The 72089-nt window shown below is 38.6% G+C and overlaps 1 protein-coding gene and 1 pseudogene across 2 annotated transcripts; both read right to left on the bottom strand.

Moving 5' to 3' along the window:
* Window positions 1-12499: 12499 nt before the first annotated feature.
* Window positions 12500-16781, bottom strand: LOC149299844 (dual specificity tyrosine-phosphorylation-regulated kinase 2 pseudogene; annotated as a pseudogene).
* A 19520-nt stretch (window positions 16782-36301) lies between these two features.
* On the bottom strand, window positions 36302-50441 carry LOC149299843 (cullin-associated NEDD8-dissociated protein 1-like). Of its 2 annotated transcripts, XM_089486078.1 has the most exons (15): window positions 50374-50441; window positions 46349-46492; window positions 45814-45968; window positions 44621-44744; window positions 44063-44319; window positions 43861-43966; window positions 42994-43139; window positions 41802-42094; window positions 41278-41419; window positions 39174-40667; window positions 38387-38482; window positions 37688-37857; window positions 37425-37589; window positions 37123-37230; window positions 36302-36526 (listed from the first exon to the last, which is right to left on the bottom strand). In XM_089486078.1, the coding sequence occupies exons 1-15, from the start codon at window positions 50439-50441 to the stop codon at window positions 36302-36304; spliced, it is 3693 nt and encodes a 1230-aa protein (XP_089342204.1). The 2 variants fall into 2 exon arrangements, with proteins under 2 accessions (XP_089342204.1, XP_089342206.1); XM_089486080.1 differs by lacking the exons at window positions 44621-44744; window positions 45814-45968 and having other exon boundaries at window positions 37688-37806; window positions 44063-44315; window positions 46345-46492.
* Between the last annotated feature and the right edge of the window lie 21648 nt (window positions 50442-72089).

The raw sequence follows: 72089 nt of genomic DNA, 5'->3' as shown, positions 1-72089 counted from the left end.
CCCGGTGCCCGTGACTGCATGTCCTGGGCGTCGGGCGCTAGACCCCGAATATAGGCCGCACCCCCACTTTAAAGACTTAAAGTGGGGGAAAAAAGTGCGGCCTATATTCGAGCCAATACGGTATTTTCTTTGAATCTATTGGAATGTCAATGGTTACATAAACTGAAATGAAGATATTTGATGAACACTGCTTTAAGCAGGGGGTTAAAAATTTAAGAGAGTACATACAAAGCTATTATGTTATGTCAACAAAAATTCTACATTGCTTTACAAAGGCTTACACATGACAATGACATTGTATTCCTTTATACAAAGATGCTTAAATCCCATTAGCCAAGTATTCTGAAACAAGGCCAGTTCTGTTTTTGGAGCGCTCAGTATTTTACAAATGTATCCTACAGCTGTCACACTGCCCTGGAATTGAGCCAGTTTGGACAGGGCAGAACACATTTCTAGGATAGCTTAAGCACTGCCAACAGCTGGCAAACCTTGTTCATAGTCTAAACACTGTCAGAATCAGTCTATTTTTGGCAGCTCTCCTTTACTGAATAGAAGTATCGGCCGCTCTGATAAATGGGCCAGTCTCTGTATCCTGCCCCACCCAAACCACAAAAATACGTTTTCTAGTGTGCGTCGTTCAACAAGGTGATAATAGACCAATATAAATGTGGGTGACATCTCCCTTTATCTTTGGATAAAAATGTTAAAAATAACATGTTATTAGTTATGTAACTACTGTCAAAACAGCAAATTCCTCATTTGAATGGACAGGTAAAAGTAACATAGAATTTGATGTTTGGGTTTGAGAACTATTCCGCTTATCTAGGCTGTCCATTTTTTCCTGCTGAAAAGACTTGAAACTCATTCCTTGACACTGTCTTAGAGTAAGGTCAGCCATATCACTGTCCAATGCATCACTTACACTATAAACCTTCCACTTCTGCTGGGTGGTTGTTCAACTTATGTACCAAGCTCTCAGAAGTAAAACGTCTTTACATTATATGTAATGCATAAAAGCCTTTAGACCTCTAGACTTTGGTGACAACATTCTACAAATTGTTATGCCAGAAAATGTTATTGTCTGTGATCTGGGCAATGTTTGCAATGGCTTGGAGGGCCATATAAATGTTGCAAATTCCCAATTTGACAGATCATAAATAGAAACCCATGTGAATACCACCTGTATTCAATCTTTCAAATAAATGTAATATAAGATACTCTTCAGAACCGAAAACGTTTACACTAAAATACAAGATAACATTAAAACAACTAAAAGTCAAGATCTGGTCAGGCCTTGACTATACTGTTACAAAAACGCCTTCATCCAACATATACAATAATGTTTCTAACGCTATCTTAAGAATGCATGCACTGATTTGTACACCGCAAATTACATTACATTTATGTATCTATTTAGCACCAGCAGATTCTGAGATAGTACAAAAAAATGACAATTTAAAATGACGCATACTTGTACAGATGGCAAAGAGGGCCCTGCTCTTGCGAACTTTAAACCTAGTCGGTGGTTGAGGGGGGGAAGAGATAATGTACAAGAGGACAACAAGGATGGGAATGAATTGAAGCAAGGATGAGAAGTAGGCATCTGTTGATATTGCAGGTGGCTTGATTAAGACACTGGCTGGGAATGTTAAAAGCAAATATTGTTTGCTTCTCAGAAAAAGTGGGTTTTTAACAGAATGTTTGAAATTAGAGTATGAGGGAGAAAGTCTGACAGAGAAGTGATACAGCATGTATAAGATCCAGACTTCGTAAGTGGGAAGAGGTATTCATGGTAGACAGGGCCGGCCTTTGGGGTGTGCGACCTGTGCGACCGCACAGGGCGCCACACTCCAGGGGGCGCCGCTGCCGCCAGCAGCGTACCTAGCGGGGGGGGGCGAGCGGCACCCCTCCAGAGACGGACAGTAATGTCCGCCGCTGGAGGAGCAGGCTCGCAAGGGAGCGGTATCGGAGGTCTTTAACAGACCTCCGGCTCCCTTGAGTGATTTTAAGCCGGTTCAAGGATCTCCCTTGAACCCGGCTTAACATCACTCAAGGGAGCCGGAGGTCTGTTAAAGACCTCCGATACCGCTCCCTTGTGATCCGCGCGGCAACAGCTGCTGTGCGCCGGGGTTTGTAGTCATATCCCGGCGCACAACACTGAAGCCGCGCCCACCGCTGTCCGTGCCCTCTGACCCGGAAGAAGACAGAAGATAGAAGAACTGAAGAAGAAGAACGAAGAGGAGGAAAAGGAGCTGTAAGGAGAAAAGAGGAAAGGTAGGAAAGCATTCAGTGAGAGTGGATTGGTATGTGTGTGGATTAGTGTATATGTGTGGATTGGTATATATGTGTGGATTGGTATATATGTGTGGATTGGTATATATGTGTGGATTGGTATATATGTGTGGATTAGTGTACATGTGTGTGGATTAGTGTATATGTGTGTGGATTAGTGTATATGTGTGTGGATTGGTATATATGTGTGGATTGGTATATATGTGTGGATTGGTATACGTGTGGATTGGTATACGTGTGGATTGGTATGTGTGTGGATTGGTATATATGTGTGGATTAGTGTATACGTGTGGATTGGTATACGTGTGGATTGGTATACGTGTGGATTGGTATGCGTGTGGATTGGTATGCGTGTGGATTAGTATATGTGTGGATTGGTAAGTGTGTGAGAGTGATGGGTGTTATGCTGTACCATTTCCAATGTCTTTTTCATGATCTAATTATGCTCTAAAAGTACATCATAACTCCCATCATTCTATACTGTTCCATACAGTGGCAGAGCTGGGAGGCAGAGGCCTTGCACCCCCACCGCAGGACTCCTGAAAGGTAAGTGAACTTCAAAGAGGGAAAGGGTAGATAGTTAGGAGGGCGTATATAGGGAGAAGGGAGTGAGACAGGGGAAAGGGGGTAGATAGGGAGAAGGGAGTGAGAAGGGGTAGATACGGCAGAAGAGAGTGAGAAGGGGTAGATAGGGCAATCATACTCCTATCATGCCAAGTCTGCGAGTAAATCCTGGAATCTGGGTATGCCTGGGCATGATAGGAATGTGATTGCTGTTAATCATATATATATATGATATATATAGACTTGAAAACCGAAGTTGTTTGTGTGGTTATTTGGAAAGTCCCTGGAGTGCCGGTAACTATTTTTGGACTTTATATATATATATTTATATATATATATAATATTATTTAATTGTTTTGTCCTATTTTGGTGTGTTACTTACTTTAAATAAAAGTGTTAGATTTTTTATGGTGTTGGGGGGGTCATATTCGGTTTTGGCCAGGTAAATGCTGCACTTTCGGTTTCAGTCCAGAATTCGTTTCGGTGCATCCCTACTACTAAGCCAGACAATGAAGTGGTAGGCCTAGACCACATCAATGTTTGGCGTAGTATATAGTGATTGGGGTTTTGTTACAAGTTTTGTTACAAGTTTTTATTCCTTTCTTTTTTTGGGATGGGGGGGCGCCAGAGGAGTAGTCCGCACAGGGCGCCAGAACACCTAAGGCCGGCTCTGATGGTAGAAGATTCCTGGGAAGAATGGGCAGTTAGGGGAATACTGTATCTGGATACTAGGGTAAATATGTAGGGGGTGCAGAGTTGTAAAGAGTTCAATAGGTCATGATCAGCCCTTACGAAAAAATTACTGCAGTTTTTCTGAAGTAATACTGCAGTTTTTTGGACATGAAAAAACTGCAATACTGCACTTTTACTGCAGTATTACTGCACATTTACTGCAGTTTGACTGCATTTGTACTTCACTGTACTGCAGTTTTACTGCAGTTATTTTTGTACGGAAGTACAAATGCAATAAAGCTGCAGTACATTGAAGTACAACTGTAGGTTTGCAGTATAAAAAAAAAGTGCAGTAAATGTGCAGTAAAACTGCAGTACAGTGAAGTACAAATGCAGTAAAACTGCAGTAAATGTGCAGTAATACTGCAGTAAAAGTGCAGTATTGCAGTTTTTTCATGTCCAAAAAACTGCAGTATTACTTCAGAAAAACTGCAGTAATTTTTTTGTAAGGGAGGAGTTTGAATTTTATTCTGGATGGTATAGAGGGGCCAATGGAGTGGTTGTTTCTCTTGTGAGGAAAGGAAAGATTCAGAAGATGCTTCTCAGGTGAAGGCAGAAGGATTTAGTGAGGGAATGGACGTGAGGGATGAAGGAGAAAGACAAATCAGCTCCCCAAAGAGAACCTTCCCAGGTATGCTCATAATGTATAGCAAGTTGGTAAGCTAAAATGATCATCTTTCTTGTTAACCCCTGGTTTAGTGTACACATTCCTATAAATCAGTCTACACTATCATTTTTTGTCCCTCTATTTGAACATCATAATCGGTTCATACGAGCACCCCTAGGTGGATCTTAATAAAACAACAAAATCAGATGTTTTTAAAAATAAGGAATGGTTTTGTTTCCGCTATAAATATTACTAGTATGTGATATCAATAGTGACATAGCAACCACATAAGCAACATACATAGCTTTTTCTCAACTCTTTAGGCTGGGGGAGACCTTGACAGTACCAGGTACCTGATCACCATCAAATAAATCTTAACTTCGACAAGGTTGTATTTTTTGAGAACCAGCACAATTTATGGGTTTTCTTTTTCCTAACTGTGATTAATAATAATGTTTCATTAGGTGGTGGTTTGCTTAGAACAAATGGTTGATATGGCAACCCTAGCTACAATATAAATTTTTTTTCATAACAGTTTTTTTTTACGTATTACACTTTTATAAACTTTTGTTTTGGTGATATTGTGCATTTCTGCACATTGGTCCTGAACAAGGCTGCACTATCCAGGGAACAAATGTCTTTAGCTGCCCAATGTCCAGGCACTCTATTAACATATAGACAATTTTTAAAGGGGCTTGGAGGGGTAAAAAGGACAGACAAATGTGGAATGAGGTGACAATTTAACATGAAGGGGAGAGCAAGGGGGATGGCTAACAAAGACAAAAATGGAGGCTTGGAGAGATAATGTTAAGAATAACAAGAGTAGGTTTGAGGAGCTTGCTTGAAGGGTAGAGAGTTAAAGGACCTTAACTAAGAATTATAGGAAGTTGGGAGTTAGACAATTAATGATGCTTCCCCGAGGACATACGCATTACACAATCTTCCCTAAGCCCAATAATCTGTTAAAAACACAAGTTGACGATCTCATATGCACACGGTAAGATTGAATTTAGAATAACAATAAAGTATTTTTTCAGGAGTCAATGTTCATCTTATAAATGTAATAATATAAGTAAACAGAAATTGACATCACTTACTGGTCACAGTGTTGAGACATGCAGTATTAATGTGCATGGCAGGTTGTCAGTCAAGATAAGCTTATTTGAGCTGATAATCAATGAGTATGCCAGCAGGAGCAAGTAGCACAATAAGACGTCATATCCCTGCAGCCTGCCTTAGGCACTCATATATTCATTCCCCTGGGGTGGTTTCAACTTATAGATCAGACTGGCCTAACTGACATAGACTCGTGCTGTATACAACAGCTTAAATATATAATGTATAATTTCCCTATAAGGCAACAAAAACAAACTGGTCAGACAAAAGATGTTTTTACAGTGAGTGGATTAAATGTATAAATCTATCGCTATACCCACTCCAATAAATTGCAACCTTGAAGGCAGACTGAAAGAAAATTTAAGAGACCATGGCATAAATGTGCTCTTTCTGATGCTTTCCTTTTGGTTTGATTGCTTTTAACAACATGTTAAACATTGTACTGTAGAATGTCTATGAAAGAATGTCGGGCATGAAGCATTTTGGAGGGGGGGGGGAGTGACTGACCAGAGAATTATTTTCATCTTAAAGCCAAAGTGACAGCAGTCGCCTCAAATCCCTCGACATACATTGTACAGTCATTAGATTGGTTTGCAGCCCATCTCCTGTCTTACCAGCTGTGTGGACTGTAAAAAAACCATAAAGTTCTTAATAGCATCAGTAAGGCTAAAACCAATTTTCCTGAAATAGTAATATTTTACAATTCAAAAGATTTTTTGGAAGGAAATAGTGATCATAATAAATAATAGTTACTTGATACAGCTGACAAAGTTGTTTCCTGGACAGTAGCTTACTTCTGGACCCCTGCCTCTCTTACCATTCCTTTCCTGGCAAAGTATAAAGACAAATATGTAAAATAGGAAGAAATCAGACTCAAGCATCTGAAGCTTACTGTCTAAAACAAATCTTAAATATTAATTATATGATGCCATGTGGAAGTAATGCATACATCTAAGAAAGTGTATCTCACAATTTAATTGTTCTCATGTTATTATTAAGCTTCACCAACTGTTTTTTTGCACTCATTTTTACTGCTTACTGCTTCTCCTGTTCGCGCAAAAATAAATGTTGCATTTTTTGAAATATGGATTTCTACACCATTAAAAGCCAATTTGGGTAATCAGTGGCATAATTCACCTAAAGAACTGGAAAGGACCTCACCCTGGTTAGTTTTTCCAGCAATATACAGTAGTGTGAAAAAGAAAGTACAAGCATCTGTTCCTTAGCAGGTCTAAAAATTAGTTAAATACATCCTCAGATGATCAATAACACATGACATATTTCATGTCATGATTTATTAAACAAAAATAAAGCAAAAATGAAATGGCCATGTGTGAAAAACTAAGTACACCTTATGATTCAGATATTACTGCTAAAGGTGTAGAACCACCTTTAGCAGTAATATCTGCCTTCTAGCCATTCCCAGATTGATAAGCAGCAATCATTGCTGATTTCTTCCTTTGCATCTTGTTAAAACACACCTGAATACTTCAACTTTTATAGAGATGGTCACACTTGCTGATGATCAATGAATCAAGGGCATTTGATAAGCAACACCTGTCTGCTACTTAGCATCATAATTCTTATGGAAGCAGTAAGGGTGTACTTTGTTTTTCACACATGGCTTCTCCATTTTGGCTTTATTATTGTTGAATAAATCATGATCATGACACAGTGTAATATGTCATGGATTTTTGTTCATCTGAGGTTGTATTTACCCAATTTTTTAGACCTGCTAAGGAACATACCATTGTTATGTCCTGATATCTTCTTTTTAACACAACAGTATATATATTTGTCCAACCTGAATTAAAATGTCAGCGCTATGGAATTTGATGGTGATATATAAAACCATAAATAATAATAATAATAAATGTAGAAACTAACAGTACAAGACAGACCTTCAGCCATTATTAGTATGAACCCATAGAGTGATTAAGTTCTAGTGACTAAAAAATTGGCTCAGTGCAACTACTTAACTGTAATAATATTTTTGTTGTGAGTGTAACATTCTTTAGAGATATTTAGTTGAGACAATGTGGGAGATGTAAGCAACTGGTTCCTTAAAGAAGAAAACTTCATGAGTTGTTTCTCATCTTTGTGACAACATTTAAAAAAATGTCTGGGTTGAACAGGATTGAAGTATTTTTTGGATTTTATTGTCAGCTCATCATCATTCCGTAGGTTACAAATAGGAAGGCAAGTTGGTACAATAAACTCAGGAGGGTTTGTTAGTGCCCCTTTAACAGCTATCCAAAGGTTACAATGCTTAGATGGCAAGCACTAACATACAGTGAGAATCAAACGGCATCTGAGATCTGATAACACCTCAGGTCTCCCTAATAAGTCGAGTACATGCTGGGTAAAATTGTCAGTGTGTTCTTAATTCCTTTTGTCATACCTAGACACAGGAAAGATCTGGACAGGAAGCAGTATTATATCTTCATTGTATCTTCCAAAAATATATCCTACTGTTGGAAAAAGTATTGCTTTATGCAAATGTGTAAATGTCAAAATAAGTAGCTTTTTCTTATGTGATTTAACACCTAATTGCTTTGACAAAAAATAAAAAAAAAGAATAAATATTATGGTTGGAAATGAATTTCCTGTTAAACAAGAGTTCTGATTAAATGATTAAAGACATTAAGATAATCCATCACATAATGGAAATCTCACTCTTAAGATATTATTAATGACTTGTATGTTTCGTTTTTTTGCATTTCCATCCCGTCTACCGATAGCAAGTTGTTATTTCTCATGAGTTTGGCCATATTGTTTGTAGCAGTGGCCAAATCCATTAATCACTGCCGGCATTGGGGAAAACAGGAATATCGAACCTTAAATAGTAGTTGATTAAACAAAAAAGAACTTGTTCATTGTTACAATATGGACTGCCACTTGAACAGTAGAGTGAGTCCGCATACAAAAATATGCCAATAAAGGTAGACGACCATCTCTCTCCTCTATGTCCAGGCCTCATTCCTTTTCTTGCGAGAACTACTTGTCCTCATGGAGCAGGAAACAAGTGTCACATGACCGGGAGTGTCAGTTGCCCACTAGATTTTTTTTAAAAACAGCTGTTAGTAACATTACTACTGTGTTACAGTTATACAAACATGATTACAAATGTAATATTTATTTAGGTCAAGACATTGTATTTATTTATATAGTTCCCACCGATTCAATAGCACTGTTACATTAGGAGGCAGTGAAAATTGACAATTCAAAATTACTATGTGCTTACAATCTATTTGGTGGGTGGGGGGTTGAGTGCAAAACTCATGTGAGTGGGAAGAGGTAATAATGGTAGAAGAGAGACGTCATGTAGAAGTCATGGAAGCAGGAAATAAATTGGATAGGATTGTATTCAGATATGAGAGTGGAGATATAGGGGGTGCAAAGTTGTTAAGGTCTGTACAGGTCAGGACTTTGAATTTAATGCTGGAGGTTATGGAGAGACAGTGGAGTTATTGCCACTGTTTGGGCAGCTGATGACAGAGAGACGATAACAACAACAAAAATCCTAAATAATAGATGTTAGTTTGAGGCAGCTCTTCTCCTTCACTCTTGCCAAACCAGACAAGTCCAGTCATATGTACAACCACTCAGCATTGTATTTTACATAAAGTTCTTGAAGATTTTACTGGAATAGCATTTTCTCTCTGTATAAAAAAAAAGGATTTTCATTGTCACTGCTGATTAATAGCCATGGAGAATTTCTGTTGAACTATAATCCCACCCCTTTTTTACTTTACATTCCTACTATCCTGTTCATCTTTCTCTTTAGATTTCCTGTAACACCACAAGCCATCTGCAAACCACCAACTTTCGGCAAGCACTAACCGACTCCTGCCTACCTCTATGTTAATTTTATTTATACGTTGCCTTCTGCATCCTGAAACCACTGACCCCAAATTACGGCTTCAAGAGAGCTACTGTTATGTCACATTTTGTTTCAACTACCTATATCATTCTTTTCGATTGCAAGATCACAAGTGGAGCCCTCAGAAGCCTACCATTCTTGCCAGGAACTTTGTATACAGGTACCATAATGCTAGATGGCATGACCACAGATAGGGCCATCAACTCTTGTTGTATCTGTATGTGTAAATATATATTTTTTTATGTGTGTTAACCACGCCATTTAAATTGTACAGAGCTTCATAATATGTTTTTGCTTAATAAATAAAGGGTAATAGTAATAAATGGAGCTTGATGCATCCCTTTCTAACAAAATACCTTGTAAATCATAAAATCATCAATATTTTGCTAATATTTTCACTTTTCTTTTGAGGTAACCTTTAATTATTGAATAATTGTGGGTGTGTTTGATTTATATTCACCTCCCATGTCCAAAATAAACATCTGATATTTTGCCCATATGTGAAAATGAGGTTTACAGTATAAAATATTTAGTGAAATATCTATCTATGCCACATAAAAATTTTAATAGAATGTATTTTCACTCATTGACAAAAAATAACAAATGAAAACATCCAAGGACAATTTTATATCTCTTTCCATAAGCATACCTGAGTCAGGATTTTATAATTAACTTGTAAAAAGATTACTTTCAATTCAAGTATGGTAAATCTGATGTACTCAAGCAAGATACAGTTTGATTCAGATAAAGATGCAAATTTAAACAGTTCAATAACCCTGATTAAAAAGTTAAGATGGTGCTAACGTGATATATAAGATCTTGGAGTGTGTATGGGAATGCTGGCTCGCAATTGCTGGCGTTCCACTTCATCCTGAAGTTGTTCAGTGCAGGTTACTCGAGTTTCTCCACACCAAACTGGTTAAACCATGTCTTTATGGACCTTGCTCTGGGCACAGTCATGGTGGAAAAGGAAAGGGCCTTCCCCAAAGTGGTTGTCTAAAATGTTTTTGTATGATGTAACATCAACATTATCCTCATCTGGAACCAAGGGGCCTTGTCCAAACCCTGAAAAACAGCCTCTTCTTCTCCACTAAACTTTACAGTAGGCACCATGCATTCCAGTGGGTAGTGTTCTCCACTACCATCACACTTCCAGAGAACACGTCTCCACTGCTCCTGAATACAGTGTAGCACTGTTGCAGCACTCCAGCTGAAGCTTAGCATTGCGCATAGTGATTTTCAGCTTCTGTCCAGCTGCTCAGCAGTGAAAAAAACATTTCATGAAGTGTTATGACACACAGTGCTTGTGCTGCTGTTACTTCCGAAGTTTTCACCTGGACTAGAAGAAAGGATGCACTTTTCACAATCAAAAATATCCTTGGACTAATGTCGCCAGTGGACCAACAGGGTTAAGTATTCCCAGAGGAAAAATGAGTATGTGAAATCACAGAAAACAGTATGTTCTTAATAACCGAGTGAGTTTATTAAAAAAAAAAACAAAAAAAACATGAAAATCAGTAGGATTGCAATAATTATATTCATATTACAAAAGGCATTAGATATAACAGCCCCTTTTAAGAAACAATCTGCTTCTATTACAGTCAGCTATAAGGCCTCTCATCATGTGGATGTTTTAAGTAGCACTGACATTGTAAAAAATGTTTTTAACAGAGTAGTACAAATAGGCCAAAAAGCATGCCCCACCACACGGCATTGGTAACAAAAAGGCACATTATTCACACAAAGGGAACAATTTATCCCGCGTTATTACTTAATAACTTCAGTCGTTGAACTTTGTAGCAATACACTTAGTGATAAAGGTGTCCTAATAGGAGCATAAAACAAGGCCGAATAAGACTGCAACCTACAGTACACAAAGGTTGTGCTAAACTGTGTGACAACACCATTCCCAACACATGTATCTTAACCACCACAGTCTTAAAGGTAATCATAACAATCCACATGCTCCCGGTTATGAGATTACCTTAGGACAGCAGCTAAAACACATATTAAATTGGACTGCTTTAGGTAAAGCAGTTTTTCTGTTACTATTAATTCAATAATATTATATAAAAAATGGAAAAACTCACTCAGTGGAGATTGTTCGCACAGCAGTACAAACAAAAAGTTGCCAGTGTTTTGAAACTTAGCCCTGTAGTTTTAAAATGTTTCCTGCTCAAACTAGACAGAAATGATTCGTACATAAGTGCATTAGATATCCAGATGATATAATGTACGTCAAGGGCTTGGTTAAATAGAAAAACATCATAGTTAGCAATAACAAATTCAGTCTAACATCTATTTAGAGGGGAAAGAAATATTTTAAAAATTGAGCTTGGCTCAGGTGTCCCACATTTGCACAAGGAAACAGCCTGCAAGTCCAATACCAATTTTCCTTGGTATTAATATAATAAATACACCTCTCTTGTTCAGCCTTAAATGCAGCACTGTTTTATGAAGACAGATGTTGATAAAAAATAATAAAAACTAAGCTTTAGGCTGGAACCCTCTTAGCCATTTCATGGACCATCATTATAAGGTCATAAAACAAGAAGATACACAAATATATTTAGATTTCAATCACAGTCACATCCTTTAAATATCAATGACCACATTCCTATCAGATACTTGTTTAAAAGATCAAGGGTTCCATTCACTAGGGAAAATCTCTACCTTAGACCAGATGAGTAACATTTTTTGTTATTCAAGCTGTAGAAATCAGCCCCAACTTGATTATGATGAGATTCCAGCAAATTGAGCTTTTGAGTTCAGGCTTCATCAAAATCAGAAGGCTGAACTCAACTACTAATAAAGGACAGGGGTGCTTTCCCACCTTGCCATTCCCAGGAGATCACAAGTTTGCAGGCAACAATTCAGCTCATAGACTCTGGTGCTGAGTATTTACTTCTCAGTTATCAGGATGGAAAAACATAAATAAAGATAAAAATCCAGGTATTCTTCAGCTCCTTAACCCGTGTTGCTTTAAAACAAGAAGGGTTAAAATTTTTGTTAGCTAAAATAAAATGGTAGCTAACAATACTAATAAATACACTTTAACAGTCAAATAGTATAGTCAGTGGCCAGCCACTGATTTTATGACACTTTTAAGCAAGGCAAACATCCAATCAAGTATTAGAGAAAAAAAATAAAATCCCATGCCCTTAAGGCATTGTGCCCACAGTTTTGTATATAAAAGCTGATTGTAAATTTAAACGGATTGCACAGAAAACACTGATTTAAGGACAGTTGTTTAAGTGAGTTAAGATGTTTAACGTGCTGAGCTTTAGAAAAATGTCCGAAAACCATTAAAGCAGCTTTGGCAGGACAGGTTTGTGATGCACGTTGCCATTGGCATCAGGCATTTGGCCAAATCTAGCGCGTGGTTGTGCTGCAGGGCCTGATGCTTGAGGTAATTTTGAGGTGGATGTCACTGCACCAGAGCTCAGTGTTGGCCTGTGGTGTACATTGCCATTAGAATCAGGTATTTGGATCAGATTCACCCTTGATTGTGCTGCAGGCCTTGATGCAGGAGGTAACTTTGAAGATGACATAGCACCAGAGCATGGAGATGTTTTCTTGGATGGAATCTTTTCTACAACTGGAGGCTTTGGCAAGTGTCTCCGTAGCCAAGGGTGCTGCAAAGCCTGGCTGGGAGTCATTCTTGATACTGAATCCCATTCTAAGCATCTAGCCAAAAAGTCAAGGAACAAAGGATCACTACAGCCCTTCAAAGCAGACACAAGAGTTCTGCTCCCAGGTGGTCCACGCCATCTTCCTCTTCTGGATCGACTGCCATTGAGTACCACAGCCCCATTTGGCAGGTACGAAACGGTGCAATAACGAGGAAAACCTTTGGAGCTGATGAAATTTTTGCCTCGCTTTGAAGAATCTATGAGTTTTTGGGGCGGCATCCCCAGTAACTCAATCATGCAAGAAAGCTGGTCACTTTCATCCTCCCCAGGTAAGAGTGGACATCCTGTCAGCAGCTCTGCAAGAACACAGCCTAAACTCCACATATCAATAGGCATTCCATAGCGAATACCCAGAATGACCTCAGGTGCTCGATAGAAGCGGGACTGGATGTAGGTATAGAGATGTTGATGGTCATAACAGCTAGAACCGAAGTCTATTACTTTGATGGCACTTCTGCCCTGCTGCTTCAACAAGATATTCTCTGGCTTCAGATCACAGTGTACTATTCTGTTTTTGTGCAAAGCATTCAAGCACTGTAGAATTGAATGTGCAAACTTCCTAACTACTGGCAGGCTGAATCCTTCAAACTTATTTTTCTTTATCAGCTCATAGAGGTTCATATTCAGCAGCTCGAATGTTATACACATGTGGTTACGGAAGTTGAAGTGCTCCAAAACATGGATAATATTCATTTTGTTATCTTTATCTTGCTTCTTCAGATGTTCCAGGATCCTGATCTCTTCTGCAGCCTGACGGTGGAAACGCTGGTCATTCCTTACTATTTTCAGTGCCACATACTCGCGTACCTTGTGATCGAAAGCTCTTACAACTTGTCCAAAACTTCCTTTCCCAATAACATCCAACACTTCATACCTGTATGCAACGTGATCATGCCGCACGTGCACGTATGTACCATGGTTGTCATCATAACCACCATTATTCGGTCCTCCTACCACACCATGGCGTTTCTTTGCAGCTCCTCCAAAATAGTAGACTTCAGGGTACTTAAAAATTTCATGATGTTCAAAGGTGGTCATTTCATGCATGTACTGTCTCATTGCTGATTCTGGCGTTAACGCAGGTGTTATTATTTTGACAGTACCATCTGAAGCAGCTGCAGTGTTGCCTTGTGACTTTCGGTTTGTGATTTCTTGCGGCTTCTCTGCAACGGGTGGTCCATTTTTAACAGAGGTTATGTGCCCGTTTGATTGTGTTGTCAGGACAGTCTTCTTGTTGTCATCATCTTTAATTTGTTGTCCACAGCTTCCAACGGATGGGTGTTCATTCATTATGTGCTTATAGCTGCCAATCTAAAATAATAAGAATAATAAAATAAATTACAGCAACGAACATTACAAATAAAAAATATACACAAATACACAATAAAATGGTGTGCTGGAAACTCCATTTTGAATAGATTATAATGCTTGAAGATAACATACTCAATGTTGATTTCATCTAACAAAATACAATACATAAGCATAAAATAGCATATATAGTGTGTTTTAATACACATTGTTTGTCAAGTATTTTTAATCTTAGTGCTTAAAAGAATTTCAAAGTCTTACCTTTTAAACTGTTAAATTTAAGGGATTTATCGAAATACTAGTGTGCTACTGCTAGCAGTAGCCACCTGTTCAGCGAGTACATTGAACACCGAACAGCTGCTGTATGCCCAAAAAAGCTATTACAGAAATGATCTATTTTGGAGCTATACCCATACCACATTGGTTTCTGGGTTAATACACATTTTCACTGACTGTTGGACTGCCAGACTTACAAGGCATTATATTATAATTGTTGAAAACAACAATAAAGCTTTAATAAATATATATATATATATATATATAAAATTAAGCCAACCTCATTACATTTATTTATATAGTCCAACTTGACAATGTGGTATAACTGATAATACAGAACAATACATGCCATACAGTTCACAGAGGGCTAGGCAAAACCCAATAGGCAGGTAAACATGCCTCCTAAATTTGTACTATAGGCACATTTTTATTCATCTTTTATTCTATTATACAGGAGGCTCCATTGAGCCTTAAGTTCCTGGTTCCTAAGCTCTACACGACTTTGTCCAGCCCCATGTTCAGGATTTAGCTGTCCAATCTGATCTCGATCTGAGTCCTGTAGTGCTACACATAGCTTGGGCAAGGCTGGAGATGTACAGACAGACGTTAGTAGAATTAAGTAGAGTTAATAAAGATCAGCTCTAACATTTACCCATTTACTTTATCTTGTAAAAGTAATTTAATGTACAGCCTCTGTTTCTTCTTGCACTTGAGAGCTAAAATAGAGACTAGCATACAACCTGGCCGTCGGATTCACTGTACCTTGCACATTTATTTCTATTAATACCAATCAGCTGTCTGAGAGTTAGCAGAAGGGGGAGGGGGCTAAGACTAAAACTCAGCTGTAAAACACCCTTGTATGTTAAGATTTAATCATTATTCTTGATCAAGTTTAAAAACACTAAAACACCACTTATGAGCTAAACAATGAATTCCTAAAACCAAAACGACTTGGCCTCTCGTAATTCTGTCTGTGAATCTTACCGGGTATGTTGGGTAACCATAAACCGATAGAGGTACTGATGGAAGTATCACGTGGTTAGGCGCTTCATGTCCAATGTCTGCAGCAAAAAAATACAAAAAAAACACGTTTTTAGAACAAAGAATGTCAGTATAATCAGCCTAAACACATAATGATGATTATCTCTTCAAACCTCATGCAGCGCAATAGGGCTCTAAGAGTAAATGCTTAGCCTTGGATGATTCCTTGATGGTTAGTAATGCGATGGCTTCTATTGTCAAAAGTCTATAGTCAAGTCAACCACATAAACCAAGGGAAAGTGAATATTTGTTGCACTGTCCCACATTGTTGACGTCACCAAGTTTCTTGGAACGTCCCTATATTGATCACATCACTTTGAGGCACAATATGCAAATGAATAGATTTGCAGGATGTCATGATACATTTTAAAGATCTCTTTTCTTTATTTTTTTGAGGAGCTTTGTGTTTATATGGTTTGTCTTCTATTTTTAATGTTTACAGCGTAAATTCGGTTTAGGTTCTCATTTAAAGGGAGAAGTGATCATACCCTAACCTTTTAACCCTTTAGATTGCAGCCAACAACTGCATCAACTCCTCCTCCCATCAAATAGTATTTCCAAAAATAAATTCCAACTATGTGTCCTTTACCAAGATTTACGGTCATCAGTATATACACGTCTACATACGGGTGATGGAGATAGTTGGTCTGCAATGATCAGCTAAGCCTACGGTATACGTTTACAAGAGCAAATAATGTAGTAACAAGGACCCCTTTGGATACAACCTTTTCTACAGGTACCAAATATAATTAAAAGTAACAATACTCATCCTTCTATGCATATGCTCAAACACATGGACCTGCTGTCCTAGAACCAGTGTGGTATTTCCTTAATACGAGGTAATACTTCAGTCCTGTAACTTAGTGCTTGTTATTTTAGGATGCGTTTCCCCCTGCAGTTACCAAGAATGCATGGCACACAAAAAGGGTTTGTAGAGTTAGGGACAGGCTATGCCAGGCGGCGCCCGATCAGAGTCAGTCACATCTCACTGAGAAGCACAAAGCCTACCGGTGTCTGCAGTCACGTGACCTCTCCCCTTTAACCTCCCGGAAGATTGCCCAGGGTCAACGTTTACCTTACGATGTACACCGGGGGTATACCAAAGCTGGGCATTTCCTTCTGGGACAAGTCACGGTAACAATGAATTTGTGTATGACACAGCCCCTTAGATTCCCGGTAACCACGGGCACCTCGTGACATGGGATGTAGGGGGTCGCTTCTTACCATCCGGTTGCTCTGCAACATCCTCAGGGATCGTTTTGGACAACATGGCGACTAAGGCAGGAGAGGCGAGCGGGGCGCGGGGAGATGAACTCCGGTCTCAGACTGCGGTTCCCCTGCGATCTCATCTGAGAGATCTACCCGGCTTCTCCGATCAGCTGCAGACAGGAAGTGGCCGGCATCCCCGACCTATCTAAAAGCACTATGGGGGCGCCCCCAGCTCCCTCCTCCTCTCCAGCAGCAGGGATCCCCCTGGGGGAGTCTGACACACAGACTTGGAGGAGGGGGGCAGCAGCTGGCAACACGAAGCCTACACCCTCTGTGAGCCGGCTCCACCCATAACAGGCTCCAGGGGATCCGCCCCACCTAGGTTTCAAAACGGGTGACTGAAAGAGTCAGTGGGGAAGGCGTGAGAGTGGGTGATTCCCCCAGACCGCGGAGCTGGACTGTGGGGAGTGCAAAGTAGGGCACGAGCTCCTCGGCAGCAGAGGGGGAAGTGTCTGTGCGTCGCCAGGTGATGGTGGCGATCAGATGCGGCTGGGGTGTTGCTAGGCAGCGAGCTGCGAGTTTGTGTTCACAGATTTCGTTTTTTCCGAAAGACGTTTGGGCGGGTGAACGAGACAAAATACTGGAGTGTGTTTGTCTCACGATCCATTTCTGGGTATTCGTTGAACAGATTGTCTCTGCTGCTCATAACGCCAATGCACAGCAGACAAGTGGCACTTAGTTCCTAAACTGAGGCCGAAGTATGGAAGTTAACTAGGCTTATCTCCACTAGATTGTAAGCTCCCAAGAGCAGGGCCCTCTTCTCTTTTTCTATCGGTTTGTTACTGTGTGCGGTTTTACATTCTTTTTCGGACATTATTATTGTAGCAGCGCCATGGAATCTGCTGCCGCTACATAAATAAGTGTGATGTATCTACTTGCCGTTCAGGCTATAAATGTAATATTTGGAAAGTGGTGTCGCACTGGGCCAGAGCAAGCATGCAATTTACACATACTTTAAGTTGTGAAATGATAGAAAAAAGGATAGGGAGGTTACTAAACACTAGGATGTTTAGCCTGGCGGCCAGTGACAGAATGCTTGTGGGCTGTCATTGGCTGAGAGAGGCCATTCGCTTTGCCTATAGTAGATCACCTGTTCAGAGTGCTATTACTCACCACCATTCCTACCTGTTATTATTATTAATAATATATTTCAATTATATAGCGCCAACAATTACAGGTAACGTAGGTGACACTATGGAATGTGTGGAAGTTTTATATATAAAAAAGATAAAATGCCCACCCTATCCAAATGTTCATAGAAGATCTAGAAGCAGAGTCAGACAGATTTATAAGGATGAGTGCCAAATATACCTTCCACAAATGTACCTTATATAAAAAATGAACAAACATAAAGTGAACAGAGCAACACGTAGAATTTGTATTTATACATGTTCTTTGATGATGGATATGGCCTTTGGCAAGTCTGTATTTCACATGCTTTGTGCATTTAGATCACTTTCATCATGTCTGCCATATAAAAAGTATGTGATTAAACTCTCAACTTCATGTAGATTTAAACACAAATGTTTTTTTATTTTATATTCTTCAGTTTTTATTGATTTTTTTTTAACAATAGAACAAAGGAAGATATGATACAAGCATCAAAAGAAAAAGGAGGGTCAGATCTCCAATTGTTGACGTAGATTAGGAGCAAACTACTCAAAGAGGATTGACACAAAACTTCAAAAACAAGGATGGTTGAGAATGACAATATCTCTCACAGAGGCTATCCATTAGCTTACCTGGCAGTGATTTCTTCTTATTCATTTGCTATACTTACAGAGATTGTGAATTACCGGAACCAACTTTACCTATTTAGAGACATAAACTCTACAGGCAAGGAGTACGTACCAATAATTGCAGCCGTTTGTTGGCAGTACTGTTCTGTCAGTAGAGAGAAAACTAGTGTAAAAACACTAGGATTGTACTAAAGCTATTTAAAACCATGTTCCTTCATTCCTGTTATTATCATTAGCAAGAACACTGCTTCTCTTGACAAGTTTTGTTGGAAGTGAAATAAACAAAACAGTATTTCCTGTTGCGACGTAATGTGGGCTGATTATACTTTGTACCGTTACAGTATCTGAGTTGGATGGCAAATGAAGTGTTTAGTGGAGGAGGGGAAGAAATTGGTAGAGCTGTGGCCACCTGAAACCTTAAAGAACATAAAATGTGGCACTTTATCATCACAATGTTGTCACCAAACAGGGGCATTATTAAAATGTCACAAACAATCCTTTTTACAAATTTTTTTTTAAAAAAATGACATGTACACAGCTAGTATAAATGGGGAACAATGCCCAAAATATATTCATTAACGTGACCTGGTTTTGAAACCACCCTAATTGCCTATATGATCTTTATTTATTTGAATTATTCTAAGGAAAACTGCATTCTAGGAACATATATGAATGTTTACCTTCAAGTTAAGCCATTCAACTAATTTACTGCAAATGGTAAAAAATACAACCCCCCCCAATTCTTTTTTCCTTCCATATTTCCCAAACTAAATAGTAAAAGTAATGGACATTAAATCATTTTGTAAATGTATTCAATAGCTATTGTATGATCTAGGAGTGGGAGTAGATTTGATCTATTTGAACTTTGCTAAGGCATTTTACACAAAAGCTTGCTGTACAAATTGTCAGAAATAGGCTTGGGGCAATTGGATTAGAAATTGGCTAAAAAGTACACAAGGACATTTTAGACAATTGAATGCTTCCAACTTTGTGGTACCAGTCATGTTCTTACATGACTGTTTCCATGTAGACAAAGCTAGGTCCATAAAGACATGGTTTGACAAGTTTGGTGTGCAGGAACTGGAGTGGCCCAACCAGAGCCCTGACCTCAAACGCACTGAACACCTTTGGGATCAATTGGAATGCTGTTTGCAAGCCAGACCTTCTCATCCAACATCAATCCTCTTTTGGTTGAATAGGTGGAACTTCCAATAGACACCGTGCAAAATGTTTTGGGAAGCCTACCTAGGCTGTCATAACTGCCAACTTCAAAAGGTGCCAACTTCATATTAATGCCTATGGTTTTCAAATGGTATATCCAACAGCTCATGTAGGTGTGATGGTGAAGTGTCCACATACTTTTGGCCATAAAGTGTATTAGTGGGTCCTCTGTGACAGAATTATTTCATGAACATGGGTAGGATTTTGTGGGTGCATACTTGATTATACAACTGTTTCCTGGAGCCATTGCAGCCTCAATGTTATTGTCTTACCCCTTATACAAACAAGTTACATGGAGCCCAGTTCTGAATGTGGTGTCCATGTAGTATGTCTGTAACAACTAATTCTCTGCATGTAATGTAGATGAGTATTACATGATGCTAGACTTCAGAGTATCTTATTAAATAGAGCAATGTACTATTAGTTGAGAATAAACTTAGCAAATGCCACTTCACTAACGTTTAGAGTTGTCAAAATAAAGGTGTCCTACAGTTACATATTTGGTATACTTAAAGACATCTATGGACACCAAGGTTTCCAAGTATGTGACACTATGTTTTTTTCTCAAACACCGTTTTCTGCTTCATTAAACAAATATTTCATAATGTCATGGTAAGTAAAAAGGCAAAAAATGCCCTCTGCTATACAAAATACAAGAAGGAAAATAATATACCTCTATGTCAACATAGGCATGTCTAAGAATAACCCTGTTCTAAATTTATGCAAAATGCAAAGTTTCCAATGTATTTTAGGGAACTTAAGGTCAGCTGTTATTCTTGGATTTACCTGCATGGGAGCTGCATCAGATTGAAACAGATTTGCATAGGTGTCACTCATCCAATTCCAACCCTGTGCTGTACACCAAACTTTACAGTTTATAGTTACAGTAGATTTATTCGAATGAGAACGTATAAGTAGGTAAGGATTCAGTTATGCATTATACAGGGTTCAAACAACTATCCTGCAAACTCTCCTACTAGTGTCCCCCTTCAGTGAAAAAAATATTATTTGATGCAAGTTTCTGGTGCAGTATGTCTGCTTATATACTGCATTTAGTAATTAGATCAATTATTAGGTATCACCGTAGACTGAAGTTGCAAATCAGTTATCTGACCCTGCTGTCAAAAACTAAACTTGAAATGCTAAATTGTGAATACATGGTCTGGTAGATAGCACTAGTTCAGTTATTTCATATGCCCGGCTGCAATTAACAGATAAAGCACACCAGGAGTGCTATTTAGCAGTACTGACTCGCCCAGCACTAAGACCTGTCCTGCAGCATTGTCCACAAAGGAGGATTTGGTCTCCAGCAGTGATAACCAGGTATAAGGGTTTCATGGCCTGGAGCATTTGAAGTTTCTTCCGAAACATCAATGAACAACAGAAAAGGAATGGCCATATTTTGTCTCTAGGTCATTCTTCAAATTTACTAAGAATCTAAAATCAAGGTACTTACTAGGCACCCTACAGGGATCTGGTAATAGTCCCATAATAGACCAACACCATACTTGGAACCCAACCATAAATCTGAGGGAGAAAAGAGGGAATATTACACCATAGCAACTGCAGATAATAATAAGGATGTGTGTACATATATCTGCACAGGGCATCTGGCAATTTTAAAACATGTAGGTTTAATTATGACAATAGAAAAATAAATAATTAGTTTTATCCCTATTTATCTTCAGTATAAGGGAGGAAATTATTCTGATAATCTACTGAGATACTGTTATAATATAATAACTACCTAAACTGTTATAATACCTAAATATTTGCAAACTGTCAGTACTGAAGGGTACACTGCAAAAAAATGAAATCTTAGTTAATACTCCATCAGAGGCGTATCTACTGAAAATAGCGCCTATGGCAAGCACTGAAATTGCGCCCCTGTCCAAATAAAAACCCATTTACTAGCCCCTGCTGCATATATATATTAGTCCCTGCTGCCGATAGCGGGTATAGATCAACACGCAAACCCAGATCAATTGAAATTCACTTGTGATCTCAGCACTGAAGGTATATATCAAATAAACAGAATCAGACATACAAGTCCTGTATTTGCAGGTATACAATAATAATATATGAAACGTAGCATCGCAGGTATAGATCAACTGAATAAGACATATTAACCCTGTATTTGCAGGTACACATAAATAATGTATGGAAACATAGCATAGCAGATATGGATCTACAGCATAACACAAAAACCCAGCTTTGCAGGTAAAGATCAATTGGAATTCACATAAAAACACGGCATTAAAGGTATATTTAAAACCCCCTAAATTACAGGCATAGATCACAGGTTGCACACTGCAAAGCCAGCCCTGGCGTCCACACTGCCGACATAGAACCTGGCCAGCACCCAGATTACACACATAAGATTTGCCATCTTTGTCCCCAAATAGCCCACCACAAGTCAACTTTGTCCCCAAACAGTCCGGCCAGTGCCATCTTTGTCCCATATACACCCTGCCTGTGCCATCTCGGTCCCCAAGGCTCAAACCTCCTGCTAGTGCCATCTTTGCCCTTCCACAATTATACATCTATGATACACAAACACTTTTACAGTCACTCACTAATTCACACTTTAATTCAGAGAACTCATCCACACATTAACTCATGCTCTCCCTCATTCAGACAATTCATCCACACATTAACTCATGCTCGCCCTCATTCAGACAACTCATCCACACATTAACTCATGCTCTCTCTCATTCACTCAATGCATCCACACATTAATGCACACTCTTTACTTATATCTACCCCCCTCCCTCATCACTTTTTAACCCACCCCCTCCCTCCCTCCCTACTTTTTAACCCCCTCCCTCCCTCCCCACTTTTTAACTCCCTCCCTCCCTCCCTCCCTTACCACTTTTTAACCCCCTCCCTCCCTCCCTTACCACTTTTTAACCCCCTCCCTTACCACTTTTTAACCCCTCCCTTACCACTTTTTAACCCCCTCCCTCCCTCCCTCCCTTACCACTTTTTAACCCCCCCTCTCACCTTGAAGTCCAGCGACGGGAGCACGATGTTGCTGTCTTCCTGCACCGCTCGCTGGTGCCCGCTGCTTCACTGCTGAGCGCCGTAATATGACGTCATATTTCGGCGCCCAGCAGTGAAGCAGCGGGCACCAGCGAGCGGCTTTTAAACACTGATGCGGAGGAGATAGAGGGGCGCCTAGCAACCGCTCGGCGCCCCTCTATCTCCTCCGCATCAGTGTTTAAAAGCTGCTCGCTGGTGCCGGCATTTCATGCTTGTCATGGGACACAAACTAATGTTATCACTTTATTGAGATTACTTACTAACTAGATATGTGTATGAAATATCCAGGTAGACCAAAGTTAGGAGAACTTCATTCATAATTTCATCTCCCTATTGAACTAGCTCCAAACTAGAACATGTATAGCCACAGTTTGGCAACTAAACACGTTTTCACAAAAAGGAACAAAATTTTGATTTTAACTTGTTCCATCATTGTAACAAGGCCTTGGTAATGCACATTTGACTTCCTCAACTTTGGCATGCTCAGACTAACACCCGTTGAGAAGGAAATCACTCATAAATCAAACCTGACCTCTTTATGGCTTACTGCTATTTCCTACATGTCTATAAAGAGAATGTGCAGATTGTGCTTTCCTAGAATATGATCCTGAACTTGGTGTTGAGGAAGCATCCCCCTACAAGACTAGTTCTGAAAACTGCTATATCAGTCCCTTCCAGATACCAGAGCCCACATGAAAAATAGGTCAAGCAAGAAGTTAGATAAGGATGCTCGAAGCTAGGCAGAGAACAGAAACATTAAAATGACTTCCAACCGCAAAATTGCAGGCTTTTCATTTATTTATGTGTTCTTTCATGGGTAAATCACTAAATATTCAATTTTGTTTAGGATTCTAGAACATTATTTCTCAACCTTAATAATTTTTGTGTTTGCAGCCTGTGTAGACAGGAGTCATGGTGCTTTTGTAATAAAGAAATCACAAAAATGAAGTAAAATAATACCTTTAATGGCCAACAGAGAGCCTCTCAGTTTAAATTGCATCAAATAAGCCTATGAGTTTGTATTACTTGTTTCTTCTTATACTTTCTGCTCTGAAGTCTCCTGAATGTATAAAACATTTTCATATCTGTTATACTGTGATTTTCATAATTTAAGTGCTAGCCTAGTGGTGTGTTTGGGGTGAAAACCATCATTTTCGAGTTAGGAATGGTGCTCTGTAGGTTTCTGATATAGAGATGTCTGTTCTTCATTTAAATTGTGATATCCAGCAAATTGATGTGTGTGGTGAAGCAGCAAAAGGTGAGAGTAATGATAGGGTGGAATTGATTACATTTGTTGTGGCTTACATCCCCCTGTGGCAGAGTTCCAGGATATGATGTAATGTTAGCACAGAGAACGGGCAGCACAAGGAACAGGTGTCCCTAGTAAAGTTACATCCTGGTGGCAACTGAGGGTGCTGTCATTGGCCAGGCCTTAGGCAGTGCCCAACATAACTGCAACACTTCAGTCCATCGCGCAGACCTTCCCCGGCTGTCAGAGAGGAGAGTTTCCCGCACCGCCGCAGGGAACAGGACATGAAATGGATCAGTGCTGGCTTTCATATGAAATATCTCCAAACAAAAAAAAAGTCAATTAATTCTGTTAATTTTGTTAAGGAACATTAAAGACACAATCCGAATCCGGCATACACATGTTTGTGTTATCCTTGATAACGGCAACATATCATATCCCAGCTTAAGCACAGGATCAAAAACTACTTTTTTACTGGCAAGAATACAGAAGATAAACAAAAGCCCTTGAGTCACTATTGCACTATTGCACTATAACATTGCACCATTCCACTCTCTATCCTAAAAGAAGGACGGAGGGTAAATGTAACAAAATTAGTTGAGAAATTTACCACCTGCCTAATATTACATGGACTTCTTGAGCTAGTATAAGCTTGAGCTAGTATAAGCTATATTTTATTATTACAAATGTATCTGTCATCATACCACACAGACGTCTCAGAACGTGCACACAGATGTTCAGAATACAAAATTAGTGTTTAAAGAAGGATTCTAGAAAAACAAACTCTTACAAGAAAAAAACCCAACCCTAACTTTATTAATTTATTTACTCCATACCCCATTAATGATGATACAATTTGGATGATGCAAAATGTAATGTGATGATACAAAATGTAAGTATACTTTTCAATTAATTATCAATCAAAGCAATGAGCATGTGTGAAATAAAAGAAACGCATGTCAGACAGTCAGTTTGGGAATATAAATGCATCCCTAATAAAATAATATACTTCAGAGTATTATCCATGGATTTATACACTTCCTGGAGTACCACTAATTATGCGGCATGAAAGTAGTACAATATAATTAGAACTGCTTGATATGACAACAAAAGTACACGGTGCCCATATGTTGTATTAGAATCGGGAGGGGTGGAACTGGGCTGTATGGGAAGCTAGACTGGGGCTGTAAATGTGTGATGTTGTGTAATAGAACATGTGTATTTTTCCAAAGCACAAGGACCAGCTGTGTTAAACCTAACTTCAAAATAAGGGCATGAGTGTTCCTTTAATATTCTCCCTGCTAATGAACATATTTAATTTAAAAGGCTGTTTAAAAATATATTTTCTCTGTAGTTACAGAACATCCAAAAATCTATTTAAAATTTTGGCTTTAACTGTAATTACTTACATATTAAGGTTATTTTGTTTGATTATATATGTGTATGTTGCTCATTGTTAGCAACTAATACTATTTTTGCTGCTGTTGTTTTTTTGTTAATGTTTTCCCAAATGAAACAAAGTAAAAAACATGTAGCATTTGCACAAATGTTATGCAAGGAAACAGTATACAAATAGAATGTTATATGATAACCTGCCATTAGATGTCAGTAAAGATGTAGATATCAGTAGATCTGTGAGTGATTTGCACCGTGTATAATAACATTACTATGTATTTTTCTACAGACCAAAGAAATTCTTAATCTGCATTACAAATACATTACATTTACATATTTAAACACACACAGAAGACTGCAGCTGAAAAATAACTAAATTTATGTGGATTTGTAAGATTAGATGTACAAGATGTGTAACTGCTTCCTGTGCTGCTACTTCTTTTTTTGTTCACTTTGCATACATAATTAATACTAAACCATAATTTTTTGTGAAGATCTTGGATTTGAAAAGTTTGATCTGCAATGTTAGATTGGGTAGATGGTTGACTCCTTTCACCTGTCCTTTCACCTTCTGCAGACTAGAATCAGGACAGACCCTAAATCCTATTTAATGTTCTACTGATTACGTTACATAGGCACTCTTCTTCTCATCATCTTTTTTTTTGTCGTTTGCTCTTTTACTTGCATCAATACAACATTTTTTGGTATCATCATTTCCTCACCCACAATAGATATGCCAATGAATTCTAGTAGTTTAGGATCACTATTATGTTGTGCAAAGTGAGTGGAAACACTGTATGTTATCAATCCTTTACCTATATTGCATATATATGTTCCTCCACCCTGACATGTAGGGGTCTGGTGGCACGCCCCACATATTGTAGTCCACATGGACACATTAATAGATAAATAACATTTTTAGAATTACAATTAGAGAATTGTTAAAATGTATATTTTTTTACTTGTCACAAATTATATCTGTTCTAATTTCTTTTTAGTTTTTTTTTCGTTGTTCTATATGCCAAGCAAGAACCACAAGCAACAAATCCTTTTGCCTAATTGAAAGGATTTTTTCTATCTTTCTTGTCTTTTAGACAACTTTTTACTACTCTGTTGCCTATTTTTGGTATAGATTCCCATCTATACCATCCAAATCATGGTCTTTTTTTAAGAAAATGTTAATGTCTATTAATATTTTTCTTAATTTTATGGCTTGCCCTAGATAATCTAATACTAATGGGACATCCTTTTTTGTGGTTCTACTCTGGATACAAAATATAATAAAGCTCCTTCAGAGCCACCTCTTTCATTGCTTTATCAACTGCTTCTGAGATTTACTTTTTTTTTTCAATGAAAGCATTTTTATTTTATTGGTACAGAGTTGTCAATGCAAATCTTTAAATATAAGAAATCAATTTACTCAAAGTGATAGTTAATTTAATGCCTCACTGATTGCTATTAGAAATAATTAAAGACTCGCTAGAACCATTTCAAATAAAAAACATATTGTCTATGTTTGATTTGACCTCCATTCATGTGTAGAATGGATAAATATGTCTTCCCATGCCAGCAAAAATAAATTGGCATAGCATGGGGCAAATATGATATCCATGGCTGTACCTTTTTTTTCAGGATGTTCCCTGTGATAGTTAGTATTCAACAGGGTCCAGAGTCCTCCATCACCAACTGTTTTTATTTAATAAATTATTAAAAAGTAGTACAATATTGTAATCAATGTAAACTTATTTTACTGGAAAACATATTGGATTGGGCTATATGTCCCCACAGGAAAAGCTAAAAAATTGAACTACATGTACTCTCTGTTTTACTAATACCAAGACTGAAATGGTTCCTTATTTTGGTATCCACAGTATATAGCAAACAATCATTATCCATACAATTTCAGTTTATATATACCTGGATTTGTTGACTGACTATGTTCATGACAGTAGAATACTACCAGGCTAACTTTTCCTCACTTAAATAAGGTAGGAAAAATAGTTTAAAAGAGATGTTTCATAATTCCACTATGCAGAAAACGACACACATCTGGTGGAAGTAGCGCACTTGCTTTCAATCAACTTTATATAAAATTAGTTTTGTTTGAGACGCCTGAGTTCACTAATGATATCCATTACATCTCCTGTGTTAAACTGGACACAGAGTAATTAAATTCCCTTTCATTAGAGATGTGGAATGTTGAGTGGGTAGCATTGGATCTCCCACCAAGAGATCAATCATCTGTGAAACCAACACTCATTATATCATTAGATCACAGAAATAATCCATGTTGTCTTCTAATACAACAAGTATCTGCTGTAGTGTGTCCACTTAAAAGCGATTCATATGCTTTGATTGTTACTACCCTTTATACCTTTAAAAAAATAATCAGTCTTCCAAGTACCCCTGAGATATGAAATATCCTAGCTGTTTTTCTTTTTCTTTTTTCTGAGGTATTCTGTGCTTTGCTGCTGTTGCATCAGTCCATGATTTGGAACAACAGATGCCAGTTACACTTAAATCATTTGGGCTATGCCTACAAGCAATTTAAAACGAGTATTACACAAACGGTGAGCTTCTGTCACAGAACGAAATAGCAATTGCCTTACTATAAGAAAATAAAATAATATAATGAATGAGATTCAGGATAACAAAAATGTATATTTTTAAGATTTTTGAGGCTATGTTATATGGAAATAATCATATTTATGGGTCCTTTTTAAGCAATAATTAAATATTTCATTCTGCATAGATAAAATGGGTTGGTTGGGGAAATCACAGATCTCCCATGTAGCCAGCCCATTGGGCAGGGGCGCAAAAAAACTACCGGGCCTGACGTCCTAGGCCAGCTCAGCCTAGAGCAGTATATACCACTGATGCCCAACACTCGTTCGCCAAATGGAACTTTACTGGAATTCCCTAAACGACTAAGAAAATTTATCCAGTTAAGGATTGCCAAAATGTGTACTAGAAATTCTGATGGTAATATTAGGAATTGTAAAAGAACAAAAAGAATTAGACAAATATACCTTAAAAATGGAGTAGCCAGGGGGCAATTGCCAGCCCTTCCCTTGATGGGATAAAAAGATTTATCTAGAATTGTCATAATTTTTATCCAACTTAATATGTTGTTATATAATAATTAAATTATATATAATCATATAATGATATATAACATAATGTATAATAATTCAAAGTATTGCTTCGTTGCCATGTAACACTTGGAAGCTTTGATATATTGGGAGCTTTGATAAATACATATCTAATGAAGCTTTTAAAATGCCATATTATGTCCCTCATTAAATTAAACATGACTAGTTGTACAGAGAATCCACTGTTAGGGTATGCGGCATTAGCTATATAACTTAATAAAGGAATTAATAAATTAACATAAAACTCTATAAAAATAAAAATATATTCATTATTTATTAAAATAAATAACGGATTTTTATTGTATCATAGCAGATCGAGAAGAGGCAACCATGTTTATTTTTGACTGTTTCCACTATTGCATGTTTGTGTTCAGATTCATGCAATATTAAGCATCTAGCAATTTGCTCCAAATCTTTAACCTGTTAAGTTACTGAGGCATGAGAAAGCACTTTGGAAGTGGAAGATATATATGGGTCATCAGCAGGACAGCTTTCTCTCCACTGAGCAAACCTCTCTAGTCCTGTTGCATGGAGTCTTACATATTATATTCTGAAAGAGACTTTGAAAACACCTAAATGAATATGTGTTTGGCCTTACAGCTGACATGCCACCTAAGAAAAACGTATCGCATTAATCAATAGAGCAGAACATTTTATGTTAATTTTATTATGGTTCATCAAGATATTTTAAATAGAAACTGCAGTTACAAACATGCTATCTCTTCTTGAATGCTTGCCCATTTGAAAAATGTTTTGCCAGCTGAAGAAAAGAGTATGTGTATATATATATATATATATATATATATATATATATATATATATATATATATATATATATATATATATATATATATATATAAATAAAACATTAAGGGGATCCCTGGCCCAACAGGGAAAGAGGACATGACTGCTGGCATAGGCCTAGTTGTTTGCCAGTATCCTTATTGAGAAACAGTGTGCTGTTTGTGACATGTTTGAAGCCAGCCAATTATATTTACTCCATCAAACGATATATTTTTAAAAACTAGACACCCCAAGGTATTTCAAATGCGAGTATTGTAACCACCACTTTCCACCACCAGCCTTTGGCAAAGTTTGGTAGTATTTATTTTCACACAAATTGTACTTCAAGTATGAATTTATAGCTCCTGGTATAATCACTGTCAAACAACATCCCAATATATGTTCAGCAACATCTCCAGAGTACAGTGATACCACCCATGCATGGGTTTGTTGGGTTGTTTCAGGGCGGTGGGAGGTGTGCGTTTCACTTTGACATCTGGTCAGTCTGCGTCTGTGCCCTATTTGACATCTTTGAACACGGCCAATTCAATTTACCCCATCAAACTAGATACCCTATGGGTATTTGAAATGCTAGTATTTTAACTCTTACTATGCCAGGATTTTGGGGAAGATACATAACTAATTTTAACACTTGCTCATAAAAATAAAATCTGGCGAGACTCTTGGAAACTGTTTCTTTTTTAAATGGCGCCACCATCTTGCAAAAGGCTAAATCTCTTACAGTGTCTCTCCGGAGAGGTCACAGTGCACCCTTGGGGTGGGTTTTCCGTGTTGAATGCCTTGCCATCGAGGCATTTCAGCAACGTCATTGAAGATCAACGATCGCCTCCTAAGCTACATGTACATTGTTCTCAGTGTTGCTGAATGCCTCCACATCAAGGCATTACAGAAACACTGTTTAACCCCAAAAGCGATCTTAGATCGCTTTCTAAGTGCTGCGTGCCAGGCACGTCATCAGTCGCTGACTGTTTTTTTCGTGGCATGTCTGGCATGTTATTGGTCGTTAAGGGGTTAAATATGACATTGCCTAAAATAAAGATTTATGTAAAATACAGGTCGTTTTTTGCCTTATGGTCAGCTTTTATCAATCAGTTTAGTTTCATATCAATTATGTAGGGCAAAATTAGCAGTCACCCAAGGCTTGGGATACTCGCCCATGCAGTAGTGTATTCTGGCCTAGGCTGACTAGGTTTAAGCATATGGTTGCAGTTCCAGGTAGGTAGCAGCCCCTTTGCCCCATTAGCGGGGGCAGATCACCTTATCAGGCACACCACTTCTTCATGAGCTGGCTAGGAAGAACAGAGTATGTTGTGTAAGAGCTTGTACCCTACCGATGAGAGGACTGCAGCCCCCAGACAGGAAAGAAGTGCTTTCAAACATAATGTGCAATAGTAATTCTAGGTCAGTTTACAGGAGTTTAAGTGTATAGTTTTTTCCACTCATGTATTGTGTGGTATATGTAATATTATGTTGTTTCCCACATTATATTCTCTTGACATAAATGAGACTGCCTCGACCGCAAGTTCTGTAACACTTCCCAAGAGTCCTGCCTAGCTGCCTGTGATGACTGGTGCTATGACCTGCTCAGACTTGGTGCCAGTTTCCCTTGTTCTGTTGCCATTCTTAATCCAATTCCCAGCTACTGCTCTGTAATAAGAGACCAGCTATGCCCAATAGAATTTTGAATTTAAATGTTTCCTAGCTTTATTTTAGGAATTATGCAGGTTCTGAGGTGTGTGTTGGAACAGATCCCCATTCTTATGACGGTCAACTGTTCCCAATGTCGCTGATTTGCCTCTATAACCTCCAGTCCCAGCACATTAATAGACTAAAGTCAGATATTGGTCTGATTATGGTTCATTTTGATTCTTTGCATCACTGAAACCGATGTTACGAATGTAACAAATCAAAGCAACTTCCTGATTACATTAGCCATGTATAAAAACATACACCTACACATATTCATATTAATATAAACATCCTCTGATTTTGATGAAAATGTATTGTGTAAAAAAAAAAACAAAAAAAAAAAACAACACCTGTACTTAGTTTTAAATCCAAATTTGAAAGAAACTAACGATTAAATATATCCTGTATAAGCCACAGAAAGAAAACCCTGTTTGGAAAATATACTGTAAGTGTTTATTTCTCATCATAGCTGCCACTTCACTATTATTCCATAACATACCAACAGCGGACTAACAACAATAAGTGCTGGCCCTTTCTAGCTCAATAGGATTCATTAATTTTCTAGCATTGGAGTTCCTTGTACTGATGCCCCTACCCGCTCAGTTCTCTAGGCAGCTGTGTAATTTTCCTATATGATGGGGTTGACCAAGATAACAGTAAGTGCGATGCACTGACACACAAGTATAGTCAGTCACCAACCAATGCTGGTGAAAGCTTTGCTTGTTAAATGTTAATCTTTTGGCTAGGCTGCAACAGGAGATTAGCAGGAACACAATGAAATGAGGTACACTTATTTACACCAACAATATTATGGATTACATCACTACTAGCATTATTCATCGATTACTGAAGGCATAAGATTCCCATGGTCCAATACAGCAGAGATTTTCCTTCAGTTAACTGCCAAATTGTATTTTGTTTGAAAGTTACCAACATGGGAGTAAATCCACCCGTTATATTATCCAATTTGATGACAAACACACCTCACATTTATTTTACCTTCACAATAACCCAAGATTCTTTTACTACGCACCAGGGTCAGAGTATGGTCTAGTTTTTGGAACCATATTAGCTCATTTTCTGTTGCATCATGTGGCTGTCTGAAAGGGCCAAGTCTGCTGTTTTCAGTGACTAATATTCAGAGCAAGAGTAAGTAGCTAATCGGTGGGTATTTGTGTGATTTTCTGCTGAAGCATCTGTCAGTATATAATTCTCAACCACTGAAATGGATAGACGTGCAAAGAGTAGGGGGTTCCTTTTTTCTTACCAGTTAATGTGCATTAAGTGACAATTCCACTTACCAACAGATTATAACCCTTAATTGGGTGGATGTTCAAACAGAGGTCAGAATGGGTGCAAGGTAGCACCATTGGGCAGAGCAACAATTGCTCTTCTTCCTGTACGGTACGATGGAAAGCTATGGTTAAGACAAAGATACTTCATTGTAACACGAAAGAAAGTGTCAAACATGGATCTAATACACCCAAAGGAAACCACTAAAGAAAAACCTTAAATGTGTGTACCTGCCATCAAGACATAACCATGTACTATCTACATGTTAAAGCTATGGCAGGCTAATCTTCTGCCAGGAGAGGATTGCGATGAACCAACAGTGAATTCATCCAGAAAATGTGTTACTTTAAATAGCAGTATGAGAGAACCCAGTAACATTGGGATGATATCTTAGTAACAGATGCCATACGGTGAAAACTGTGACAGCTCAGAGACAAGATATTGTGATTTGTGCAGATGTCATCAGTACAAATTTAACACACTCAATTAAGTTGTCACTACACAGGATAGTAAATCAGCCGAATTACTGAACAAACATGCTTGAGAAACAGCTAAGTCATTAGCATTGCAGGTCAGGAAGACTTGGCCATGTGAATCAGAGGAAGACGACTTTGGAAGGGAGGTTACGAGTATTCGTTAATCGAGAAGAAAGGGTAGAATGTGAAATACTTATACATACCCATTATATACGCTGCTTCAAAACAGTATAATAATAAAGAACATAATTCCCAGAATTTCTACTTTTTCTTGTTAATTCCAACAGCTTTAAGGAGTTTTCTATTATGTTCTAGATTCCCATTAATATCTGGATATAGTATAGATTTTTTTTATTACAACAGTTTCAAAACATAAAATGATTATTAAGTGTACGTATTGTCTTTTAAGAGTTGCTTACCATTCAGATACCCAGTATGGTGTACCACTGTGTTGTTCTATCTTTATATCACATTCTGATCTAAGCTGTCCAAAACACTTTGTTTAATATAATCAAACCTTTGAAACATTGACTACGCCCTAGAGTCAATAGATGAAACATTCAAATGATTACCTAGGGCTTCCCAGGAGATATTTTACCCAAACTATTAAACATCTGCCCGAGATAGATTTTGGGACCCCCTATCTGAGCAAGTTGTCTTATATTGATTTCAGATGAAAAAGCATCCATGAAACATGACTTTGCAAGAAAAAACGAGAACAAAGAGGCTATAGAATGCAAATACATGCCCCCATTGCTGTGTATTGTAGAAATCTGAATTTACCAGCAAAGGCTTACGTAAAATGACTTGTTGCAAAGTTAAGTGTCACAGTGTATAATCTGTTGGCTGCTATTAGTGCTTTTTGTGGACATAATACAGAGGCTATCTTTTTTTTTCTTTATAAACATTCCCTTCTCAGGCTTTTATTACACATCTTTTTCACAATAGCTGTGACCTCTTTGTTTAGTCACGGAGTTCAGATATTCACATTTGGTGTGTGTAGAGCAGAAATTCAGGCCCGTGGACAATAGAAAGATAACCCTCTTTATTCTCCCATAATCTCAAAACCCTGATGCAACCCGTTTATTGCCTTGCTGCAGCATTTGTTGTATCTAAAGCAGCACTGGACCACTGTTTTCCTAGCCGTCTTGTCCCTTTACCAATCCATCATGCATGCTGCTGTCAAACTACATCTCCTCACTTATCTCAAAATAGAAGTTTATCTGGTACGTCTAGTCATCTGATCTTCTTCCACTGCTGATTTCTACCACTGATACAAGCTGCCCCAAAATCCACTGCAATACCCTCCCCATCTTACATCACTTCCTCCCTCATCTCCAGTCCTGCAAAAAAGAAATCCGCTAAGACTTACTTCTTCAGGGCTAAATATATTTTGGAACAACAATTCAGAGAAGGGGTTGCAATTAAAATTAAAACACAGCGTAGTGGAACCGTCACTTGGATAAAACCAGGAATTTATCACACGTGAGAGGTGCACCATCAACCAAAAACGCCAAAGAAGAGAGGAAGGTGTGTTTTCTCTCTTCTTTGAAATTCAGAAAAGGGGTTATGGGGGAGTATGTGTATTTTCGTAATGCAGAATTCCACTACATAGCAGTATGATTAGTGTCTCTATTAGTCCATTAATTTAGGAACAATTTTCTGGAAGATTAGCCAATTAAGTAACCTATTGGCATACCTCATCTCAGAGCAGTCTATGAAGACATATTTGTAATCTCTTGCAAAGTAAACATCAAAACAATGGGTTAGTTATCTGTTGTGGGTTCCATGGGGGTCCACCAGATTAATAAACACCTTGTGACGTAGATTACTAAACTATGCTAAGAAAAAAACACAATATTACAGGTATACCTTTAATAGTTGGAGAACTATTACATTTTCGTTAAGTTTCATTTACAGAATCATCTAATTAATGGTACAGTTTAAACTAAAAAAATTTTTGTGTGAAATAGCAAGCAACGTATATCCCAGACAAGTATATCTCCAACTTAAAAAGTATTTTTTTAGCTGTAATTTTAGAAAAGATGCGGTCTACCTTCTCTACCAATGAAGGGATTAAAAAAATAAAATAAAAAAAAAATAAAAAAACATAAGAATATGCTATCACAGAACAAAGTCTGTTTTGTTTTTTTTATCAAAGATAACCAGGAGGCTGTAAAATGCAAGCATACACAGAGCTGGGTGCAATATTGTGATTAAAAAAATCCCATAGTGTCACTGTTATTCCCCTTCGAACTCAGAATAGAATGTAAGATCAAACAGAAAAACTTCTTGCGTGAATAAGAGTGTGACCAAGCTTAATGCGAACTCTGCCGTGTTCTTTTCCCACATAGTGTTAGAAGAGTGGATTTAGTCACTGATTATTCAACACAAACTACAAGACTACAAATATTTAGAATTTACTAATTTCAATGAAATCTGGTCCACAATGGGAGAGCGAAATACTAAATCAACACTTATATCGACTACTGAAGCTGAAAAGAAAAAAAAAGGGGGGGGGGGCAGGATATTGATCGCTTCATGCTTTCTTTGGAGAATGTCCAACTGTGGCGCAACCTTATGTTAGAAAAATAAAGTTCATTTTATAACACTTGACTAAATATACTTGCCTTTTGTACTTAAGTGCTAATTGTGTTATTTCTGAAACTGTCCATTTCGTGCTTGACACATCTGCATGAAAATGCTTAAAGTGTAAAAGTACTGGAGTACACACCATGTGGGTCTGCGACACTATTAAGAGAACCACAAAAAATAAGCCCATCCTGTATAGGAAACAAAAGCCTGCCGCTTCTTTAAATTGAAAACCACATAGGTAGGTCTAAGCAGCTGCAGTAGACATGCTATTTTACAAACATTATATATTTGTGAACCCAGTCATGCAAACTGTGTAGATTAAGGAGAGAATTTTAGAGTCCCAGATTAAATGGGAATTAAACCAATCATTAACATACCATGTAATAAATATTACAAAGGCTTTGATCTGCAAGCCAGAAGTCATTTATGTAGCTGAATCAAAAGAAACAAAGGAAAGAGATGTCCATACAAAAGAAAAAAAAACATGTGGTCACCTGCTTGAAGAGAAATATGGAATTAAAAAAAAAAAAAAATGTTCATGGTCCATTTGTAACAGGTTTTATCCTAAACATTACTGAAAAAAAATGAATGTCTTAAGTTATTTCCACACACCGTATGTTCTAAACTAGATCCATCTTTAAAATGGCTGAGCCCCATAACTTTAGGATTATGTAAATATATAGTCCTGGAATAAACGCTACAAAAAGCAACAATGGAATTAAGCCAAACTGTCTCCTTAAAATGTAGAGAAAAATGGAACATCATGAAGCTTCAAATTTAGATATTTCATTCTCTTGCCTTACTTATAACCTGTTAATTTCAGTGCATTGTATGGGTCAACATTATGGTCTCTCCTAATAACATATTTATGTAGTGTCCATCGACTCCATGTTAGCAGAGGAAGTATCTTTCTGAATACTTTCAAAAATGGCTGAGAGCTCAGGATTTGAGCTGATCTGTGACTGGAATTCACTCATCAAAGGGCTTTTTTCTGCTTCAGGAATGGTTAAAAGTGCTGCAACTGCTCTCATCGCAGAACGCTTCAATTCATCCTGTTTCTCAAACTCTTGCTTCACAGAATTTGCTTTCACCTGTAAAGGAAAATGTTTAATGTAAATGAAATATTTAGATTAACAGGATTTCTAAATGTGAAGAATCAATGGAGGGACATTTGAAATACCTTATCAATGTATCCAATAAGAAGTAATGAACTTTAAATACAATTAAAATTCAGTTACGCCATCCTCAATAAATACAAATATCCTGCTGTGAAAAGTAATCTCACAAACCTCATTTGAGGTTACTAGATTTCTCTTAACATTCGGTATATCCCTGCGTTTACGGTAAATCCCACATAAGAATGAAAACTAGTCCTGCTATTTACATAGTCTGCGTTAAAACTGAAGTCAAATTATTACAGTAGAATGCTTAATACATTAATGTATTGTATTTTAAATCAACCTGGGAGCTCAAGGTTCAAGTGTCAATGTGAGTAAGTAAATAGTTCAATGCGTATAAATATACATATATCATATGTCATTTCAACTCTAATTTGCATTCACATATAAATAGTTGCCTTCCTGCACTTGAGCAGGGAGGTACATGCCAGGAGCACTTGACCCTTGATCTGCACATATGCAAACAGACAGTACATACTTCTCACAGGTTGAGAAAGAAAGGATTTTACCTTTGTTGTACACGTGGCACGTAAAGGTTCGACTAATCTATCCAGTCTCTGTAACACTGCACTTGGGCACAAGGTAGAGAGCCTTACCAACATTAAAAATGTCAGCATCTAGACGATAGGGAAAAAAAATATATAGAAATATTATTGTATGCCAAAATACATATTAAAAAAGTTTAGAACACTTTAAATAATTCAATTAGTTGCATGCTAAATGATGATTACTCCTACAATTAATGTACAACATATTTTCTGAAACATACTGAATTCTTTCCTAAGAATTTCTGAAATATGATCTTACATACCTTTATGTCATAGTGATCCTTTAAACCATCTTCAACATGGTTAAGAAATTCAAAAATATCTAGTCTGTCCAGACAGCTGTCCAGGAGCGTATACATGCACTCAAAAGCAGCTTTTCGGATATCCAATCCATCATCAACTGTATGTTTAAAAGGACCCATTTCAACCTGAAATTATAACGTGTTGAAACATTTCATAAAGTGAAGTTTAGACATTTAAGACAGTGAGACAACAAAAAGGTAAGCTAGTGTTGATCTTGACTAACCTCTCTTATTAGTTCCTTTCTGACTTTTGTTTCATTATACAAATGAGGAAGCACAGAATCAAGCAAATCTCTGATTAGCGATGGCTTATTATGAGCAGCAGAATTGAATGTCACAAGGGCTACTCGTCGTACATTTAAATCAGGATCCTCCAAAGTCTTCAGAAAATCGCCTATTAAAAATAAAAGCAGTTACAGAACTACTGAATGTGTAAAAATAAAATATAAATATATATATATATATATATATATACACACACATATATACACACACACACACACACTTGATGTGTACCTTGTATGAACGTTACCTGTCACGACCAAGAGTGGTACTGTTATGCCCTCAAATAAAAAATAGACCTTTGGTCTTTAGGTTTGCCCGGTGAATGTAAGTGTTTGGCAATGCTTCCTTATTTATCTTTACGTGGATGAGATTTTCATCACCCACACAATAACGTATTTTGAGTGTGACCCAATATACACATATAAATACATTAAGTCATGTCTCAAGTGTGCCTTAAAATGAGGTAAGCATCTGATCAGTTTCATGAAAGTCCCCTGAACCAGGGAATCAACAATCTTTAGCAATTTAATTATAAGAGAAACAGAAATTATAACATATGCAGAAAAAAAAAAAAGTATTCAAGAAACCTCTCTCCTAGTACTGATATCAAATGTTTTAGATATATTGACAATATTTACCAATGCAGTTCTTTAGCAGCGGGTCAATGGGTTGCGGGTGGTCAGAAATTGTAAACTTAACTGCCGTCACTACCGAGCTTCGAGCATAAGATGAACCTAGGGAAAAATGTAGAGCTTAGCATGCATGCAATTAAAGCACAATACAAGATGTGCTTCACAATTTCCAAGGCATAATTAATGTAAGCCATCAGCTATCCTTAGAAGGAAATTGGGACACATCAGATTACTTAAAACAAGGCTGCCAGCATCAACACGACAAAATCCACAAACCTACTCTTAATGTCTGTGTGTGTGAGAGGGCTGTTGGGAGGTTAATGTTACTTACCTCCCATAACCAGATCTAAAGAGATTGGTAGGAATCTATTTTAGGTATTTAAAAAAAAAAAAAATACAAATAAAAAAGTCCCCTGAAAGGAATGCATCCAAAGCAGTCAAGTTTTGGTTATGGCAGATTCGTATCCCTGCTTAAAAGGGCCACCACAGCCATCATATGTACTTGAGTACGGATGTACATTAGACGGACATTAGACGGTTTCTTTAACTGTATAAAAATAAAATGGATTAAAAAATGTGTAGTTTAAGTATTCCCTCTACACAGAGAAGCAATAACATTTTTAGGATTACAGTTTTGCATAACTTTGAGAACATCTAAAGACACTGCTTTTGTTGTCTAAGGTAATCATGAAGTCAACTAAACATTTTTATCAGCTCATATAATCTACATGAAATTGGCCACTTGTTTCATGATAAAAGTTTTGGAAAAACAGGAAGAGGCAATGTGGCATACCTGCAGCCAAGTATCCTTTAAGCCGTGGCAAGAGAGTTTCAGGATCTATTAAAGTTAGTTTGCCCAAGCATTCAGCAACCACATTCCTGGTTCCTTCCTCTGCACATTCACAATGTTTCAAAAGTAATGACCAAACGTTCTCCACATACGGTTTAAGGCCTGCTACTGAAGCAGAGCTTATTATTTCCTTCAGTGAATGAAGTAGAAGATATTGCCTTTTAGGTTGGCTAGTTATCTCTTGTAACACAAACGGCAAATATTCAGGAAGGTTTCCCACACTAATGCTGCCTAATGCATAAGATGCAGCAGACTTCACTTCTTCACTAGGAGATGAAAATGCTTCCAAAATCACAGACTTCAGCTCCAGTTGCCCACTCAGATCAATATGATGTCCAACCTCGCCTAGAGACAGCAGAGCCAGGAGACGTATAGAATCTGTAGACCTGGAGTTCTTTACATCCTGGATAAACTGGCCAACCACAGCGGGCCCTTCTTTAGGACATGCTCTAGTAAGTGCTGCTACACATTTGGCAATAGAATAATAGGACTGTTTGTGGGTAAGTGAAGTACTCTGCGCATAAACAGGACCTGTCAGCATGCGCAGTAAGTCCATATAGCCTAAACTTGAAGTTCCAGTCACCACTAAAGCTTGGAAAAATTCTAGCATTGCACTAAGTGCGCCTCCTTGAAGCAATGGTGACCGCACCAAGCCAATAAGTTCTTTGAGAATTGAACCACTAATCTTTGACAGGGAGGATGGATATACCTTAGCCAATGTTGTAAGAAAACTAATGGCCATCTGAGAAACATGCATATCACTTTCACTTATAAGAGGCGGAAGCTCATCAAGCACTGCATCGATCATTGCTGGAGTCAGACTGTCGCTATAATTTTTAATTAAAATATCTAAAGCAGACAGGGTTCCCAGTTTTAAAGCTCTCTGGTTCTTCCTTAGAAATGAGGCCAGAATAGGCACACCTTCTCCCAAGATTGGCCTTAGATCAATTTTCAGTGGAGATCCAGCAATAAGTGTTAGAGCTTTTACTGTGGTCAATCTTGTAATCTCATTCTTTAGTCTCTCAAGGAAAATTTGAAGAGTACTGGGGAGATCACTACCCAAATTATCACCAAGGCTACAAATGATCTGACCCATGCAGGAAATTGCACGTTCCTTTACTTCCTGATCAATGTCTGCAGCCTTTAGTCTCTTGATTGTACATGTAAACAAATCTTTTATATACGGAGTAGCATCAAATGAAGAAGGTTGGTCCAGGGGTCGAATTACTTTTACAAGTTGTTGAGTAACCAGAAGAGCTTCTGATGTAATTTTGTAGAATGGATCACCAACACATATAACAACGGGCAAAACTAATGCCTGTACATGTAGGTGGAAGACTTGAGGAGAATGGTTGCAAAGGATTACATGAAGACACGATAATGCATCTATCTTCAGGTTAGAAGAACTTGACTTGTCATTTAGCGAAAAGATGATTCCTACAAAAAAAAAAAAAAAGAGAAATATCTTTCATTACACATTTGTGATGATCAAATAAAAAAAAGTGCAATTTACATAATTTGTAAGACATGAAAATCTTGCATTTTGACTATAAAAGGTTACATAGAATTTGTGTGAATAAGATTAAGGTGATTAACCCAACCATGAGATAAATAGTTACCCAGGTGGACTCAGAAGAGACCGTTTGAGCCTTTAAGTATAAATGTATAATTAGGGAAAATATAATTTATAAATTATGGCATATAACAAAGTGTGCCTTCCCATAATGATGCATGGCTTTCCTTAAACATAGCTTTATACATAAGTCCATGTAGTTATCCATTATTATCATCAACGTGGAATGACTACATGGGCACAGACTTCCATATTGGACTTATTTTGACACATATGGTCAATCACTTGTCCCAAGTATATATGCCTTTTCTGTTTCTAACTTTGGGATTGAGATTTTGATATAATTATTTATTTGATATATATATATATATATGCCCCTTTATTTGTTCCAAAACAATTATAAATAGCTTTCCCTAGGTAAATAAATAATTGACCTGGTCTCCAAGGTGTAAGAGGGAAGCCTTTTTTTCTTACCTGGCACTAAAACTGGAATGTGCTGTGTCAAAGCTCCAGGCAACACATTGACCAACTCTGTCAGCATGTTAAAACAACACTGGCGAGTCTTCACGCTCTTCTCCTTCATTTGTTTATGAAGGGCTTTTACAATATTTGGAACCTGAAACAAGGGTAAAACATTCAATCAATAAAAGGATTGGTACAGAAACACTAACACTATCATAGTAACTGCAATAAAAGAATTCCTAAACAAATTAAGCTCCCGCACCCAGGACTCATTTTCCCAGAGTGTAAAGCCTCCTGAGCCCACAAATACATGCCTTATACTACAATATTTTCCACCAAATTGGAAATGGTAAGACTTCTTTACCATTTTGACAGAATGATATTGGAGTATTATGAACAAGAATGTAGGTTTTATTTCTTGAAACTAAAAACAAAAATTTTTTTAGTTTACTGTTTTAGTTTTGTTTCAGTTTTCTACCTGGAATGACAAACATGGCTTTGCGTAAACAGAGGAAAACATAACATTTCCTACTGACCTGACTCTGCAGCATTGTCAAAGGAGTTTCTCCTTGCTCCATTGCATCAGGGTCACAGAGCCAACTCTGAACTGGCCTAGTCTGTTTCAAAAGCGAGAGGTATGCATGGAAAACATCAGCTTTCACATTTTCTTCCCGTTCCTTGAACCTGGCTATTAGCGCTGGGGACACTGTCTTGTAGAACTCTGGCAGCATCTCATGACGAGTGCTGACTACAGCATCCAAGCATTTAGCAGCTGCACGTCTTACTTTCCAACTCATATCATCATCATCACTGTATTCATCATCACTTCCTAGTATAGAAGGGGAAAAAATGCTTATGAAGAGATACAGTTCTACTGACATTTGCATTCATGTTCAAGAATCCTACATACTCAAACATTCCAAATACTAAACAAATGTAAATGTCTTAAATGAAGACAAACTTTTATGACAAATATTAAAACATTTATGAAGGTAAATGCAACAGGTGAAAATGTATTTTAAAAATAGAGAAACACAGGCAAATGGTTATATTCGGAAACAAGATTGAAGAGTAAAACAGTATCAACTATAAGAGTATTACCGTATTTCCCCATGTATAAGACGCACCTTTTTTAAAAAAAATTCAGGGGGTGCGTCTTATACAATGGTTGTAGATTTTCCCCTGCTTACCTCTGTGTTGCTCAGCAGCGTCTCTTGTTCTGTCGAGGAGACACAGGAATCCAGTGGAGTCACATCACATGACTCCGCTCCGTTCCTGCTCCCCTGGGCAGGACAAGAGAAGTTCACTCAGAGTTCGAGCAACTGAAAGTGATGTACATGTGTTGGCTGCTTGTGCATGATATGAGTGTGATTTCTATATTAAATATACATGATTGCTAACAGCAATACCACTCCTATCATGCCCAGGTATACCCAGATTCCAGCACAGCTAACATCACACTCATCCTGGAACCTGGGCATGATAAAAGTCTAATTATCGGGCCTCAAAATTATACATGGGAGCATCTTATACATGGGGAAATACGGTAACTTAAAAAGGCATGCAATAAAAATAAGCAACACATTTTTACCAAAGGAAGAAAAAAAACATACTTAAATGAATTGATTTTGTGACTGCAATAACACAAGATTTAAGTATACTGCACAGCTGTCTTTTCTTCCACTCACACAAACAAAATTGAGTCGTGGACAACACACTAAGCAGTACCTTGGTCGTCATCATCAGCACCGTCAGCATCCATTGCATTTTCATCATCGTCTTCATCATCGTAATTGTAATTAGGGTCATATGTTAAGTATTTTAGACATATGTTTATTATGGTAGACACATGTGGATATACTTCCTTAGGGCATCTATATATATATAAAAAGAGTTATTTTGGTTAGACAAACTTTGAAAAGATTTTACAAGTTCTTCCACTGAATAAAGCTGCTAAAAACACCTCAAAACATATTAATGTGAAACATGAATTTTTTTACTTGCATTTCAGAATTTTTAAGATTCAAAATTAGAGGTTTCTACACTCTCCGAACGCCAGACCCCTCACTAAACAAACAACTTGTGTTTATTAAGAAGCCACAGCTACACTAGATACTAAAATGAATAAAGAAGGTCAGCAGTTACCATCAATTCTTACAACTGAGTTTTGTTGGATTAATATGTACTGCAGGAAAGGTGCTAGCTGTAAAAGCAGAGTTGGTGAAATGTTATATTAATTTCACAAACTGAAATTATGCAGGGCGATTAGGCCCTTTTTGCACAAGAAACGTGTCAGGATTGATACGGTTTACATGTTACATTACAAATTTCTCATTGTTTAAAGAATAAACACAAAATCATCTGCTCTACGGCATCACAATACATTTAACAAAAAGCTAGATCTTAAATTAAATATAAAATCCACCTAGGAGCATAGGGATAATATTATAATATTCCAAAAGCTGAACCCACAATTAAATGAATTGTCTACCTACACACAACTACTCAGAGATAAGCAAGTTTCATTAAAGACCATAACCAACAGATCTTAGATATCAGAAAGATCCTATGCAATTAGGGAACAGTAAATGTTACCTTCTCACAAAAGATTCAAATGCTTGAATGCAGTATTCTCGGAGCTCATCATCATCAATGTTACAGAATTTAACAACGAGTGGAATAATTTTTTCCAGATATTCACCTAGAAGAGTAGCATTAGAATATGGTCATATAGCCGACATATACAAAAAAGTATAATAAAAAAAACAAAACAAAGAAAAAAAGCTTACGTTCTTACCTATTCTGTGTCCTGCTTGCCTACTTATTGCAGCTATGCACTGTATGTATGTTCTAGTAGTAGACATGGTATCATTTTTAGACAGTTCTGCCAGAAGATGCTCAATTAGATCAATGAACACTATATTGCCACAACTCATTACGAGATGGCCAAGAGCAATAATGGTTCTTTTTCTCACTGCCAGTCTTGGGCTTGTCAACTGTGGAAGCAGACAGCTTAGAATCGAAGGATGAAAATTAACAAGAAGTCCACCCTGTCTAGGAAGAAAAATAAAACAATCTCAAGAAAGCAGTCTCTCAAATGGTGGATATTTAATTATGAATTCTGGGGAAACTTGTGTGGTATTCACACACAAAAATACTTTATATACAGTTTCCTCTGCTACCTAGATGTACAACAGAGATTAGGGCAAATGTTCACTTATATGGCTTTGTTTTTAATTACCACAAACAGTATGTAAAAACTAGGTGAACATGGTGAGCATTAAATAAAGAAATAAATAAAGTTAGACAAAAAGAAAAAAAAAATTAGAATTTTTAAAAAATGTGCAGTGCTTACCTGCTAAGCATATCAGCCATAATGTCTAAGGCTTCAAGCTGAACAGACACGTCTTCTTGCTTTGCAATAGCACTTGTGAGGCGTCCAGTAATCTTTTTGCAAACATTTGCAGCAAGAGCAGATCCTGTGTAATCAGATAAAAATATTGTTTTACCATGATGAACATAAAAACCATTAGTGTGTCCTATTTTGGAATATTAAGGATATTTATTTAGCACTACAAATAACTGTGCCTTGTTACATTATGGGACATTTGGTTAATTAGGTTGTGCAAGGAAAGGGCTGAATAAACTCTACACGTTTGTGAGCTGAGCAAACACACAAAAAAAAATACACAAGGAAAGTTGCCCTGATAGCACACCACACATCATGCCTTTTTAAAAGCAGAAGGTAACTCTTTTCTTCTCTCAAATCTCACATATGCACAAAACATGACATTTATAAACCAGAGACTGCGGCAATTGTCCCTAGCATCAAACTAAATTGGTGTAGATAAAATATATATATATATATATATATCACACAGGAAACTATAAAGTTTGTGCATGAAGATAACTCAGTTTAGGAAAAGGGCACTTTAAGTAACATTTTAATATAAATATTTTAAATGGACTAATGTAGCAATTCCTTCAAGCACTATAAGGTAATGCACTCCCATGAACAAAAGAGTAGGAAAACGGGGGTAAATTTTAAAAATCAATAAAAGTGTCCCAATTTAAACCTGGGTTGCAAATTTTCTAAAGCCAAGTCATCTAAAATCTTACAGCAAACTTATTTCTTGTTTAATATCAGCTTATTTTTCTCACCTGTGGCTAAGTAGACTTGTCTGGTGCCAATAAGCAAGTATCTTTATAATAGCGTAGTGTGATATTTCGAAGTCTTTGTTTCTAAGCTATTTCTCTTTTTTTTGGGGGGGGGGGTTGTGAAGCAATATCTAGTAACTTTTTTAATATAATTACATTTTAATAACTGCTACAGCATTTCTGACAAGTCAGGAGCACTGAAGCTTTGAACGCATCTACTCAATATGCTAAGAAACACCTAGAGTTCTTCTATGTGAGCTGCTAATGATTGCCTTACTCCAATCCGGGCATGCACAGACTATCAATATTATATTTTTCCCCTCAATAAACACGTAAATAGTTCTTTGATATTGTAGAAAGTACAGATTTTTTCAGGAAGGCAGATCTTACCGCTGGATGCTGGGGGAAGCTCTCCAATTACAGTTTTAAGTCCAATGCTAGATATATCTCGCAACTGCTCCTTGTCTGAAAGCATGTTGGTGCAGAGGGTATCTACTATTGTCTCCACTTGATACTCCTTTACTTTACTAACAAGAGGGCCGAGGCTATTAGAACAATAAAAAAAAAAAAAAATCATATTTCATTATACTTAAAATAGTGATACTGATTTAAAAACAACAAATTATGAAGTCATTGTGAAGCCATTGTGAAGCTGAATATAGCAGAGGATAATTTTACAGATTTATAGTAAAAGCTGATGACATTATTGAAAAGCACATCAGATAGCATGATATAACTGAAATGTGTTTCTTATTTCAAGCGAGTTAAAGTAAGATTTACCCCTCATTGAGTTAACAATTGTGCAGGGTTAGCCTTGGACATACAAAACTAGAGCAGAATGGGCTTTAAAAAGATTTACTACTTAATAAACAAAAGCAAATATGATCTTAGGCAACTGAAGAAAAACACAATAAAAGTTACTAACCATTTCACAGCCAAATTCTGCACTTCGCCATTTTTATCTTCCAAGAGTTTCAAAATCATCTTTACCACTTTCCTCTCACTGTCATCATCCAACTTGATGGAATCTTTTTGAAGCTCTGTCATCAAATCATTAGTTGCCATGAATCTAAAATGCAAAGTTAATAGAATATTAATGAAAACATGTTCCCAGAACACACCACATAGCATTTCACATCAGATACCATTTATGAAGCATTTTTACATATATAGAGCAAACAGATTGCATAGCACAATTACAATTTGTGACAAGATAAGCAATTACGTTACAAATAGACATATATAATTTGGTAAATTAATAATAGTCAAATACCCCACAAAGACTCGCCTCGCCAACATTATGTACTTTAAAACACAATTTATATATGGAAGATTTAAAAAAAAAAAAAAACACCAAAAAACACGCTGAAGGCCCAATGTAGTGCCCATTCTGCCATCCGCACTTGCTTTAGGCAGCCTAAATTAAAACGCTGACAGCAAAGCACTCTGTGAGGGTCTCTTTAGACCTGTTTTTTTTTTTTTTTTTAAGCCCCCGAGGTCAGTGCCAAGTGCCGTATGGCCACCGTGGACACCAGGCGCCCTTCTTCATTTTCTTCTCCTTCATTCCCTCCCTGGCCATAAGGCCTGTAGGTGGGCCGGATCATCTTGGTCCTTCCCCGCAAGGGTTGGGACCACTGAAATACTCTATTGGAGGATGGGGTGCCGCTCAAAAGAGCTTCCTGAAAACCGGACCTTTTAGGGGACCCGGCTCCACCATGGCATTTCAGTGTTCAAATACGTACCCTGTGCCGTCATACAGTTTGTATTAATAAATCAAAATTAAAAAAAAAAGTGAAAAACATATGCCCTCTGCCAAAAACAGTGCAATTGTGTGAAACAAAACTATATACAAAAGTGCTCCCCTAGGATTCCCCAGCCCTTCGGCTGGTGTGAATTATTTTCCAGTATGCACCGTACACCAAGCCAAAAGGCTGGGACAAAAAAATAAAAGGTGCTCACCGGCATGTGACACGTAAAAAGTGAAGTGCGCTTAACCTCACACTTTCACCCTGTGCACAGTGCCCAGTCCTGGACCAGAGACCTAAAAGCATCCTTGGGGCTTCGCGCTTTCCCAGTCCTAAGGCCAGAGGACCAAAACTTTCCCTCGCCCACAGGTACTCACTTGATCTTAGCCAAAAGCGATCTAATGCAAACCAATGCTAGAGGGGAGTAAAAGCTTATGCACATTGCTGAGCAGATGTGTTTCACCAACTGTATAGAGGGGGTCGTGTTAAAACCCATTACACATCTGGAGACAACAAAGAAAAAGAATCATGAATTTTAAAATATTCCACTACAAAATATGCATTTTAAAAAAGCCAGTTTATGCTCTCCGCATTCACTAAATAACAATGCATGCTTACTCTGTAAGCACTTTAATTTGCATTCTTCCAAAAAATAAAGCACTTATCTAACACAGAAAAGGCAGCCCTATTACAGAACTCCATAGTGCGGCTATGAACGCTTCTCTCTGCACCGTATATACTCTCTTCCAAACACATCGCCTCCAAATGCATATGTGGGGGTCTACTTAATACCTCATGCATTTGCAAAACGTACAACATGAAAACTTAAAGGGACCATTGAGCTATTATATGTGTTTCACTCTAGAAATACCGGTACAGAAAGGAGAGAGGGCTCTTATGGTCATCTGATGGTCGGGGAAAAAAAACATTGGCTGTAAATATGGTTATAAAGAGCTGATATTATATTTGTAAAAGGCTCTTGACAGCACACTTCTGCCCCATTAAATAATATAAAAGTCCACATGGCTGAGTCGATCTCACAGTAAATGACACCCCAATGGAAATCTACAGTCCATTTCTTAGCAAATGGATCAGTACACCGTACTCCAGCGATGCACCAAAAATGCAGCAAAGGGTTGGAGAAGCTGAATTGAATTAATGGATGAGCCATATAAATATATTTTTTGCCTAATTTATTTCTGTATTAGATATGTTATAATATAAGAAATGCTTAGGAATTGCTGCTATACAAAACGATAACCATGTAATCAGGAAAAAAACATTACGGCCGAGTTAGAAATGCACAGATTGTAAGCTCTTGTGAGGCAGGCTCTGCGAAAAATATTTAAATGCTCAATTTCCAGGTGTGGCAAAAAAAAAAAAAAAAAAAAAAAAAAGATTCTAACAATATACCCTAGGGCCATCTCACTTTAGAAATAATCCACATAAGCACTCCTGATTTAGACCCTAATGACATTTTAAGCAACTATTTAACAGTATGTACAGAAAACCAGCAGTTTTTAACTTAAATGTACACTTCAGCAATCATATGAACTTTTACACACAGCATACCTGCACAGTTCCTTTTAAATTTCATGGAGTCTTCATAATCCTCTTTTCCACACATTATATACTACACTTCAACCACCCAATCAGTGGTCAGAGTTAGAAAACTGAGGAGGCTGACAGATGCAGCTGCTACATCAGGTACATTTTTTGGTTTCTTGAAGAATACATCTGAAAGTACTTACAGAGCACTTTGAGACACATCCTTCTTTAGTAGGACTCTCAGGGACATTAAACAGTCCCTTTAAGGCCAAGTCAAGACCAATTTACCAATTCTTCCCGGAGAAGTTCATTAGAGTTTTGATGACTTACCATGTTGAACTTGTCCGCAAGCTTCTGTTGTGTGCTCCAAAGCAGCTAATATCAACAGTAATTATATGCACCTACAGTCAGACTTCGCTTGAGAACTAATATACTTGTTTCAACAGTTGTCCGAGGTCCCCTCAACTGATGTACTAATTAAAAAATATAACTTAATACCAACTTTCCATAAGGGTGACTCAGCATGCCCAGATCATGGGCACACAAAACACACCGAGGGTCTCATTGGTATAGCAGGTTCTTGCTTGGCATTACATTAAGTTAAAATTCATTCCCAACAAACTATTTACTCTATTGCTATGTCGCGAGTCATGTTACCGGGACCAATAAAAGCCTATGTCCAGAGCCATCCATGAAGCGTATTTTACTTTTTCTTCCCTGCATGTTCAGATGCCAATAACCGAGCTAGAAGTCTGCACTTTATCCTCCGAAAATCTCAATAAAAAAAACTTTCAAGTGAAAAAAAATGCTACAAACGACATTACAGCATAAGCATGGCACCCGTTTGTTAGCAGGACTTTTTCATTGCATTTATATGGGACTCATTATTATTGTTGTTATCTTTTTATTTATATAGCACCAACAATTTACGCAGCGCTTCTTACAGTACAAGTAGGACAAGTCTAGAATTGACAGACTGAGCCAACCCGATCTACACAAACACTGAATAAGCCAGGCAGCAAAATAATGCAGCAAGCCAAGACAACATTAGAACATGCAGGACTGTACATACAGCTAGTTACAGTTCTTCTGTGATATTTTATAATCAGTGGCAGACCTTCACAATCTTCGCTGCCCATAGGCAACTTTCATTTTACATTACACACACAAGTATATATACTTACATACATATAAATAGCATATTTGTGACTCAAAGATTTGCAAAGCTACTCAATTCAACCATAGTCAGTGACATACAAGGAACACATATTCTGCTTTTCTCATTGTGCAGTGCTGAGAAGACCGCCAGTGATATATGAAATAAAGATAAAGCTAAACGCATCAGGCCAGGCAAATTCTACCAGCCACTTCAGCAGGCCTCACAAAGGGCTTTTTCATGACAAGCGTTAGCTGCTATTATGTTTTAACTGCTCCACGTATCATACTCCCAAATAAGGACACTCCGTTAATACGGGGTATCCACACGTTATAGAGGTAGCGGCCGCGGCCTAGCTGTGCACACTGCCATACTGTAGTGTTACAGTGACAGCTAGGCCGCACCCCCGCCTATCAATGCCCAAGTCACACCACACACCCCAGTCCACGCAGATACGGGGTAGTATGACCACCCCTTTCAGTCACTGACACTTGGCCTCACCTGAAGTCCTTGTCGCTGGACGTCATTTTCTCCAGCAGGTTGGAGATGTGGTACGAGGCGCTGGCCATTGTGGCTGCTGCTTTTGCCTCCGGTGCGGTATCTCGTGCTCTTGCCCAGCTCCTGTCCTAGCCTCGCGCCTGAGGTCCCTCCTGTCCAGCTGCAGCTACAAGCCGGACTCGCTGAGAAGGCTTGGAAGGGGGAGGGGAGGTGCGCGCACTCGGTCGACCCTTCCTCGCTGTACGTGAGCGTTCCCGGCCTATCCCCTCCCAGATCCGCCCGTTCACTGGAAAAAAATCTACAGGAGGAAGGGCTAGACAAAACGAGTACCCGCCGAGTGTCTAAACGGAATCCTCCGAGGGGCGGGATAGTTTCTTAATCTTAAACCCACATACAGCCCAGTAACGAATAAGGCGGAATCTAAGCACGTCGAATAAGTCAAACTTTACGACGTCTACCGACGTGAGGTGGATTCTCTCATGTGATAGGTTAAAACATCTGTCAGTTACTCGAGGGCTACTGTGTGACAGTCCGTCTAAGACATTACCGACCCAAAGGCGGGGTTTGGTGTTTGACGTGCTCAATAGCCAATCAGCATGCTCTCTTCGTTTGGTTGGCGGACAATGGAAAGTTGTTGGCGCGTTGGACATCATATCGCGTTGTTGCGGTTTCAAAGGTCAAACTTCACTCTTTATTATGGAGCCCCAACCCTCGCAAGTTTCTCCTCAGAGGTGGACTGAGCTTGGCCCTACATAATGCATCGTTAACTCTACACTGTAAAAGGACCTAAAATAATGTTCTTGCTGGAAAGCGTCTGTCTTCATAGACGTTTGTAATAAATAATGCAACTCTAATGCAAAGTCCTTGTTTAGTAAATAACCCCCTTATTATTATCTTTTATTTATATAGCGCCAACAATGTACGCAGCACATGTTCAAAGGGTATGGCACAAATAAAATTGAATCTTACTATCTCCTTTATATGTTTAATGTTTTAGTTTGCATTTCTGCATATGGCAGCCCAGACCCGGGATCCTGATGAAGAGTCTCATTGTAGCCTTAAAATGTCAGTATACGTAAAGTAAAGGTTTGAAAATATTTATAGATCTGTAGTAGCCGTGGTAATTGTTTTAGCCGTGGTAAAAATGTTTTAACACTTTTGTGGTGCTCGTGTTTAGCTGTAGTTATATATTTTTTTTTCCAGGTAGGGCTTTCTTCAGATACCATTTTTTGGATCATAGCTTCTAATTTCCTATAAAAAAAATAATAATAAAATGATGAAAAATTGAAAACTAGGTGTCTCCTCCCGGACGCAGGTATACATGTGAGAGGGAGAAAGGAACAAATATAGCATAACTCTGTGTGATCAACAACATTGTCATTGTTGATGACCATATGCTTTTGCACCTGTGCACAAGGTGTAGGTCCAGTCTTGCTGCAATAGTAGATCTTCTGGATCAAAAATAGATATATCATTTTGCCCTTCATTGCTATGGGGAGTGCTTGTGGTAGTGACAGCACCAAGGGCGGTTGTGGTGGCACTGGTAGTGGTGGTTTTATTCCGTGTTTTACCATAAAATAACTTACTGTCTATGCCCTGGATCCCGCCAAGTCACCAGCAAATGACCCCTTATTGAGTACCTGGTTGTAACTAAAACCGCGCGTTACTGTTAGATGCGGTGGACTAGATTTTAGCATCGAAGATACTACTTCTGCATGCGGCTCCTGGTAGTTCAACTTCTGACTCCGAGCAAATAGGCTTCTGCTTACTTGGGAATGGTATACCAGGGGTCACCTGACTATTTTTTTTAATGTACACATCTCCTGCCAGCTCTGCTCAAACCATGAAAACTGGAATCACTCATCACAGACAGTTACAAATGTTTTGTAGTCACAGGTAAAAATGGGGGGGGGATAAAATGTATATCCCTACTCAAGAATTTCACACAGTCAAATGCCTGATTTTGTCACCAATATTAATCAATAAACATGATAAGATATAAAGATAAAGTGTTGCCCACAGAGAGGTTTGGGTGGACTTGTGGTGTAAATGGACAACTGTCTTAATCAGCTAAACTCTACTCACGAACAATATATTTAACAACAACTAAAACACACTGTGTGTGTTTTATTGAGCATCTGTGGGGCAGGCTCAAACGGAAGGTGGGGGAGCGCAAGGTCTCTAACATCCACCAACTCTGTGATGTCGTCATGGAAAAGTGGAAGAGGACTCCAGTGGCAACCTGTGAAGCTCTGGTGAACTCCACGCACAAGAGGGTTAAGGCAGTGTTGGAAAATAATGGTGGCCACACAAAATATTGACACTTTGGGCCCAATTTGGACATTTTTACTTAGGGGTGTACTCACTTTTGTTGCCAAGATTTAGACATGTCACGGTCTGTGTCACGGTTCGCAACGCAGCAGTTCTCCTGAGTACCGATGTCTAGCGGGTACTCGATTACCTACCTTCTCCGCTGCCTTCTCTCTCCCCGTCCTCCAAAACCTTTGTGGTCCTCGTCATGGCTGGTCCTCTAAATACCCGCCTCTGGCGGGTACCCGTGCTGTGCTTCCATCGCTACTGTCCTTCCCTGTCCTCCAGGAGGTGGGAGATGCGCGCGCACACCACACCCCCTTCTTACACCATACCCCCGTGGAAGAGAAGGGACACTACGTCATAGGTTGGGGCGGAGAGAGCGTGGCTGATATTATTCTGCTCATGACTACGTTGATCTCTCTATTCCTGACCTGGCTTGCCTAACCATCCTATTTAAGTTTGTTGCTGACCTTTGCCTGTTTTTTGACTATGTTGCCTTCTCCATTCCTGACCGGCTTGCCTGACCATTCTATTGAACTTTGCATATTACCTACGCCTTTTGTTGCTATCACTGCATACTGGGTTCCTCACCTGCTACAAAGGTAACACATTAATGGCTGTGTGTTGAGTTATTTTGAGGGGACAGCAAGTTTACACTGTTATACAGGCTCTATACTGACTACATTGTAGCAGGTGTCATTTCTTACGTGTTGTCACATGAAAAGATATAATCAAATATTAACAAAAATGTGAGGGGTGTACTCACTTTTGTGAGATACTGTAGGTGTGGTGGCAAGTGTCCACATACTTTTAGTCAAATCATTTAATCTCTTCCATGGCACTAAAGGTTTTTTCTTATAGCTAAAGGACCTTAGCTGTATGGAACCAACATCTAATATGCTATGTATAAATGAAAAGTTTTATAAATAGCTCTAGTAGGTATAAAGGATTTTAGAGCTCTGTGTACTTTGTATTAGTTGCCATTGTACAGGGCAGGTAACTATTACCCTCCTGATCAAAGACTCAGTTTTCTATTGTAACATTCTCATTTGAAGTGAAGTAATAATTAACATAAAAGTATTCCACACTACTGTTGATTATACTTATTTGCTTTAAGAAGGGGGTTCATTTCCATTCTAAATCTGCAAAAGTATAGAAATAAGGCTTTCAGAAACAGCCATCATAAATGAAAGCAGAAAGGTAATTGAGTATTTGGTCTTCAGAAATCTGTGTGATAACAATGTCACTGGCATTTGATCAAAGTGGCAGATATCTTAAATTCTACCTATCCAGATGGCTTATTTCCTCCAGTAGCAAAAAATATGTCCAAAGAATATAATGGAAGATGTATTATATGATTAGCTTTAAACTGCTTGGAGACACATTATTATCATTGTTTTTGTATTTTTAGTGTTATTCCATACTATAGATCAGGGGCGTCCAACATGCGAGGTGCGGCGCGCGTGAGATCGGCAGCCAGGGCAACCAGGATCACAAAAGCCCTGCTACTTACCTGTGGGAGGGTCTTTTGTACAGCACAGAGGAAGCGGAACCCAGCAGACTTCACATGCTGTTAACAATCATAATATATATATATTAACATTTCTTAAATTGAATAAAAGTAAAAACCTCAGGGTTTCTGTGAATTACCGTATTTGCACAATTATGAGATGACCCCGCAAAATTTGATTCATTTAATTAGTTTAGAAAAAAAGACTACACTGTAAGAAAAAAGTTTTACTTGTAAATACTAATTCACATGTAAACTATTTATTCATATTTAATAATAAACTATAATTGAGAAAGATGATTTTTTTGTTTTTATTTCCTTTTAGTTGCCAACCTGCCCCAAAGTTACGTACACCTGCCCCCCAGATTTGCCTTATACCACCTTATATGCCACTCTGCCCCCAGAAATGCCTTATACCCCCCTATTTTCCACTCTGCCCTCCTGATATGCCTTACCCCCCCCAACTTACTGATCCATCCCTTGACTTGTCCCCCGTGCTCCAGACTCCCGGATGTCAAGTGGGGGCAGCCGGTGGACGTCTGCGTGATGTGTGCAAACAACCTCCGCTGCCACCCGGGACTTCTGCTGGGGCTTCTAAGACTGAGCACCGGAAGGTCACACCGGTGCTTCGTCACAGAAGACCCGGCAAAGTGTCGAGTCGCAGCGGAGTCCTGGCTGCCAGAGAGAAGGATCCAGGTCTCTTGCAGCGCTGCGGGCGATCCTCCTGTCTGGCACACGGGGGACATCTGCGTGATGCCTGTTGACAACCTCCGCTGCTGCCGGTACTTCCGCCGGGGCTTTTATGAAGGAGCACCGGAAGGTCATACGCTCCGTCATAGAAGCCGCGGCAGAAGTGCTGGCAGCATCGGAGGTTGACGATCCAAGTCCTCTGCAGCGCTGCAGGGGATCTCTATCTAGTCTTATAGTCAGACCTTTATTTGAGGTCTGATTATAAGATGACCTCTAATATAAGACGAGGGCTATTTTTCAGAGCATTTACTCTGAAAAAAACCTTGCTTATAATCGAGCAAATCCGGTAAATATAAGTCTGCTGTGGGGCTAGTACTGCGATGGGAACCAGATTTGCCCCCAGCTATACCAACATTTTCATGGCAAAGCGGGAAAATCTACTTATTTGGCCACAGCATAGCTGGAGGGAAAATCTGGTTACCTATCTCAGATACATTGATGATTTATTCTTTATATGGAAGGGGGACAAAGAGAATTTAATTCTTAAAATATTTACATAAAAATTACTGGGGGATAGTATTAACTACAGATAAAAAGGTAACTTTTTTGGATTTGGAGATATCGCGTGAGGGAGACCACAGTGATTAGCGATATCTGGAGAAGCCCAGGTGAAAGGTGAAAGGTGAAAGGTGTAGAGGAGCAGAGCTGATTTGGAGAGACTTTTCTAGTTTTATTTCTATTTGGTTTTTTTGGTTTATTTTATTTATTAATCAAATGTGAATTTGCAGTCCTAAAGATGGGAGCATGTCTTCGTATTTTAATGTAAGAACGATATTTTATATATTTTAAATTAATATAATTGTTATTTATTAACTTTTTTCTGCCTCCACTAAATATACATTCATCCTGAGGAATTGGATCCATAAAGGGAAGAGCACAGTTACCCTAAGGGTCTTAACTCCACGTGGATTCTATGAGTAGAATCATCAAATGACCACTACCCACATTTAATTAAGTTAATTCTTATGTTGAATTTATTACACTATATTTTGTTTTGTATTTCTTTTTTTATGCACATATGTGGAGTTCAACATCTGCGATTTGCAAGGTGCCAATTTTTTTTATTTTTTTTTAACACGTAGTTGTGTGAAGCGCACTATCCTAAATTAATTTAATTTAAACATGCATCACACATGGCTCTTGAATCTTGAATCTTGAGCATTTACAGCATATAAACCAGGCATCACTGCCTTGCCAAATATGTCTTATCTTCTGTTAAATAGTTTTTATGGCTCTCTACAAAAAAAGCAAAAAATCCAGGGAAACTTTGCCACCAGATAGGTGCCTCTTTCTATAATATTGGTTATTGGAGTTAAACATTCCACGCTTCCTGGTCAGGGAAACAAATTACAAATAACCCCTTCAGTTCCTGTAAGGAAAGCTGTGCATTAATTAACCTCTACAGACAACCAAGAATTATATAATAATTTAGGTCAGCTTCTATTGCAGGCACTTGTACACTACACGCTCTTTTCCTCTCCCACCCACCCCCTTCCTAATCACTTTCTTCTCTGCAGCTTCACACTTCCTCACACACTGACTCACCTACCTGCTCTTTCTTACTCCCCTTCCCATCTTTCCTGTCAGTATCTCTCTGCAGCTGCACAGAGAGACCAGACCAAGGCTGAAGAAGGTAAGTGGGGAAATGTGGAGGGGGCTGATATAAGGTAGGGGGGAAGGTGCAGGGGCACAGACAGGATTTGAAGGGAGCGAGAGGGGACACAAGTGATTTATTTTGGGGCCAGTGGCGGAACTACCAGGGTCGCGATTGCTCTGCCAGTCAGGGGGGCCCAAGGGGTGCCGAGCGGTCATTTTCAGTAACCGCTTGGTGCCCTTCTGTCTCCTCTGCTCCCTGCTGCCGCCTGCCTCAGCGCTGCCCCGTGGTGGGAGCGTGGGAGCGTGAGGCATCTGTCTTGGGTGCCGGCTTAACGCTGAGCGCCGGCATATGATGTCATATGCCGGCGCTTAGCAGTGAAGCCGTGCGCACCGCGGCAGAGCAGTGAGACAGAGGTCTTGCGCCCCCACCACAGGACTGCACAGTAAGTGACCTACAAAGGGGGTAGGGAGAGGGTAGATAGTGAGAGGGCAGGGGGTGTAGAGAGAGGGTAGATAGTGAGAGGGGAGGGGGGCAGGGTGGGGGTAGATAGTGAGAGGGGAGGGGTGAGGGAGAGGGTAGATAGTGAGAGGGGAGGGGGTAGGGAGAGGGTAGATAGTGAGAGGGGGGATAGGGAGAGGGTAGATAGTGAGAAGGGGGTAGGGAGAGGATAGATAGTGAGAAGGGAATAGGGTAGATAGTGAGAAGGGGGTAGGGTAGATAGTGAGAAGGGGGTAGGGAGAGGGTAGATAGTAAGAAGGGAGGGTAGGGAGAGGGTAGATAGTGAGAGGGGGATAGGGAGAGGGTAGATAGTGAGAAGGGGTAGATAGTGAGAGGGGGATAGGGAGAGGGTAGATAGTGAGAAGGGGTAGATAGTGAGAAGGGGGTAGGGTAGATAGTGAGAAGGGGTAGGGAGAGGGTAGATAGTGAGAAGGGGGTAGGGAGAGGGTAGAGAGTGAGAAGGGGGTAGATAGTGAGAGGGGGGTAGGGAGAGGGTAGATAGTGAGAAGGGGGCTAGATAGTGAGAAGGGGTAGGGAGAGGGTAGATAGTGAGAAGGGGGTAGGGAGAGGGTAGATAGTGAGAAGGGGGGTAGATAGTGAGAGGGGGTAGGGAGAGGGTAGATAGGGAGAGGGTAGATAGTGAGAAGGGGTATGGAGAGGGTAGATAGTGAGAAGGGAGAGAGAGGGAGTAAATAGCCTGAGAAGGGTGGGAAAGGGGGTAGATAGTGTGAGAAGGGGGTAGATTGGGTTGGGGGGCCTTAACAGATTCTCGCACCGGGGCCCTGAGGCTTCTAGTTACTCCCCTGCAATTTAATTTTTGAATAAAAAAGGCCCGTCAGAAGGCAGGAAACAAACTTCTTTGTCCAAAATGGAAAGAGCAAAAATGAAATGACCAAAATGTTGGCCTCATACACAAGTCTACTACCTATACCCATTTAAATGTAAAATGCATATCAGAGTCCATTTTGCAAAACTCTAAAAACAAACTTTTTAATTATTGGATTTAGAAATTTGTATTTTCTTTCCTTGCCCAGCTGCCTCAACTGAAAGCTGGAATCATACTTAAGTAAGCTTCCTGCACATGCTTACCAGTTCTCCTATTAAAGTCAATGAACGCTCAGCTGATTTGGACCTTAGTTCACATGGACTTCAATGAGAGTACTACAGGGTTTGTTCAAGAATGTGATTCCTGGTTACCTTTTTGGTGAGCAGCAGCTAGGGGAAGGAGAAAGATAAGATAGCAGTCCCATTTTACATCTCCAATAACATAAGAATGCATGCACCAATGTCCATGCAGAAAAAGACATAGCTGTTAGTTATAGCTATATAGTTCACATATATTAAAGTAACTAGCAGGACAAATCACATATTTTGCTGCATTACTTTTAAAGATGTGAAAATAAGGGAAAATGCTAAAAAAATTGATTCTTTTTTTTATAGGTATTTATATCAACCAAATGATGCCCAAAATCAGACTATAATCCAAGATGGCTCTTTCTAAACTGTGCTCACATATCCCATTTACAAGTCCACAATGGCTAATAATGACACAAATCTGTACATTCTTCATGAGTTCAAAATCTATGTGGATCCCCATTTCCTTTGCTTTCAGTCTAAGGGTTGTAACTAAAACAGACTGTAATTATGCATGGCACCAAATGCTGCTACTGAATGAACTAAATTAAATGGAATACTATCAGCGTATTCCAACAGCTGATGTGCAGCCAGAAACACTTTTTCATTTAGAAATCACATCCTCTGTTAGAATGAAGCAGCAGTTCTTCCTGGCACTGGACTGCTAATTTTATTTTTACTTTTTGTTCTTTTCTAAGAACTTGAAAGAGCACTGTGTTTGCTGAAAGGAAGGCTCATTGGTTACGCCGTTAAAACACATAATTACATCCGGTCAGAAAATTGTGAAAACATGCGTTATATATATTGTACATTCATATTATTGAGCAAATTCACGAATCAATGTGCTGCAAAGTAGAACAATCTAATTTTTGTGGAGAGAGCTAAATGTAACAAAAAGTGTAAAAGGGAGGCAAAACTCATCCACTTTTGAACTTACAAAAACACACAATTAAAAGATGCGTTCTGTTTAGCTTGTATATGAACTCTTCATGTGTTTTCCATTGCTTAAAGTGAAGTGCTAGTGTCACACCATTACCATGACCAAGAAATGAGTGCCGTTCCATCCTCTACCAACTTAAAATATGCATGTCTTTTACCTCACTGGGTCTTATAGCTTTTACTCAGTCACAACTTTTGATGTCCTGACATGCTAGTTCTGATGCTACTCTCGGCATATATATTTTTGGTCCATCAACATCATTTCCCTGCCTGTACTTGCATGTGCTTAGTGGGGTTTTTGTGTACAAGACACTTGACTTAAAATTCTTCCCTTGTCCACTAGCTAGTCTTTGCCTATGAGTTATTTTTTGTCTGTAGATTTTCCATCTAGTTTTCATATACAGTGTCAGGCTTAGAGTAGTAGCATCTCTCATCACCGAGCATCCAGACTTCGTCAGCCATGATGAGTAAGCATTTTATGAAGGATATTGGGTTGGAATGCGACGTTGTAAAAGGTGTAGTGATATATGATAAAAGTTTTATGTGAGCCTGCAGTGATATTATGATTTGTACAAATAAACCCAGTAAAGCTTTTGGTCCCTGGTTAAGTCGATTCGTACTTAAACTCATTATTAAACCTTTGCATGCCCTTTTGTCATAGTTAGAGCAAAAAAGTAGCATTCCAGTAGCTAGCATTTTCCTGGCACCTCCCAAACCCAGATTGAGACATCCATATAGTGAAGCGTGATTCAGCACTCCAGATAACATGTTTCCACATGAGTCCAGTGTCAGTTTGCTATACACAAATCCAGCTGACACTTGGCATTGTGCACCTTGGAAACCCATTTCATGAAGCCCCAACGTAAGTCCCGTGCTGATGTTGTTTCCAGAGGCAGTTTGGAACTCTGCAGTGAGTAATTCTACAGAGAACAGGCAGTTTTTACATTCTACATGCTTCAGCACTTCTTGAATGTGGTCTACCTCTTCTTGGCTCACCTGTTGTTACTCCTAGATGCTTCCACTTCAGAATAATAGCACTTACAGTAGACAGGGCCAGATCTAGGAGGGCAGGAATTGCACAAACTGACTTGTGGCAAAAGTGTCATCCTATTACAGCACCACATTTTAAGTCACTGAGTTCTTCGGTATGACCAATTCCAGTGCCAATGTTTGTCTATGGAGATAGCTGCCTATGTGGTTGATTTTATTTACCTGTGAGCAATGGATATGGCTGAAATAGGTCAAATAGTGTATTTTCAACATAAAGAATATAAATATTAGGATACAAATTGGTATTAACAAGGTTTTTTTTACATTTGTGTGAGAAAAATATGTAGCAAAAAAGAGTAGACGTGGAAACAATAGGGGACATTTATTCTACTTGTGGTAGGCTCCTGCTGATTGCTCTATTGGTTGCTACGTTGATAAGACCACTTTTCAAACTTTGCACAAGAATACCATTTTATACCTATCCACTACTGATCTGTAAAGTACTAATAAAGAAACTACATTTGCATGACCAGCACCAAATCCACAAAAAATGTCTTGTAAAAATACTTTTATTATAGAGGATTTAAAATCAGTTGTCTAATTCTCAAGTCATCTTTCTGGAAAAGAAGGTGTTAAATTCTAAAACAGAGAGCTAATCTTCTGCTTCTGGTTCTTTTGTTTCTCAGTGATAATTTACTTGGATAATTTTAGAACTGCAGCAGTATGGAAAATCTCAGATGCAGAATTGAAAGCTGGAAGATTGTCGGTTATAAAAATAATCTATTTTCGTTTACTTCAATGCATTTGATCCATCAGACTTTTTCACATCTAGGCCAGTCAAAATAGAAATCTAATGTTTGCTGTCCATCTCTCAAAATACATTTTGAGGAGCCTATTTGATTTCTTTGCTCAAATACGTTTAATCACACAGTTCTTCTGTCAAACTAAATAACTTTTGCTTCTGTCTTCATCTGCGTAGTCAATTCCAATTTTTATCCGTAACCCGTAACATAGACAACTTTCTATGTTATATAAATAGTTTATATGAATGAAGCTGTTATGGCCCTTGTCTACCCCCCCCCCATGAACTTTCTTCCAATGCATTTTTACTGCCAAACCTTTTGGATTTTACCCCAATTTCTACACCAATCTATCCAATTATCACCTAGTGCTCCAATACTTAATAGTACCTACAAAGTCTCCAATAATAAGTACATTGAGATGTTATCAACAGAGACTTGATCAACCATCATTTGTGTGTGCAGTGTAAAGTATTACATTGTCCTGGAATAAACGTGTCCAATTTTGTCACCTTCTCAGGCAATACTGGACGCATTCCCAAAGGGAGGTGCCTGTGAGCAATCTACCCTAGGCCTCAATACACCTCAACCTCAGCCATACTTAACTCTAATTATAGCTGTAATTTAGAATTAAATCAGAATTATTTTGTCTTTATAGGAAAGCAATTAATGTACATTGTGTCACTTTCTCCATTTCAGAAAGCGTCGGTAATTATAACCAAATAAGGTGATAAGAATAATTATTTGCTAGGGTGAAACTGGAAAATGCAGGAGATATAACTTCTGGCAGCCTACAATTTTGAATACATTTTGGCACAAAAAAGTCAGTAATACACCTTTGCCTCTTTTAGAAACTTGGAATCAAGTAATTGTATTCCTACAGGATTCCATACATGATCAACTAAGGGAACCAAAAAATTTTAAAGGCATGGTGTTTTGCTCACTAATGCTATCGAGGCATTACAGCAACATCATTTAAGCGAAAAACCGACCTTAGATCACTTTCTAAGCTTACTTAATGCCATGATGAGACAGGCATGTTAGCTGACACGTTTTCCGTGATGTGCCTGGCACGTCATTGGTCGTTAAGGGGTTAAATAAAGAATAGACCAATCAGAGCCCGTACCTTAACCCATTAGAGATACTGCAGACTGACCTAAAGAGCTCTTCACACCAGACATCCGAAGAATATGGCTGAGCTTAAGCAGTTCTATAAGAAAGAATGGTTTAAAATTCCTTCTTAACGTGTAGGTCTGATCCGCAGCAACTAGAAGCTCTTGATTCAGGTTATTGCTGCCAAAGGAGGTTCCACAAGTTATTAAATCCAAGAGTTCACTTACTACTTACTTTGTCCATCAGCACTGTGAATGTGTCGTGGGTATATTCAATAAAGACATGAAAGATTATCATTGTTTTTGTGTTATTAGCTTATTAACACATTGTGTTTGTCTTGTGTTCTGTTTTCTGTGGTGATGAGCCACATAAATAATTAACAAAAGGTAAATTATTTTGACAATATTATTTCTATTATACTTACTGATCCCTCCCCCCAAATTATGTGAAAATTCATGCACATGAGCAAAAGTGTCTTTTGTCTAGTTGTACCTCCACCTACTAATTCAAAAGCCACTAAATTGTGATTCTTATGTTATTCATAGTTTTTTGTAGGCTGCAGGATCAGTAGATTCTAAGTTCTGGCAATACACTCTAAGCTCTGTGTATACCCAAACTAAATCAATAACATATATTAGATATAAGTTTAATGTAGTTTAATTTGTGAAGAAAATTAATTGTAATTAATTAACATAACCAGTGTCATAAATGTTTATTTCTATAAAATATTTAAAAATATTTAAATTTTCTACGGTTCTCCATCAAGCGAGTCTCTGGTCCATTAATTTCCTACAAGCAAGAAACTCCCGGTTGTAAAGATATAGAAATAAATATTAGCATACCTGGGAACTTTATGGCTCCATCTACTCAGTGCCCCCCTTGCGGGATGTGTGCAGGAAGTCCAGCTGATCCCGGTGGGCTGTCCCATTGACATTGTGGGTGGTCCTGCTGACGTTGCAGGACACAGCACTATTTAAGGGGGAAATGGTGAAATGGAAAAAGATATGCATATTATCTGTGATTTTTTTTTAAATAAAAAAATTAGGTGCTGGTGATGACATTTTAATAAAGATAATAATCATAATTAAAAATTTCCATAGCCACCACATTTTCACCCCTCCTCAGCAGATAAGAACCATTCAGCCTATCTAGCTGTAAAAAAAACTCAAGCTTTATTTGGTCCATTGTCTTGTCTTATGTTTAGGATAGCCACATGCCTATTCCAATATATTTTGTAACTCCCCTCATTGAATTAACCTGTACCACTTATCTACCACCCTCTTAGTAAAGTCGAATTTCTTACATTGCATCTAAACTTCTGACCATTTTGGACTACAACCTCTTATCCTAACATTCATGCTCCTTTGAAATACATTTTATCTTGTGTTTTGAAGAGTCCCTTCATACATTTAATCATTTCTATCACATCCTCCATGTCTCTGTTGTCTTCCCAGTTATACAACGTATGTTGTACACAAGACTAGCTTGTACCTTAACATAAAGTATTTTTATATATGTATGTTTGTTATTTGTGATTGGCTAAAGCTAAAGTTACATAGCCCTTTTGTGAGTTGTATATGTAATGCTCTGAGACTTGCCATCCCTTGTTTGTGGAGTGCATTATGTCACGCTTAGTTCCTGCTGGGAATAATTCCATCCTAGCAACACAATTACCTTGTGAGTTATTAGACTAGGAGGCAATCATTTAATAGACAGGCATGATGAGTTTTAGCATTCTGCCTAGGAATAAGTAAACATAAAAATTGTAACAAATATTTTTTTCATTTATAGTATATAATAAGGCTCAAATATGGATCATTAAGTACCAAATGTAATAATCTATTATATTTTTTTTCCCTTCTGAACTGTATGTTTTTATTATTTAAAGGAGAACTTAAACAGTTTCTTGTTTTCTGTAAATGGCATATTTATATTGTCAGTAGGGTACCTAGCAATTTGTGCTAAGAAGTAAATATTTGCCAAGCAGTTCCTGGTGACATGACATCACCCGCTCTCCGAGGGCTGGCCTAAGGCAGAAACTTCCCATGCTTATCCAGATATGAAGCTGGCAATTTTCTCAGTAAGGCCTAGCCCTGCAGATCACTAGTTATTGGTGTCATGACTGCGGGTATTTGGTCTGCAGAGACAGGTTCAGGATCAGCACCCTGCGTGGGACAGGCAAGTGTAGCTGTAGGTCTTCTGCAGCTTTAGGCTTCTTCCTAGGCACCATCTACATGCACAGATCAGAGAACTGTCAGAATACAGGAGTGGGGAGACTGGTAGGCTGCAGCAGAGTCTGGGAAGACTGGCAGACGGCAGCGGAATCTGGCAGATGGCAGTGTAGTCTGAGGAGACCCGTAGACGGCAAGCTAAGGTCATACACAGTAAGAAATAATAGCAAAGTACCAAAGGATAATACAAAAAATAATCCTCGGTGGTGTCACAAAGTGTAACTTCACTATATTTCTCAGCGTTGAAAGACGCCTCACAGACTAGAGTACAATTAACATATAACAGCACTAAACCTGGTAAATGGTCATTCTTAATCTTTTAAGGTTAAAACAAAAAATCTCTTTCATTGTGGAAGGCTCAAAATGAAGATTGTTTATTAAATGATATTTATTTTGGGCAGTTGTTCATATCTTACATAAAACTGTTTAAGGACAACCTGACATCTTTTTTATTTCTCATTAGCAATGCAATTTTGTACAGTGCTGCTGATAACACTGTATGAAAGAAATCATTTTTATACTTTTATTTTGTTCTGCACATTTTAGGCCTGGATGCAACTTGAGTGCTAGGAACATATGGTATCAATTAAGTGATGTAGTTTAGAGGGTCTTCTGTGGAATGCCGGTGTATCATATTACTGTTCCCGTTACGTATACCCTAACCAAATGTAAAGGGGTATAAATTGGCATGACGACAAGGATAAGGTCTCTTTCCACGCTCTCACCTTCATCTCACCAAGATACTTAGCCTACAATACCTTTTTATCACCATTTGTTCCAGCATTGGTATTGTATGAATTGATAATTTGTCATCGAATAAACCTAATTAATAGACATAGAAGCTGTGGTCTTGATTGCTGTTTGATCACTGGAGAAGCTTAGCTATTCAAGACAAAGAATATTCTAACAAATTGACGAGCCAGCCAGTCTTTAGTCAGTTTTCTACGGCGAGCCTTTACTGCACGTTTGTTTTTGACTTTTCCTCTTCCGACAAAGGGGGGATAGTGTGCAGTTGTCTGAAGAGATCAAAGAGATCCTCTGACTAAAAACAAAAAACCTAGCAGTGTGATCAGAAGAAAGTGTAATTCGACACTACCAGACCATTACCAGACCACGTGGTGAGAAGCAAGAGCATTCCAGAACCGTGTATCGTAGTGAGAGCAGACTGAGCAAGCAACTGATCTACGTGTGTACAAAACAGATCCATGGGTGATGCAGACTCCAACAAAAGTTCCTTATGGCAAAGACATTTGACTTTCAATAAGAGACAATCTTTTTTGTTTATAGCAGTTCTGATGACGACAATATTCATGATTGACTGTTTTAAGGAGGATCCACAAATTGAAGATCTACAGATTCGACAACTAACTAGCCAAATTAACGAAACTCAAGTGTTCCCAGACATTATTAGAAAGAAGAGAGAAATTGATGATTTTAATGGTCATGTGTGTTTTGGTGTAATGAAAGGGTACTTATCAGTATGTAACATTAGAATTAACTTTACTAGACAAAGTAATGTAAGGTTAAATGTTACGATAGGGCCTAAACATTTATTTAGTTGGACTAAAGGGACCTACACACAAGATGATGAAAAATTTGGGTTTGGGGATCATATTATAAATGAAGTATCGTACTTGAGTGTAGTTATACATGGTGATGTGATAGTAAATTGGTCTGGAGATCTAGCACCAAATACTCCAGGCTTGACAGTAACTAAAGATGGAGAAACTAGAACAAAGGTATTATACACGGAACAAGTATGGTATAAATTTCTGCAACCAGGAACAATACTACAAAATAACATATCAAATACACCTATAGTATGGAAAATACAAGCATCTAGGGATTCAAAGTTTGTAAATGTGGAAATGGCAATAACTGTAACAGATTTGATTATTCCTAATATAGAAGTATTTCCTAATTCTATAGAGATCCTAGAAGGAAGGGATCAATTAGTGTTGACATGTAGTATTGAGTCGGTGTTATCTCCTGAGTCTTTAATGACATGGACTAAGGGTGATGAGTTCCTGGGAAGTTTTTCTAATGCAAATCCGAGTATGATACATAGAGGTCTAGTAGGTAGAGTAGAATGGTCTGAGAAGAGATTTACATATCATCAAGACCAGCCTACTCTCAATGACAATGGGAATTATCAGTGTTGTTTAAGATTGAAAAATTTTGAAAGGAAATGTGTAGATGTAAATGTTACTGTCATCTCACCAACAATATCTGTGTGTGAAAACAAAATTTTTAAAGATTCAAGTCCATTTCAGGTAAACTATCTCCATTCCAAACCTCTCCTTTTAGATGGCAAATTTATAACAATAATTTGGAATTTTAATATATCAGAGTGGAAAATTTCATCTAGATTTCCACAATGCAAAAAATATTTATTAAATATGGAAAGAGGTGTTGATGACTGGTTTGGTAGAAATAATACAAATTTGAATAGGAAAAAGAGAAATGTAATACAAGGAATTTTAACAGGTGTAAATACAGTAGAAAGTATACTTAATACTATGGATATTAAGACACTAAAGTCTGATTTGGAAACTGCAGGGTTAATAGGAAGTAAAGAAACACATATTCAACAAGGTTTAAACAAAATCTTGGAGAATATGATAATAAAAACAGCTTCTGTGATAGGACCTGCAGTGCAACATCTCCAGGAAGCAACCATGGCTTTAATGACTAATGCTGATTTATCAGAAGTAGCCAGAGCTTGCTTGGAAATCCAAATTGAATATTCTACCGATTTCAAAATAATGGCACAAGCATTCCTAGGTGGTATTACTCCTCTAGGAATTCTACGTAGTTTACCTGAAGAATTTACATTTGCTCGAAATCATACTGATTTATGGGTAAATAAATGGTTAGGATGTAGTAATGATGTGTGTAAAGGTACATCTTTAATACCAATGGCAGGTAAAGAAGAAACATTATTCCCGATGAGAGTATTGGAAATACCTGTCAGTAGTACTCAATTATTATTTTATAAATTAGAGTATCCTGATTTTGGTTTTTCCACAGATATGTCAGAACCTGAACAGTTAGACTTGTCTGCATGTTTACATTTTGTGTCCAAAATTATTTGTTTGTCTCATCAAGCTGAAACTATATATCATTCATGTTTTCATAACCAGAGCTCATGTTCAGGTACAATTCAAAGTGTGAAAACATCTAACGATCTTGTAACGCCTATAGAGAAAGGTAGAGTATGTGTACAGGTAATGTCTTATGGGGAATTGATTAAAGCAATGTTTCCTAAATGTACACATACAGAAATATTATCGAAAGATCTGTATTGTATTGATGGCAATCCAATAGCAATATATATATATGGAACTCAGATTAATGTTTCTCAAATTAATTCTCAAGAATTAAATGTTTTGCCACTACAGTTTAATTTATCACAAGTAAGTGAATTTCCATGGCAAAAGTGGGCAAATGAGATAAGGAAAGATGTAGGATTTTTAAATGTCTTGCAAAAACAATTAAAAGAAGCACAGATTGTATTTCAACATGAGCAGGGTAAACTCAAAAACATAGAACATGAATGGTCAATAGTCTCAGGTACATCTTGGTGGAAAAACTATTTATTTATGGCAAAATCATCTGTTGGCTCCGCTATCACCAATGTTTTGTTACATCCATTTATTATTGTTTTATTTGTGTCTTTTATATGTATTATTTTTCAAATATGTTTATTATGTAGAATAAGAAAATCATATTTAACTATTCGAGAAAAGATAAAGCAAGGAGAGATGATATTAAGGGAAACTTTAAGACGTAGGAGGCATCAGTCTTCCACAGATTCTTTTTTAAAATATTATCGTTTACATATCTTCCTGCACTCACTGAATGTGATACGAATGTGATACGAATGTTGTATGAATGGACAGCAAACATTTATTTATGGTACATAACCATAAACAGGGGGAAGTGTAAGAAATAATTTTTATACTTTTATTTTGTTCTGCACATTTTAGGCCTGGATGCAACTTGAGTGCTAGGAACATATGGTATCAATTAAGTGACGTAGTTTAGAGGGTCTTCTGTGGAATGCCGGTGTATCATATTACTGTTCCAATAGGATTCTGTTACGTATACCCTAACCAAATGTAAAGGGGTATAAATTGGCATGACGACAAGGATAAGGTCTCTTTCCACGCTCTCACCTTCATCTCACCAAGATACTTAGCCTACAATACCTTTTTATCACCATTTGTTCCAGCATTGGTATTGTATGAATTGATAATTTGTCATCGAATAAACCTAAATAATAGACATAGAAGCTGTGGTCTTGATTGCTGTTTGATCACTGGAGAAGCTTAGATATTCAAGACAAAGAATATTCTAACACTGTATAAGTCAATTAGTAATAATTAATAATAACCCTCAAAGTTTAAAATGATTAATACATTAACTGCCTGCATAGGAAAAAGTTATTTAGTTTGAAAAGAAGAACTTTGAATTATTTAACAAAAGTTTCTTTAAAGTTTAAAATTAGTACTATGAGCTTTCCTAAGAAATTGTACTTTTATTGCTAGGGATTGCGTGAGAAAAAGATAATTATCTTGCAACTGCCACTGAAAGTACAATTCACCCTCGGCAATATCAGAATTTATATGTCTATATTTGTCCACATTAAAATGAACCATCTGGATATTTGGCCAGTTGAATTGGATGTTGGATGTTCTTTCTATTGAGTAGGCTGAAAATTGTTAAATAATTAAGGCTTGCCAATTAGAATAAATCAGCTGCTTGATAGAAAAGGGCAATTGAATCAATTTCCTTCTTGGTAAACCTAGACAGGTACTGCACACATCATTTTGCCAAAAGACAGCCTGGAAGTCATCATAAAACTCATGTTATTCAATTTGATTTACTAGGGGTAATATGAGCAAAACTTTTGTTTTAATTTAAGAAAATAATACAATGACCTGTTCCATTGATTGCACTATTATATGTTAACAATATGTTGTTCCCCTAAACAGCTTCTATTTCCAGTCTTGCCACACATAAGTCGGTCACTGAATGTCACAGATAAGTAACTGTGTCTACATACAGGCATGTGTAAGGACAGTGTATATGTGTATATGAGCAGGCGTGTGTAAGGGCAGTGTATATGTGAATACGGGCAGGCCTGTATAAGGGCAGTATATATGTGTATATGAGCACGCATGTGTAAGGGCAGTCAGTGGCGTCGGCAGGGGGGGGCCAGAGGGGGCCATGGCCCCCCCTACATCATGCTGTGCCCCCCCCGTGTGCCCCCCAATTGAAACGCTGTCTTTTTTTTTTTTTGTAATAGACGCGGAGGAGATAGAGAGGCGCCGAACAGTCACTGAGGAATAAGTTCTCAGCAACCGTTCGGCACCTCTCACTCTTCTCCGCGAGGCCTCTCTGCCTTGGTCGCAGTGCCGGCATTTCAAGCCGAGCACCGGTATATTATGTCATATCCGGCGCTCAGCAGTGAAGCCGCGCACACTGCGGCAGAACCAGGGAGACAGGGACCTCGCAATCCCACCGCTGGACTACAAGCCCAAGGTAAGTGAACTTCAAAGGGGGGAGAGGGTAGAAAGTTAGGAGGGGGTTAGAGAGTGAGAAGAGGTAGATAGGGAGGGAGAGGGGATAGATAGGATAGATTGGGAGGGAGATGGGATAGATATGATAGATTGGGAGGGAGAGGGGATAGATAGGATAGATTGGGAGGGAGAGAGGATAGATAGGATAGATTGGGAGGGAGAAGGGATAGATAGGATTGATTGGGAGGGAGAGGGGATAGATAGGATTGATTGGGAGGGAGAGGGGATAGAAGGATTGATTGGGAGGGAGAGGGGGTAGATAGGATAGATTGGGAGGGAGAGGGGGTAGCTAGGATAGATTGGGAGGGAGAGGGGATAGATGAGGAGGGAGAGGTGGTAGGGGAGGAAGAGGGGTTAGATAGGGTAGGGACGGAGAGGGGTTAGATAGGGTAGATAGAAGGTGGAGGGGGTATATAGGGAGGGAGAGGTGGTAGATAGGGAGGGAGAGGGGGTAGATAGGATAGATTGGGAGGGAGAGGGGGTAGATAGGGTAGATAAGGAGGGAGAGGTGGGAGGGAGAGGGATTAGGGAGGGAGGGAGAGGGGTTAGATAGGGTAGGGACAGAGAGCGGTTAGATAGGGTAGATAGGGAGGGAGAGGGCGTTTATAGGGAGGGAGAGGGGGTAGATAGGGAGGGAGAGGGGGTACATAGGGAGAAAGGAGGGTGGCAAGAATATTGAAATAAAGAGACAGAATGAGACAGAGAATGAATGGATTAATGTGTGGATGCATTAATGAATATGTGTAAATAATTTGTGTGAAAGAATAAATGATTGTGTGAATTAGTGAGTGACTTTAAAAGTGTTTGTGAATCATAGGTGTATTATTGATTTGTCAAAAAAGCAAAGATGGTATAAGCAGGGTGTCACGTTTTCACCCTTCGCTGGCTGGACTTGTTCTTACTTTGTGTGGCTCATTCCCGTTGTCAACCACTAGTGGCCGCCCTTGCCACTCAGGACCTCTCTGGCTGATTATCATGTCCAAGTGCACCTTGCTATCTAATTAGCTCAGCCTTTATAAGCCTGCCCAGCCCTGCAGTCAGGGCCTTTGCATTGTAGTGTGCTTTGGCCTTGTACCTGCAACCTGCCTGTACCGTGAGCATCCTGCCTGTACCGTGAGCATCCTGCCTGTACCGTGAGCATCCTGCCTGTACCGTGAGCATCCTGCCTGTACCGTGAGCTACCTGCCTGTACCGTGAGCTACCTGCCTGTACCGTGAGCTACCTGCCTATATCGTGAGCTACCTGCTTATATCTTGAGCTACCTGCCTGTACCTGCCGTCAGCCCTGCCAGTGGGCCTCCGTACCCGTCAGCCCTGCCAGTGGGCCTCCGTACCCGTCAGCCCTGCCAGTGGGCCTCCGTACCCGTCAGCCTTGCCAGTGGGCCTCCGTACCCGTCAGCCCTGCCAGTGGGCCTCCTGCCATCAGCCCATCCAGTGGGCCTCCGTATCCGTCAGCCCTGCCAGTGGGCATCCTGCCTAGAGACTTTCTGCCTTTACTTGCTGGTCATATCACCTATATTAATAGAGTACCTTTCCACGTCTTCTGTTTGTACTGTGTTTTATTGCGCCTGTCCGTACCACCCCACTTACCGTCATGCATCGTGGGGTACAAACGGAACCCTTTGTATCCCCTGCTACTGGGCTCCTACCCGACCTGCTTACCTGGGTCATGACACAGGGTGTTTAGGCAATGGGGACAAAGATAGCACAGATAGTGTGTTTATGGGACAAACATGGCGTACGTTCAGCTGTTTGGGGACAAAGTTGACACATGCTGGGCTGTTTGGCGACAAAGATGGCACGTCCTATGTATGTGTAATTTGGGTGCTGGTCAGGTTCTATGTGGGCAATGTGGATGCCAGGGTTGGCTTTGGGGTGTGTGACCAGTGATCTATGCCTGTAATTTAGGGGGGTTTATCTTTACCTTTAATGCAGAGTTTATATGTAATTTCCAATTGATATACACCTGCAAAGCTGGGTTTTGTGTTATTCTGTTGATCTGTATCGGCTATATTTCCATACATTATTTATGTTTACCTGCAAATATAGGATTTGTATGTCTTATTCAGTTGATCAATACCTGGAGTGCTGTTTCCATGTGTTGTTTATTTGATCTATACCTTCAGTGCTGAGTGTACATGAGTGTACAGTTGATATATACCTGCAATGCTGGGTTTGTGTGTTCTGTTGGTTTATACCTGCAATGCTGTTTCCATACATTATTTATGTATACCTGCAAATGCAAGTTTTTTTTTTTTTT

The sequence above is a fragment of the Sceloporus occidentalis genome, unplaced genomic scaffold (genome assembly GCF_023333645.1).
Source record: "Sceloporus occidentalis isolate IW3139 unplaced genomic scaffold, rSceOcc1.0.p SCAF_28, whole genome shotgun sequence".
Classification (NCBI taxonomy): Eukaryota; Metazoa; Chordata; class Lepidosauria; order Squamata; family Phrynosomatidae; genus Sceloporus; species Sceloporus occidentalis.
Note: the sequence above shows the minus strand (reverse complement) of the source record. Positions and strands in the feature narration are given on the sequence as shown.

Bases quoted from the DNA above. Each gene is read 5' to 3' on its own strand.
- LOC149299843 (XM_089486078.1), bottom strand. From the start codon at position 50,441: ATGGCCAGCGCCTCGTACCACATCTCCAACCTGCTGGAGAAAATGACG. The intron at 44,320-44,620 runs GTAAGCACTGCA...TTTTCTTCCTAG, and splicing joins ATGGCTGATATGCTTAGCAG to ACAGGGTGGACTTCTTGTTA. The intron at 37,858-38,386 runs GTAAATATTGTC...TATTTTTAATAG, and splicing joins GCTGCTAAAGAACTGCATTG to GCGATTTTCTGAAGACTTTG.